The sequence below is a fragment of the Thunnus albacares genome, chromosome 21 (assembly GCF_914725855.1).
Source record: "Thunnus albacares chromosome 21, fThuAlb1.1, whole genome shotgun sequence".
NCBI lineage: Eukaryota > Metazoa > Chordata > Actinopteri > Scombriformes > Scombridae > Thunnus > Thunnus albacares.
This window is the reverse complement of record NC_058126.1, coordinates 7,486,467-7,553,316: the sequence shown is the minus strand read 5'-3', so window position 1 is coordinate 7,553,316 and position 66,850 is coordinate 7,486,467. Positions and strand designations below refer to the sequence as shown.

Here is a 66,850-nt window from a genome sequence, read left to right as displayed (position 1 = left end):
AGCATGTGACAAATTTAAGGTCACTTGCCTCGCCCTGTGTTCTTTCAGCGTGATAGATTGCACCCCAAATAGAGGGACTCTAAGGTGCTCAGCCGCAACATAGTGCAATGTATTTCACCATAACTACCTTCCTCATCCAGCCCTGTTTACTCTATAAAACCCATCATCTCAACTCAACACAACACTGCCAACAGAACTATGAAGGGGAGAAACATAAATAACTTGGTTCTAGTTCCCATGAACAGAAACTCATTTTCAACTGCAATGTCAATGACCTCATCAATGATCACAATCTGGACTGTCTTTTTCTTACTGAAACCTGGCTGGGAACAGATGTACCTGCCACACTGACTGAGGCCTGTCCACCCAGCTACACTTTTTCCTATTCATCCAGAGAGTGAAAGAGGGGTGGAGGGACAGCTGCAATCTACAGAGACACACTGCAGGGCAGGAATGTGGACCTGAGCATATTTCATACCTTTGAATATAATGCTAGTTTTTTAAATTCTCAGCCTCACGTCCTTGCAGTGACAGTATACAGATCTCCTAAATTTTCTGTCCCCTCTTTTTTTAAAAACAATTCTCAGACCTATCTCATTCACACAAGCTATGATACCTGCATTTAATTGGTGGTTTTAACATACATGTTGATAATCTGGCAGATATCAGAGCCAAAGAGTTTATAGAATGTCTTTTAAACAGCATGTTAACATACCAACTCACAAATATGGACACACCTTGGATATAATTATATCATATGGTCTAAAATCAATATATCCTCTGTCACTGATCTGACTGTCTGACCACCACTGTGTGTTTAACAGTTTTGATCAGTCTCTGCCAAGTACCACTGAATGTATTATCGGAAAAACACTGCATTACCCCTGACGCAGCCACAACTCTCACATCAAATATTGCAACCTACAAAAATAATATCTTACTGTCAGCCTGTGAGACTTAGTCAATGATTTTAACCATAAAATGAAACCTTGCTTGACGCAGTCGCTCCAATTGAAGCCAGGAAAATAATTACAAAGAAAAGATTGTCCCCATGGAAAAATTAGTCAAACCATGGAGCCAAAAAGAGACTGCAAAATTGCTGGGCACAGATGGCAAAAAACAAAACTGATACATCACAATATACTCACCAAAAAACTTCACAGCATGGATATTTCTCAAACTTGATAAACACCAACATTCACAATCCCAGACTGCTTTTTAGTGCAATAGATTCTCTGGTAAATCTCACAACTGTGAAGTTTGCTGGCTACTTCAGGGAGAAAATAATCAACATTAGATCTGATATCTGCCAGCAGAGCAACCACACTGTACTTTTACCTATATCCTCTGTACAGAGTGATTTAAAGTTGGAACGTTTTGACCTGGTTGAATAGTAGTAACAGAACTGAAGCCCTCCACGTGTTCCCTTGACCCAATTCCTACCTCCCTTATTAAAAACTATATTTAATTCTGTATCTGAAGACATCCTTGCCATAGTAAATCACTCCCTACAGCTTGGTGTCCCCCTCCCCACTGGTCTTAAAACTGCTTTAAGTAAAACCTCTTTTAAAGAAAGGGAACCTGGATATTTCAACACCCAGCAATTTTAGACCAATTTCATTTTTTTAAGCAAAATTTTAGAGAAACTAGTTTTTAAATCAGCTAAGTGCCTTTTTAACTCAAACATTAATTAGAAATAGAAGAAAAAAAAACAAAAAACTTCAGGGTACCGTACCCTGATGAAGACCTTTATGGTGGAAACCGGTCGGTTTTTTTAATTGTAAGTAGCCATGTTGAATAAAGGCTTTTTAACTTAATCCCAGAGTTTTTCCATTCCTGCTCCACACATGAGTGCCTGAAGTTTGTTTTTTCCTTCTATGTGATGACCCTTATCTTCAAGAGCACCTGCATTTTTCTTGAATTTTATATGATCAAGACAGTCCTTGAGCACACCACTACCTCTTTTTCACAAGTTTATTAATTAGAAATGTTTTCAAATCAGGTTTTAGGACACATCACAGCACAGAGACAGCCCTGCTAAAAGTAGTGAATAATATCAAAACAAATCTTGACAGCAACAATCCTTCAGTTTTGGTCTGCTTGACCTGGGTGCTGCCTTTGGTACTGTGGACCACCAGATACTTTTAGATTAAGCAAGCATGTTGGCCTGTCTGGAATCATTTTAAAAACTGTTTACCTATCTTTGCGGCATGCATTTTTTCATATCTATAGATGACTACTCTTCCAAACACTATGAGGTTAACTGTGGGGTATCACAAGGATCAATTTTAGGACCGTTAATTTGTACATGCTAACTCTGGGCAGTGTCATCAGGAGGCACGATATCTCTTTACGCAACTATGCTGATGACACTCAGCTCTATGTGTCTGTGTCTCCTGATTACATCAGGCCAACGACTAACTTTTTAAATTGTATTTTAGATATAAAAAGGCCTCAACAGCTCAATCAAGATAAAACAGAAGTAATGATCATTGGTTCAAAGGCTCAGAGATAAACTGGCCTCCAAACTAAACACACTAGGACTCCACCCGAACAAAGAAGCAAGAAATCTTTAGTGATTTTTGATTCCGATTTTAATTTCAAGGCTCATGTGCAGGTTGCCACAAAAACAGCGTTTTCTCATTTGAAGAACATCCCCAAAGTGAGGCCATTTCTCTCTCTGAGCAACGCTGAGAGACTGATGCATACTCATGGAGTGGTTGTGGCTCAGGAGGTAGAGCAGGTTGTCCACTAATCCCCAGCTCCTCCAGTCTGCATGTTGAAGTGTCCCTGGGCAAGATACTGAACCCGAAGGCTGTGCCATCGGTGTGTGAATGATTAGAAACTCCTCCTGATGAGCAGGTTGTCTCTGCCATCAGTGTATGAATGTGTGTGTGAATGGGTGAATGTTGACATGTAAAGTGCTTTGAGTGATCAGAAGGCTAGAAAGGTGATGTATAAATGCAGTCCATTTACTATAGTTAGCAGGCTAGACTATTGTAACGCTCTCCTTTATGGTCTAATGAAGAACACAATTAATCAGCTGCAATTAATTCAAAATTCTGCTGCATCAGTGCTGACTGCTGTAACAGCCTTCAGAGGCTGTGTGAGGAGCTGAAAATAAGTTTAGTTTAGCACCCAGACTGAAAGAGGAGGGCACCACAGATGATTTTCTTCTGGAGAGACTGGCACACCTGGGCCAAATGAGGGAGAAATTGGCTGAACAAGACAGTGCAGATGTTTGGTTTGCCGATGTCATCATAGACATGCTGGCAAACATCCACCCAGCAGGTAAGCGGGACGTGAAATTTAAAGTGTACCAGGTGCTATTTGAGGCAGAGCTGACTTCCTAAAAGATAAATCAGACTAATCTTTAATGGCCAAGAATGTTTACACATACAAAATATTAATGACCATTTGAATGTGGAATTATGCTAGTGAGTTGATATGTTTATGTTTCAGATGTTTATTGTGAAGCATCATTTTCAAAAGATAACAAGGTGTTGCCATGCTTCTTTTCCATATAAACAATTAAAATGTCAAAAAGACATAAGAAAACCACGATTTGATATATATAAACAGCACGGTATTTAAGTTACATTGTTAAGCTCCTGATCTAAGAATTGCACTCAGATGGGACCTTGAGAATCCCGAGTCCTGTGGTTCTGTACAACATGATCTCAAACAAAAAAAAAAACAAAAAAAAAAACACGTCACTAGTTCAAACAGCCTCTCCTAATGACTGTGTCTTGCCGGGGCACAAGACTCTATGATGTCTGGAAGTACAAATTCAGGTCGTTTCGTACTGTAGTTGCAGCCCACGATGTCCTTGCAGTTGTTGTCTCCGGTAAACAGCCTCCTCCATTTACCTGGCAGAAGCTCCCCTGATGCTGCTGTCCCGTCAACAAATTTAGGTGGGATGTATCTGGCTGTAGGAGAGACTGCAGCATCAGTGTTTTTGTCAACACACAAATAAACAAGCTGCTAAAAACATTGCAAAAGCCAAAAAACATTAATGGACTGACAACATCCAGGAGTTTTTCCCAGTATGTGGGACTGACTTTCTTCTTTGCATTGGTGAAACTAGATACGATCCAGGATTACTGGAAAAAAGAACACCATTTCCAGCCAATGTCATGCCATGGGACTGGTACCTGGTGATATCTTGGAACATCCACGAATGATCCTGAGAAAGACGTTGAGAACGACAGGTGAGGTCGCTGTCTACAATCCACAAGGCTGGAAGTACTGTGCAGAGGAGAATCAAAACTCAGACAATTCCATGCCCAAAACCTGTCATGGAATATAACAAGTACAATGGGAGGCATAGATTTGTCTGACCACCTGATCCAGTACTAATCTGTATACCACAAGAGCATGTGCTGGTGGCGGACATTGTTCTTCCACTTCCTGGACATTGCAGCCACAAACAGCCTCCCCCTTCACAAGGAGCTCTGCAGAGAGAAGCAGGAGGAACCCTGCAGGAGCTGATAGCCCAGTTGCAGCCCCTCCTGCCAAGGCACACAGGTGCCACTTATCCATGGCAATCTATGATCAATCTGATACAAGCGGGAGGTAAGTCGGTCTACCCCCTGGAAGTGTATGACACAAATGAGACTTCATTAAATATAAAAAAAACTTACTTAAACCAACTAAGTAATTTGCCTAATGTCTGTTTCTCTGTTCTTATCTTTGTCCTTTCTCGCTCTCTTAACTTCTCTCATTCATTCCTCCCCTCTCTCCCCATCACTCTCTCCAATATATGTATTAGTATCATTTTTTTTAAATATAAATTTGTTTACCATAAATAGCCCTATTTGTCATTTACTTTTGGCAGATTTTCAGCACCCATAATCCTACTTCCCTACCAACAGCTAATGCGCTCAGGGTGGAGAAATCAATTTTCCACCCTGCCAACATAAACCATAAATTTTCACTGCAGTTCTGTCTGACTGAACAGTGGCTTTGTGATGGATTCCCCATCAGCAGCTATTGGAAGTGTGTGTGATCAGTGTTCCCTCTGTGTTTTCGTTGTCTGTCTCAGGTGGCGTTCCACCAGAGCCTCTCCGTATCGACAAGGAGTGGATAGGAGTGCTGTGCTGTATGAGGGTCATTTGTTAGTAGGAGGTCTCTATCCTTGTGAGAGAGGTGATGCTGCACTAATGATTTAAGAAGTGAACCTTCGCTCAGCAACTTAAGGTAAAAACCCTCCGTGCGATTTGAAAGCATGGCTGGTGTTCTGACTCTCCCTGCCAACAAAACCTCTTCAAGGTGAATAAAGCATAGAGGGGATTAAATAAAGTGAAGCATAGATGGACTGAATAAAAGTACACGGTAGACACTCTAAAAGTTTCCATTTCTACAGCTGTATGTGCTATATTAACAGTACATGTCAAGGATTTTTTTAATGCTTTACAGAAGAACCACATGTATTGTAACCCTTCGATCATTTCGATCCTGCATTTTTCGAAACAATTCTTTTGATGGATGCAAACAAAATGCATGAGTGGTTCAGCAAACTAATGTAAAAAATTGATTTAAAAGATTGATTTTACAGTAAACACACCTACACAAACACTTTCAGGATTTCTCATTGGGAGGCTGACCTGCAAAGTGGAAACAAAAGGCCTATATATTTTCATTTCTTTCTTCATTTAAGAATAAAATTGATTTAAAACACTGTTAAGGATTGTATCTGAGGGCAGTCATTCATTAGTAAGTGAGGGTTGACAGAGTTATAGCTCATTTTAAGACTCACTTGACTAAGAAAAAGAAAAAAAGACAAATGTGAATATATATTCTGTGTTGCACTTTGAGACTGGAGATATACTTTATCGGTTATAATATATAATATACATAATATTTAATTTCTGGCAGGTTTTAGAGACTTACTTTAAGCATTAGACAGCACGGCCATGTTTTAATAACGCTCCTTGTGTGGTGGCAGTATTAGATGAAACAAGGTTTTATTCATTGGGATTTACTCAAGCCTTGTATGAACTTTGTTATGCAGCAAATTCGTGAAAAAAATATGTAAATATGTTTTCAATGTGAACTATGAAAGTCGAAACTTCAGCTTTCATCCGGGGGCCAAATATTTTTGCTGGAGGGCCACCATTTGCCTCCTACTGACATAAATACACAAAACCGCATATTATTAGAGAACTTAAAACCCCAACAGATTGTGACAATTGTGACTCTTTTAATCTTTTCAGAAACCAACATGGATGAGAGGTCCTTTAAGTGCTCAGAAAAAAAAAGAAGAAATGTGAACACTGCTATTCCTTTGCAACTGGGCAAATTCCATCTGCTGAGAAGTATTGTGTAATACGATTGAAAGCTCAAGAAAAGGTACTGAGTGGACCTTTGATAGACAAGAGACAGTTTCCAAGGTCAAGACTTAACTGTCAGTCTCAATTGTGAAGAGACTTCACAGTAATTCACTCACAAGCACACAAGGAGCCTTTTAACTCATTAGATGGTGGTTCATATTGGAAATAAGAATCTAGTCACTACAGAATAAAATGCTCCCACACTCCACGGTTGCCCTATTTTACACTATGACTATGCTGGATCTTTATGATCTTGAGCTCTCATTGCTGTATAATGAGGAATATGTGTTTTAATTCTTGTGATACATCTCTGGTTGTAATGTGATCCCAGTTCTCTTGATTCATATCCAAGAATGCACAGAGATAAACTAGGTTTTGAGATGTTATGTGAATGGAGGAACCTTTTTTAAGTCTTCAAAGTGCTTTTCTTTACTGAAACCATGTCAGTGCTAGCAATCTTAGCACAAACAATATCTCCAAATAAACGTGTTGAGTGTGTCTCTGCTCACAGTCAAAACTCTGCCACTGTCCAAACCCTGAGTTTAAATACTTTTGGAGTGTACCATTAACATCAGCAACGGGGATGATTCAGTTCACAGAAAAGCAAATGTAACTCTACTTGAGAAGCAGCTCAACCTCATTATGGATCACATTTTCACAAGATTTGAACATTTAATTTACTTACATCTCTGCTCATGACCGAAGGAAGAAAATAGAGCAAAAAACACCCATTATAATTCTCTTCCAATTCAATCCACTTGATAGAGTCCAACAAGCAGCAGCTGCTGCTCATTGAGCACCTGGTTGATTACATTGCAGCTCACCTGGCCTCAGTTAATTAGTGGAACCTAAGTTGGTTTGTTTTTTTTCTCAGCAAAAGCATACACAGAAGGATTCAGAAAGTCTCATTAAAATAAGATAAATGACTTCAGGCCCACTCACAGCAGCATTTAAATGGTGAAGTCAATTCATTTCAATGGCTTCAACTTAAATTCGACACATGAATGCGTGTCATTGACATGTACTGAACTGTTTCTAAAGTGCCGACCTTTGAGGGAACTGGAGAGCTCGATATTCCAAACAGGAGAAGCTACCGTAACTTATTAGCTGTTTTGCACCGTCCACTTTAATTTAACCTCCTCTCCACAACAGAAGCATGAATTGAAGACAGTCATGAGACAGGGGTCGGTAGTACAAAACACCTCTTCACTTAACTGTGTGAACTTTATTAACAGAACACTATGTACATACAAAGTGTATACAACTGACAAGTGCATAAAAAGCTACAGCAGTTCACCACTTAAGCAGTCACCACATCACCTAGCCTTCTAGTTTCACTTATTTCGCAAGAAAACTCAGATGAAGTTAACTTGGGTGTCTTCAGGTGTCATCGCAAAGGCAAAATAATGGCTACTAGACAGAGTTCCTGAATAGACTGATGGTATGTTGATATGTTTTTCATCTCTAACCTTTTAATCACTGCATTTTGAACTAGTGTCCTATATGTTGTCTCTTATGATGTGATGTTATGTGAGTATATGTTGCCTTTTATCTTAAAATACATCCTAAAAACCTTTTTGATTACTTGTTCTTGGGATTCATTTGTCTACATTTGGTGCTTGTGTTGTGATATTTCTTCATGTCAAACAATGAACTCCATCTTGTTGAATGGTTGATGGTCTGGAAATAATAAATCTAGGACTCTGATATTGCAAAATGTTGTAAAGAAACCTAAATCTAAACCTTAGATCAAAATGGGATAGGCAAATTTAACATAACTAACCCTATTACTGAAGAAAAGACATGTATATTAATGTAGAAGCGGTTCTTCACACCTGTAGATTAAACGTTCTCTAAATGAGTATTTTCTAATTTTCTAATCCCTCAGTTGAAGACAATAAAGAATTACAGTAGAAGATGTAAAAAGGAATTCACTTAAGTCTCTAACCACTGGGCTTTATTGGCATCTTCTTCCCTACAAACTGTTTGACTCACTTAAACTGACACGGACATTCATCCTGAAAATGTAGTGATTATAAAACCGATTTGAAACTCGCTCTCTTTATCAAGCCACTAATGAGGATGCATGTAGTGATTTAGCGGAGATACGTACTCGCTTTTTCCAATACGACTCCTGGTAGGGTTGGATTTGGTCCAGTACCAAATGAGATAGCGCTGTGATGTGAGGACATTTCTGCTCAATCCAATTACAAGTGAGTCAGTGGAGGGGACACGTTAAGGACACGTCAAATAATCAATTGTTAATAATGGAGGTGTTTTCCTATTGTTTCTGCTTTGCTAAGTGTTTTCTAGCAACAAAAGGACATTGGAAATGAGCTCATTTATCTTTTCTGATCCATCTTCAGTGTGTGTGTGTGTGTGTGTGTGTGTGTGTGCAGACCAGTGTTTATCTACATTTGTTTGTAATCGCTGTGGTAAAATTAATAGTCCTTGGAGGACTCCCAAGTAAAAGATCAGTTCATTTCATTTTCAAATCATTCACAGGGAACATCATATCTGTGCTTCTTCATAATTTTGACGTCTCAAGAGTACACTGGAGAGTAAACTGGTTATATTTACTGTATGTAGAAACTGATGAGCTTCAGTACTTAATTAACTTTTGTGGGGGTTTTTTCCCCTTTCTTGTGTAGATAACTGCACACTTGTACACAGCTGACTATACATTGCAGCTTCATTATTTCCCCACAAACCCTGAAACCAATGAACCAAGTACCTACCAGAATAATACTACCTGGCCCCAGGAGTCTGTGTGTCAATTACCGTGTGGTAATTTTACACACAACTTTATTGGGGACAATTGTCCATGTTAACACAACATAAAATACATCTTAAAATTCAGTTTTGACACACAGCCCCTCTATAAAACATGGTTAAAAGGTAATAATGCAGGACCTGCGTTAGTTTATGTTGTATTTGATTGGTTTTGTTGCCCACTTGGTAATCCAGCTTTGGTTTAAATATGTTTGTCAATTCCTCAAACTGTGTTCAGACCAACAATAGAGCTGCATTAAAAAAATGCTGCCACCTCATTCACTTCAATAACATCATTGCACAGGCATAACAGGTGCCAATGCTCAGGGCTCCAACAAAAACACAAACAAACAAATTAAAAAATACAATGTTGTCTGGCTAAAATGTTGAGCCTGGGGCCTGTTTCACAACATTTGCAACTTGATTCAGTCACATAAAACAGACAAAATATTTGTGGCACAAGCATGCAAGAGCCCTGAAAGACTCATAAATGTATCTGCAATTTGCAAGTTACCGCTATTTGTGTGCTGTAACACTGTAACATGAACGGAGTAATTCCACTATTTAGCTCATGATGACAGAGCGAGGTTGAAATGTTATCACCACTTTCCATAGTTGTAAAATCCTGTCTCATAGTATTATAAACAGCTGTGCAATGTTTTGACCATAGACTGTATATAAAGATGGATGAGGCGAGCTCTGATGTCACCTGCTGGTTTCATTGGAGCTGGTTTGAAAACCGGAGGTGCTGCTTATGGTCAACGCCATCTTTTCCGTTTGAAGCTAGGACCTTCCTAATAAGGGTCCGGGATGTTGCCACACTCTGGAAACACGCCCCGCTACCTCAGACCGAAGCGAACGCTAGCTTACTGAAAACACAGAGTGGTTCACACTTGGGCTAATGTTAGCTACTTTAGCTAAATTGTGCTAACAGGGCAGGTATCATAATCAAGTACCTCTAAAATTAAACTTACCAATATATTGCTTGACTGCATCCTTTTGAGGGTCTGTGCCGCTATCACAGAAAACTTTTGGCGTTGATAATGATCCTGCACCGAACCTATCAAACTTTGTGTTAGTTCATCAGCTGGATCTCTCAGGCGGAAAGGGGTCCAAGGATGGGTGACAAATCATTTCATGCTAAAATTATACTTGGCTGTTCACAATCAAGTAAGGACACATAATTTTGAATGTACCAAACCAAAAATATGGACACAGCCAGCAGTCTTTTGAGGATATGGGTGACACCAAGAAATGAGATTACACTAATTCATTCTGTGTGGTGTTGTGATCAAATTTGAACTGTTGGAACATGTAATGAAAGAGTCTCCTCTGTGCAAAGAAAAGCGCAATGCAAAAAGTGCATGTTTCAACTTAAGCATTAATCAGTCAAATGGATGATCAACACATAAAATATATTATACAACCAGTTGGATTTGACCAGTGTTATGCCTATACCACAATTTGTAACATTTACTGCCTGCAACTTCTCTGTATAATTTGATTCAAATGTGAGCACTGTGTCTTTTTTTGGGGGGTGGTGGGGGACATTTTATCGCTTCAGTTTTGCAACAGTGGAGCGAGTCGACAGGAAATGAGGGGGAGAGAGAGATGGTGACATGCAACAAAGGTCCGCTGGCAGAATCGAACCGCAGACGTTGAGGTTATGTGGCAAGCGTCTTAACCAGTAGGCGATCAGGGCGTGCCATGAGTACTGTGTCTTGACAATCCATCACAACAGAGCAACCATATACAATACAGTATTATATAAAGGGCACTGCAGCTAGCTTGAGATGTCTGGAAGTGATAATCAGTCTGTTTGATTATGTAATCTGTGTCTCTGCAAGTGATAAGGCCATGGTTGGTTCACTCCTTTAGTGTTTATAATTGCATCCTAGAAAGACAGACTCAAACACACATAGAAACACACACACACACACACAGAGGCCCACAGCAGGCCTGCTGTTTGGTATATTCATGCTGAAAGATGAGGGCCAATTTGTACAGTTCATCCAAATTACAAAGAAACAGAGTTTTATGTTGTCGCTCTTTTTAATAATTTAAATTTCCAGTGCTGCTTGGTCATTTGTGTCTTACATTGGAGTAGTTACCCACTTTCCTATTTCCTATCGTGTCAACATCCAAGTTGTAATTACGATTTATAATTCAAATTATTCTGGAAGTTCCTAAAAATCAAGAAAACGCCTCGCATTGGACAAAGTCTGTCATTCAAGGTAATTAAACTTCATGGATATAGTATTAAGTTGTCAATGCACAATATTTTAACCCCAAACAACCAACTCTGCAATCACACAACTGCCTGATAATGTGAATGCTCACAAGTCCAAAACATAGGAATCTGTCTTATCCACACCGTTCATCTCATTTGGTGAGAACACTGCATTAAGTCTACCCATAATGACTTTCCTTTAGCACTCAATCAGTCAGCTGTTGGCCTCCAAATTATGTTGAGATATATAACGCGGCAGATTATGCAGGTGCTGGTTTGAAGTTTTTGGTTTTTTTTCTGCTGTGGAAACATATTGAAATCCACTACTGTGAATCCAAGATGACCACATGACTTGTGGCCAGCTGTGGAAGAAGTATTCAGATCCTTTACCAACACAACCAACACAACAATGTAAAGTTCTGCATGAAAATCCTACTTAAGTAAAAGTACATAAGTATTAGCAGCAAAATGTAGTTAAAGTATTAAAATAAAAGTAATGGTTTGGTCCCTCTGATTGATATATTATTATATATGACTTAATAGTGAAGCATCAGTGTTAGAGCAGCATGTTACTGTTGTAGCTGCTGGAGGTGGAGCTAGTTTCAACTACTTTATATACAGTTAGCTAGTCCAGCGGTTCCCAACCTAGGGGTCGGGCCCCTCTAAAGGGTCACCAGATAAATCTGAGGGGTCGTGAGATGATTAATGGGAGAGGAAAGAAGAAGAAACAAAGTTCTGATACACAAATCTGTTTTCAGTTTTTGGACTTTTTCTCTAATCTTTGATTTTTTGGTGAAATATTGGATCATTTGAACATTTATTGAAATGAAACCATGTGAGAAGTTTAGAGGGAAAAATCACTATCTGGTGGAGCTTTTAACAACTCATAGACATCTGAAATGTGACACCGACTACACACTGCTTTTTGTAAGACGTCAAAAGCCGAAAAGGTTGAAAACCACTGGTTTCATCTTTCACCATGTATTGTATTTTAAAAGCTTGTTATATTATCCATTGTGTCAAATCTTCATCTGAGAAGTAACTAAAGCTGTCAAATAAATGTAGTGGAGTAGAAAGTACAATATTTCCCTCTGAAATGTAGTAGAGTGGAAGTATAAAGTAGCATCAAATGGAAATGCTCAACTAAAATACCTGAAAACTGTACTTGAGTAAAAGTACTTAGCTACTTTCCCCTACTGCTTGTAGCTAACGCTGCTCTTTCCACACTTTATGGTGTATTTGTTTTTAATAAATTACACAAGGTTTTGATTAAAACTCCTCTGTGGACACCCTCTTTGTCACAACACATGACAAAGCCAACTACAATTTTTCACAGGTATGTTTAATACCCTACAGGCCTTGAAAACCCAAAACACAACATTTGGGTGGAGTATTACTTTCAGATTAAAGGTTTACTCTGAGCAGCTGAGGTGTATTTGCAGCCCTCGGCTCATTATTCATTCATGGCCGTCAGTTAATATTCCAATCTTACTCTCCAGATGCTGCTTGTTTCTCACCGCGACGAAGGCTGTAATTTAGAACATTAATCTGCTTCCCTTCCGTAAATAATACCCACGTTAATAATTGATGGATTAATCAACACATCTGAGTATGACTAAGAGGAAAAAAAAAGAATGAGAGAAAGTGACAGTGCGCTCCAGTTTTCTGAAGGAAGACACACACTTTGGATGAAGTAAGCAGAAAAAAGATCGAGACGTCCAAATCTGTTTGTGACATGATTTCATTTATGTTACATAAGCAAAGAAAAATACATTAGGAGACACACAAACACAAAACCACATTTCCACTAAACAGCAGCTTCAGAAACATCTAGACAACTTAAAACAGTGAAATCTCTTTACATGTCCCTCATAACCTTGTGAAATGTCCCTTTTAATGGCTTTCATAACAATCCCCGCATCGATGACAGATGGCCTGTATGCCGCAAAGTGTAAATAAAGGCATAATTAAAAACCTTGACAGTTCTAAATTGCATAAATTGTTGCTTTACACTGCTAACAAACCTTTAATACTCTGTATCAAATCTTTAAATATCAGCCATGGAAACGGGGTCAGGAGAAAACGCTTTACCCCCTTCTTCAACCGAATTATCATCGGGAAAAAAAAGGGAGAATAATCCTGCTAACAGTAGCTACACACTTGAGCTGACAAAATATCTCATTGCTCCGTTTACAAAAAAACCCCACCACCAAACAGTTTATGAAATCTCCGCCAAAGAACGCTATGCTTCTCCAAAATGTTCCTGAATTATTTCTCAGATTAAGAGAGAACATTATTTAGTTACGTAACAAATATACTTCATCAATACAAGCAAAAGGCTTGACCTATTTACGTGGATATTTATTTTTTTTTTGTATGTGTGTGTGTATGTAATTGAATTAATGGGGTGCGGCAAATGCAATTTCACGTCTTCCTCTCCATCTGGTTCCTCTGAATCAGTAAAGTGCTATCGTGCTTAGTTCCATCGCTAACGTGCTAACGCCGGGCCTAATAAACGTGATGATTCTCGGCCCCGCGGTGAACACGCTCCCCTTAAGATGCTACACACTTCACATTCATTAACAAATCTTCCAAAAATATACACATCTGAATTCACAAATAAAGGGTTTTATTCCAAAAAACACTTAATTTCCAAAACCTTCGCTGCATCAAGTGTATCTTCCTGTCCTTATAAACATGTAGTTTTGTAAACGGACCTCTCCCGGCGTGAGAAATCACTTCAGTACTAACCCACAACGTCACTTTCTTTCAAGCATTTTGTAAAAGCAGGCATCATTTTTTCCCCCCCCCAAAAAACAGTGGACATGTCATTTTGTAATCAACCTCTTCATGTTGGCTCTGCGTAGGCTGCGTTCTGACACCTCGAGCCCCTGACCTTTTTTTCCCCCCACGCGTCAAACTAAAATTATTTGTCTTGATGTGCGGAAGCAAACGGCCACCCTTTCGTCGTCTTTTACACCAAGACAAAACTACACAAGTTTGTTAAATGTTCGTGATCCTGGATGCCTCCCTCTGGGCCCTTTTTGCTTAATTTTTCGGCAGAGGTAAGTGAGCTTCGACGCAACATTTGTGCTCTTGTGTGATGGATGTGATTACAGCAGATACATTCTAATGACAGAAGTCTGTAATCTTAACACGAAGCACTATGTTTAGCCCTAGTCTTCATTTCTACCTCCTGCTTTGTATACATACAGTGCCTCTGGTAAGCAGGGTGAGACTGGCGTTTTGCATGTGTCCCTGTTTGCCGATTTCACAGAACAATGATAATCTGTTAAGGGAATAAAATGTCCCAGTTTGTATTTAAGACTCCCACCGAGCTTGCTTTTTTTTCACTATTATGAGGATTTTTTTTTTTTCTTAATTGGAGACCTGTGCCCCCGCTCATTGTTCCTTTCTGCAAATGTTCGTCCCCTGTTGTTGTTGTTGTTGTTGTTTCCCAGCTCTTACTCCCTGTAGTGAGCCACCAGAATCAGTTTGGGTTTGGGGCTGTTAGCAGCAGCAGCAGCAGCAGCAGCACGGATGTGGGAAGCGACAGAGGCCGGATTCGATGGAGACAGAGTCACGTCGTTGGCTCCCTGCGAGGATCCGTGGATGGAGTTGGGAGTGGGCATGACTGAACAGGGGGCGGCAGCGGACACTTGGTGCTCCTTCTCCTGGCGGACGGTTCGGAGCGTCTTGGTCGCCCGCGAAAATGTCTTTAAGGAGGAGCCTCGCTCGGGGGTGGAGCAGCTGACCAACGCCCTGAAACACCTGTAGAACTACAAACACACACATATGCGGGATTAGTATCATTATTTTAAAAGGTTGTGAATAGTAGCGACTCGTAGTGGTGATTATATGGTTGTAAATGTAGTAAATGCTCAATCAGAAAAGACACAAGTGAACAAGACTGTAGATTATTTATTTAATTTTTCACATCATCAATTAACTAATTAAAAACAAAATTATCAGAAAAACGAGCACTTGAACAAACATCAGCATGATAAGAATGACCGAAAATGACAGAAACCATCTTTGGGAAAAATTTAGTTTGGCTCATGTCCCATCCGCTAACATGGAGGGGGGCGGGACTTATGACCTATACTGCAGCCAACCTTCATTTCTTGGGAGCTGTCATGACGTCCATATTTATATACAGTCAATGGATTTAACTGTTTATATACTGATTGTAAATAGGGGGACTTAAAGGCAGAATGATAAGGATTTTCTTAAAAAACAATGTATAGACTCTACAAAAAATAATCCTCTCAATCATCACTTATGACTCCCTAGACGTGTGTGGTGGTGTATTTATCTACAGAAACCCTCTACCTGTATTTTTTTTTATTTTGCTAAAGTAGTGTAGTAGTGGTGGGATAGTCATAGCAATAATGGCAATTATAGAAAAATAAAAAGAAGTAATGGTAGTAGTCAGATAATAGTCTATTACCTAATATCAAAATAAGCTATATTAGTAATATCAAGGTCATAGTATTAGTAGAAAAAGTAGTAGTGGGTGTGATAGAAAGTAGTAATAACAGCAGCAGTTGTAGTAGCAGAAGACAAAGTTATACTTAGTAGTTGCAGTCTTAAAGTATTAATTAGTGCAGTAGCAAGGTAAACTTCAATAGAAAGTAAAGTATATGGTAGCACTATAAGTACTTGTATTAGAAGTACCAGCTGTTGTTCAGTACTAGTATTAGTCGCAAGTATAAGTGTATTAATGGCAGTAGTAGAAAAAGTAGTGAACCTACACTAGTAGTGGATCTAGTAAGTGTTAGTAGGTGTAGAAATAGTAATTGTTGACCTAGTAGTATATCAAGTATGAAGTAGTATCAAAAGTAGCACACATAATGGTTGTAGTACCATGGGAATAGTAGTAAGGTAACAGCATTTAAAAGTTGGTTATTAGTAGTAGTAAGTAAGTGGAAGTAGTGGTAAAGTGCAAACAACACTGTATGAAATACAAATAGAAGTAGAAGCAGCAGTAGTGGGATAGTTAAGAGTTGTAGTTGTAGTTATAGTGGTAGAAATATTAACAATACACATAGCAGTAATAAAATACCGGCACATGAAATAGTATCACAACACCTAGTAGTTGTAGTATGATAATAGTGTGATAACATAGTAGCACTAGTGGTAACAGTGATAGAGGTAGGAGAACTAGTAGTAATTATAGTAATACTAATAGACATTGTAATAATAGTAGAAGTAGCAGCAGTAGTAATTGTAACACTAATTATGATATTATATTATGTAATAGTACAGTTCTGTTAGAAAATAAATGATCGACAGACAGATAAAGAAATAAATAAAGAGAAGATCATTTATCATTTAGATCCTTCTTCCCTCCGTGTTGGGAGTCCAGCAGGCTGCGTGCTCCCCTGGATAAACGTAGTGTACTTAGTATACTCTCCGGTTCCACACGTATACTTAAAGTCTACTACATTTCCCCAGGGCGCCGCAGATCAAACAGGCGTGCTTGCATGAAACATGACAACTCTCATATTACATCATCATAGTGAATAATTTCCTCCAGCATGATTCCACCCTTTGAAAGAAGTGACGTGCAGTGACTGATATGCAAAATGAGACCGACCAGTTTGTGGTGGGTTTTTTTTTTAACAGAGATACTTAAGCACTCGGCTGACAATTCATCATATATGAGCCAATTATTTTTTTGTTACCCCGAGGAACTTATGCGGCTTTCAAAATTAGCGCTCTGTTTTTTTTAAAAAATCTTCTAGTGTCTAACATCCCAGTGTATTAATCTACTGTACTTGTAAAGAAGAAGAAGAAGAAAAAAGCTGTTGGTTTAAAAGCAAAACCTTCAGGAAAGTGTGAAGTTGAAGTGTGAAGGAGAAAAGGATGTTTGAGGTGAAGGTAGGAAAAAAAAAAAAGAAGAAGAAGCAGGGAGACAAGCAGACGTCATCAGGGATTATAGCTGATATCAGGCACAGATTGGGATCTTAAGACTGAGGAGGGTCCAAATCCTCACCTGTCACTCTTAATCTTTGTGTCTTTAAAGCAAACACACACACATGACAGTACTGTGATGCATTTGTGTCATATGTATCTGCAGTAAAATCTCTTGAACGAATGAATGTTTCCATCCATCTATTCATGCACTTTTTTTAATCATTTGATTTATTTACAGGCTGATGAATCTGCTGATGTGTTTCCACACAAAGCCTTCCTGTCATCTGAGGATGAGTCCGGTCTGGTTACTTAAAGGTGCAGTGTGTAAGATTGAGTGGCATCTAGTGGAACAGACTTGGCAGAAATTTAATATTGTTATAATTAGTGTTTAATCCACATGAATATAAGAACCGTTGTGTTTTCATTAACCTAGAATGAGCCCTTTATGTCTACATAAGGAGCAGGTCCCCTTCTATGGAGGCCGCCATGTTGCAAAACCATGTTTCTACAGTAGCCCACAGCGGACAAACCAAACACTGGCTATAGGCAGAGTCCTGCACACGTCAAAAAAACTCCAGCCCGACAAAGTCTGCAATTTTTCAGCCTGAGCCCAACATGAGACCAACACCAATATCACTTTAAACTCTGTCTGATAAACGTGAGGATACTCTGTTGAGCCGCACATATATTAGTCAGCATTGTTTCAGAACGGGCCTTTAAATCTAAATTGAAGATAAATCTGTTTACCATGGCTGTTAATTGCATTTTAAAGCTGCGCTTTGTTATTTTTATCCTTTATGTTATCTTTTCAATACTTTACTTTTATCTATTTTTTTGTATTTTACTGTTTTATTAATTTTACTCGCCTCTTTTTAGTCTGTTTTTATTCCTTTTCTTATATTCTTTTGCATTTTGTAACAGGGATGCAAACAGGTAAGTTGTGAACATCATGTGGATATAGAAAACCTGCCACAACTACGGGGGTCCGGGGGTCTGGTCTCCCAGGGGGAAAATTTTGAAAGATATTCATTTGCTCATTTCATGCTCACATGCTCATTTCTAGTTACTTTTAAGTATATTTGCATCTGCCTGAAAACTAATTCCGACAGTCATTACGGGGTAAAACTACCCCACATAAAACACATAAAAGGAATCAATAATCAACACACTGATCTGCAGCTCAGTGCAGTGCACGCATTTCCAGCCCATAGCGTCAAACCACTTTGGTTCATCTGTAAAAAAAAAAGAGTTTCCTGCTCTACATCTGCATTTAAACTGTAAGAACTCAAAAAATGCAAATGTGTTTTGGCAGATGTAGATGGAAAATATCAGCTTCAAATGGTCACCAAACCACCCAGTAATCCATCCATCTGTCTCTCTAACAGACATGTAGGGCTGAAGAAGAATATTGGCAAAAAAAATTAGTGTTGATTATTACAATATACAATGCATCACATCTAAAAAGGTCATCACCGTTATTTCACCAGATACAGTTTATGCATCTGATAACTTCTACAGCTCCTAATGGAAAGCAGAAACATTAAGCAGATGTAGCTTTTTTTTTACTCCGGAAATTCTTCTTTTTGATGATTTCGGTCATCTTCCTCATTTTAAAGTAAGATTTTAAAATCCCACACAAAACACTTTATATTGTCATTAGAGCTGTAACTAGCGAGTGATCTGACAATTATTTTCATGATTAATTAATTAATAGTCTATAAAATGTCAGTAAATAGTAAAAAAAAATGCCTGTTTCTCACAAAGATGATGTCTTCAAATGTCCTTGTTTGTCTAACCAACAGTCCAAAAACCCCAAAATATTCAGTGTATGTCAAAGAAAATCATCAAAGTTTCACATTTTAGAAGCTGAAACCAGCACATTTCTGGCATTTTTGCTTAAAAAAAGTTTATTTGATTATTAAAAATAATTAATAATCAATATTAGTTAAAAAAAAACAAAAGGGCGGAGCTCAACTGTGAGGGCCGTGCCAGAGTTCATCTTCAAAACAGGCAGCGCCTGCAAGAGTTTTTCGATTTAACGACTAAATAATTACCTTTGCGAGATGAACGTGAAGTTTATTGTCACTCAGAGACTTTAACGTTAACAGAGCGGTTAGTCCGAAACGAGATTGGCTGACCAACATGCACACTGCATCATTAAACAACTTGAACCAACTCTGAGGTGAAGAAACTAACTGCATCTAACCTGATCAAACCCTGATACATGAATTTCATAGGTGACTTATTTTCATCTAATTTCATTTTCATTTCACTTTGAGCTAATGTCACCGAAAGGTGAAGAGTTTGCATCTTTAAAACACTTTGAATTTCCTTGTGTATTAAATGTGCCATATAAATAAACTGCCTGGTAAAACTAATTATGTAATCCACATAAATACGTTAACACAGTTGATGGAAACATTGCTTAAATCTCAGAAATTTCCTGCAACATTTATGGCAACATAACCAAAGATGAGGTGAAAATATTAAACATAACCAATTTGAAATATATAAATACTGGAAAACTACATTCACAGCATGACGTCCACATCGCCACCTTTTGCAGAAATATGCTAAGAACTGTAAAGGTGTAATTTATTCGGTGACAGCTCGGGTCCGGGGCGTGAATCTGCGCAGCGCTTGAAGTCTTCAACTCGCCTCAACACACTGCTGCCATAGTTATGGGCTGGGAGGAACTGAAGACTGAAAGCGCCACACAGCGCGGCCTCCAACGCGTTCCTCTGTGGCGCCGAAAGCTCAGTTAGTAGCTTAATCATCACACACGCACACACACCACACGCCGAAAAACTTCACTACAGCGCCGGCAGACAGAGCGCCGTCGTAACAAGTCAATCATCAAAGAAAGTTAAATGTCTTGCAAGCTCAAAAGTGACAGAGAAACAGGCAGACCAACAGGAAAAAAAAACAAACCCTGAGAGACAGACTGAGGTAGAAGCAGATAAAAAGAGACAGAGACAGATAAAAGAGTGTGTGTGAATGTGTGAGAGAAGAAGGAAAGGTCACCGCCTCCGTGTGTCCTTCCCTGATAGTATCATCACATGCTAATCAAAATCAAAGCTACGTTACCTTCTGGAGATTAAAAAGAACTTTTCTTTCTACTCTCCCCGCCCAACACCTTTCTCTCTCTTACCTGTCTTTCATCTTCATGTCCTTCCTTTAGTCCTTTCTTTCATCTATTCCCACTTTTACTACCTTTTCTTTTCTTTCCTTTCTTCTCTCCTGAAAGCCTATCCCTCTTCCCTCCCGTCTTCCTGCCACATTTTCATTAAAACTTTCTTAGAATTGTGTCTTTTTTTTCTTTACTTCTGTCTTTTTTTCTTCCATCGCTTGACTTTATTTTAATTATTTTTAGCCTTTTGCTATTTATCCTCCTTTCCTCTCCTCCTCCTACCATCCATTTCTCTCTGTCTTCCCCATTTCTATCCAATTTAATTCCTTTGAGCAGTCCTCCTATCTTCCTGTCTTTCCTTTCTTTTTCTGTTTGCTCTATCTCTCTCCTCTCCTGTTTCTGCCATCTTTTCACTACCTTTTATCTCTTTTCTTCTCTTTCATTATTGAGTCCCCCTTTGTCCTCAATAAATTCTGTTTTTCTATCCAAAATTTGTCCTTGCTTCTTCTCTTTTTCTTTCATTTTCTGATACTCTGTCATGAATTGTTCAATAGCACCGATGGTGCGCAGTACGCTCCGGCCGAGGTGCTTGTCGGATGATTGAGCAACGTCTAAAACCCCCCCAATTTCTTTAAAGCCCCCCTCCACTCATAATGTGTTTTGCTTTTTGATCCTTCGGTTGGGTGTTGGCGCTTCACTGTGCAGAATGATATATATGCAAAGTTTTGTTTTCACGTTCATCTGCTGAAGTTTCTCTGTGCTAACAAAAGTAGTTTTGAGCCAATCACGGGCCAGTATTCAACTTACGCAGATGTGATGTGAGGGAGGAGTACAGTATATATATGTCATTTTAGGGATTTTATCAAGATAATTGAGCATTTTTTTGTGTGTAAAAACCATATTCAAAGTGGAGTGTTTTATATACATCTTAAAACATGTCTGGAGGAGACAATACGACACTCAAGCCCTCTTCATGCAGGTTTGAACGTCTTCTTCATCTCTCAAGCTCTCTTTTTAATTGTCATTACAACTTCAGTACTTTGTCACGTCTCACGTGTACATCTGAGTGCAACACGATGTATGTTGTGTGACTCATCCCTGTATTTAAACCATTATTGCACGTCACCCCTCTCTATAACAGCGATATTTTTACCCCGCCGTTAAGTGCAGCTGGTCAGAAAAACCATGAACACTTTTACCCTGATGACACACCATACACAGTTATAATTGAGTATAATCCAGCCTATTACTTAAGGGTTTGTGTCTTTACTGAAGCTGTCACATTAATTGTAATAATCACATTATATTCAGAGATGATTAGATAAAGAAAATAATACTTCTGAGTCATTTTTTGAACTGGAAAAGCTTCAAGCAGAGTAAAATAACTCTCTGTGATGCTAATATTTGGTTACAGTTATTACACTAATCTACTAATGACTGTCAATGTCAATTCAGAAGGCCAGTGATGGCATTGACCAGATTACTTCCTCTTTCTTTGTCACTAGTGTTTTTGTTTTTTTTTTCCCCTGTGCAGCGTCCTTGAATGTCAGTGACGTGTGTCGCAACCTCACGTGGAGAGGCGAGGGTTGTGGTACGTTGACGCCGTTATGACTTTGACACCGTGATAATAATGTCGCACCTCAATCTCATTGTATTTTATCTCTGGCTTTGTAGTGGGATACGAGAGTGTGTTTTTTTTTCTATCTGAAGGCGTAAATGAGGAGCAAGCAGATGGAGAATGGAGGTCTGCTTGCACCTACATTAACCTCCCCTGGATGTGAATCTCATATGACTTCAATTACAAGGCAGAGCAGATAATTAGACCCGATCTCTTGTTAGACACACAAGTGTAGTTTAGTTTAGTTGGTGGTGATATTAAATGTTTTTCTTATTGTCAAAAAATCTAATGAAATGACCAAAAGCAACAGTTAAATGATCCCACTAACAAGTAATGTGTGTGTCGCAAAAGTTCGATATATCTTGATGATGATGAGTTCAGGTTCTGTAGTTTATCAAACGCTAACTAGTGCGCCAAATGTTAATTAATCTGTGGCTGAAAGTAGTCCCCTAAAAATATGACTTCTGTTCTAGTATCGGCTGTTCGAGCGCGGTGACAGTGAACACCTCACCTGTTTGTTCATGAAGATGTAGATAAAGGGGTTGATGACGGTGGAGAACTTGGCCAGCAGCGAGGGCGTGATGCTAGCCTCCGGGGTTAAAAGGTCACGGGGGCCAAAGGTGGAGAGCAGAGCCGCCACCCCGTAAGGCAGCCAACAGACCAGGTAGCAAACCACCATCGTGACGACCATCACCAGCACTCGCTGCTCTCTGCGGCGGGTCACCACCGAACTCACACTGCGGACCTGAGACAGCAAGAGGGAAAAAAACTATTGATGCATTGTCATGACTCACCATCATACTACCTCTTTTTGTTATTTAATTAGTATTATTATTATTTTCTTTTTAAAATTACTATCATTATTTTCAATATAAAATATATACATATTGTAATGTAATGTAATGCTATAAGTATTAATGTAATCCTATGTCTGCAACTGTAAATCTACATAAAATGCACTCCTGTAATAAAGTATTTTAAAAAAACTAACACAAATATGATCCCATCAGCCTGAAAATGCAACAGTTTAAGAGACAAATCTCTGTCATTGTGTACTCTACCGGGGGTCAGTTTATGGACAATACTCTCAACAACTTGTTTTCCTGCCTCAAAACACAGGCTTTATTGTCTCAACTTACCAGCAGAAACGACTGCCCACATCCCACAATTCATCATATGATGAAGTATTAGCAGATTATTTTGAGAATAATTCTGACCAATATGTACAAAAAAGGGTTTGTATATAAATTTAGCAGATTTTTAGCACAGATGTTTCGGCTATGACTTCTTCAACTTTTAACTTTTCACTAACAATGAGCGTCAAGTGACTTTCTCAGAGTTGCCTTACTGAAAATTTCCCAGGATCAGATATTAACATGGGAAACTCTCAACGCACAACTACAACCAGCAAGGGAAGGATCACGTGACGGACGGAGAAAGACGTGAGTAGGCTAGTTTTTGATAGCTTTCCTAGCTTAGTTGTTCTTTATTATAAGGGAAACAGTCAAGAGGAATAAAACACAGCTGTCACTGGAGGTAAAGTAAGTTTATTAATCAACCTGCTGTGTTTCTTCTGAAACTTCTGTTTAGTTTGGACACATTGTGATTGGAGAATTGGACATGATGTCTAATTTATCAGATTTTGAAAACCCTCGCGAGGCAGCTGGATTCACAAGATCACAGGAGAATCCACCTCGACAGGCTTCAAGTTACACGCTTGTGTCCGAACCACTGGTGGTTCAGAACAACAGCTGCCTTGCAAGGTAAGACAGTGATGGGCAGATGGTTCATTCAATCACCTGCCAAGTATTTTTTGAAAGTGCTAATTTCCAAGGACAACTTTTCAGATGTGTAACAAACCTTTACATTCAGGTCAGGTTATATTTAAGGATCTTTTGTTACTTTTCACAGTTCTATTAACAGTATTTTCCATCAAATTGTTTAATCTGTGGATCTGTCACTCAGTAAAGGACTTCTATCAACTCTGATCAGAGAAATATCAGATAATAACAAGGACACACCTCAATAACAATTAAGTAAAAACATAACAAATGTCATTTTTAACAATAAATTCCGACTAAAATGTGTTATTGTAATATTTTTTATTAAAAGTTACATATCAGCTTGAGTTTCCAGGCCGTAGTAAAACAAGCTAGCAGATTAACTTGCTAGCATAGGTGCTAGCTTGGCTACCCTGGTCTATATGTAATTCTCTCTTTGCAGGTCGTAGTTGTTAAAAACAACTATTTCTAAACAATATGGACAACAACCCAACATGATGAAAAGACACGTGATATACTGCAATGTAGGGCTGCAACTAACGATTACATTCATTATCAATTTACAGTATCGGTCTGTTTTTTTTTCTTAAAAATGACTCCAAAGAATTAATCGAATATTAATTGAATACTTGACAACTAATTGATTAATCAACAAATTGTTGCAGCTCTACTGCAATGATTATATGAGAGTAACTGTCATGTTATTGTAGCATAACATGACATAAATCAAAGGTAATGAAAGGTTGTTAAGGAATCGTTTCTTCTACCTTCAGATAGTAATTTTAACACCTAAACTGTAAATTTTTCTCGGAATATTACAACTTTTTCTTAAAATATTGTCACTTCAGACACAATAGCACACGTTTGTGGGGATGTTACACATTTACAAAGAAACAGCACATAATGTAACTCAACAACTGTGTGAGCAAAGCGTATCGGTATCTATGGTGACGGCTGCTTCCTGCTTATTGTGGTGCAAATGCTTTTCAAAGGTTTATGTTTATTTATACACTCACTCACTTAATACAGAGCCCCTCACAGCCGTGATTGTGTTTTTTGTGTTTTACTTTTTTTTCCACAATATGCTGAACCTTTGATATTAAATTCCTTCTGAAAAATGATCCATGCTGACTTTTAAAGTTATCGTTCCATTTATTAGTTATGAAACCAGTCAGTCAGTTAAATCAGTGACTGACAAAGCTCATGGCAAACTCCAACCTTCAAAACGTCACAGTAGAGACGTATTGATAGTGTCAGTGCCTGAAATCTGATGGCTGTTACTGACATCCTCCTTCTCCAGAGTTTCTCTAATTACACCAGCTCGAAGGGGGACATCCTTCAGGTTCTACTGCAGTGGACCTCCCACTGTCTCACAGAAGGAGCCTGCAAGCATGAACATGCCCCCTGCCTGAATCCCTGCTGTATTTCCTTGTTTGCTTGTTTTTTATTCTAACCATCCAGCCTCCAAAAACTGGATTTAAGAAACAGTTTGAGCCGTAGTTCTCATTCCCACTGAAGCAAAATCCTTTCCACAAAGATGGTCACAGCCTTGTAGAAAAGGGGTAAGTCGCCCATTTGTTGCTTCTTCTGGAAACAGCTGCCTGTCAATAGCGAGCACTGGAGTGTGAGCAAGAGAGACATAGGATCAATTGATCAATCAATAGATTGGCAGACAGATGCTTGGCAGTGGAAAAAGCTAACTACATCTATTGAAATGCAGGAGCTGCAAAGGCTTAACTGACATTTAAACCCAAACAATCAGATCCTGCCAACATAAATATTTCATTCAGGAATCCTAAATATTCATAAGTATGGCAATATCATTTTAAAGTCAAAAGTCAACAGACGAGAGACTGAAGGAGAAGATTCGGGCTGTGATTTTTGGGCTGTGCAGCTTCCTTTGGACTCACGCATCAGTAACCATTTCTAAGAGTTACAAGTAGAGACATACCCAGCGCTACTGAGGCCAACTCTCCTCTGAGGGAAGTAGCTATTGGTTGCACAAACAGTCAAAAAAATATCATGTGCAGCTTTGTTTATGCATGACTTCTCCATTTACACGCAGAGCTTAATATAAAGCTGTGTCTGCATGTGTTTTCCCAGTGGCCCCATAAATAAACTTGGCTCTTGTTGAGTTGAAGAACAAGATAAAAAAAAAAAAATTGCCATAAATGCCCAGGAATGCAAATTTCCACCTTTACATAACCCCACTGTATGTGGTTTCTGACTAAATTTGCAAATGTGTCTTTGCCTAACAGCTATTGTTGCTGACAATTTCTCGGCTGGGTTCATACTGATGTTTTAGCCCTCTAGTTACATATTTTATCTTTCTTTTCCAGGATTCTATGAAAAACAATTTCGAGTACAAAGACTGGAAATGTGGGATGGCTAATCAAGGGTAGACTTTGTTGTCTTTACCTTTTTTTTAGGCCAAATTTTGTTGGAGTACGATTGTTAAAGGAAACATATCATACACATTTTTTTAATTCTGGGGATCTTCTGGAATATCATTGCATGATTTACTCTTTATTTGTGTTATACTGGCCCTTTATGCAGCCCCTCAGTTCAGCCTCTGTCTGAAACAGGCCGTTTTAGCTCCTGTCTCGTTAAGGCCCCCCTCCTAATGAGCCCACTCTGTTCTGATTAGTTAACTCCAAGAAGCTGCCCCTCAAAAACATCCGTACATGTTTGATCCAAATCGAATTATGCAAGTGGACAAAATGAACAGCTGATTGAAAAACTCCCATATCAAGGAATCAACAAACTGTCAGAAAGTCTGAACAAACAAACAAACATCAGAGCTGAAAAATAATACAATTATAAATCTATCAAACAAGCAAACATTGTTAAAAGGATAAAATCAATGTGGTCATTTAAAAAGGTTGCGGTTTGGCATCCCACTTGACACTTGATGGAAATTAATTGATATATGATCAAAGATATGTCTGTACAGCAAAAAAAAAAATAGCTTGAATGTGCCGATTTTAAACATTCATCTTTGCCATAAGGTCTCAGTTGTTGAGCTGCCACCTATTGAACGATGATTTGCAGAATGAAATCACACAGCTGTCATCCGTCATATGTTACCCAACGTTACGCAAACTGCACTCTCTCCATCCTGGTGACAGGTGCTGTGTCAGCAAGATGTCAAGGATGTTTTAAGAATATTTCAGACCACCGCCTGGCAGAGTACAGAAGATGTAAAAAAAAAAATATATATATATAAATATATATATATATATAATATGGCATGTGTCAGGTCAAAAATGGTCCAGGCACTGTCACGTTATCAAGGACGTGTTCCATCATCTTGCTGGTCTGCCAAACATCAGTGATGCTGCACATGGGACTATCAGGGTACCAAGAGTCAATAAGAATGATAGGTAACAGAAAAAGCTACAATCCATGCAATTAGTAGCCTATCGATTGTCATGCAGACATGGCGCTGACAAGTGTGAAAAAAACTTTCCAAGTGAATTAGAGACAGGCGAGCCTGTAAAGGAGTAGTTTGATACTTTGTGAAATACGCTTATATGCTTTCTTGCAGAGAGTTAAATGAGAAGATCGAAACTCGAGCTTCTCTGCTATAGAGCTTCTCATCTATCTCCTGGCAAGAAAGCAAGTAAACATATTTCCCAAAATGTTTAACTATTCCTTTAAATATGAAGCTCCAAATGTATCTCCTAATTTAATATGAATGAATGCATTTTTATTTTCATGTCATACCATTAAAAATGATCCGTCTCACATGGGATTGCAATAATACAACATATAAATAACAACTTCTAGTACACATTATTTAATAATTTTTCAATTCCTTCTAAATGTAGTTTGATCAGTTCTTCAATGTAAAACCATGTGCAGTTCATCAATCATACTAAGGGAAAAATTTCAATTCAATCCTAGTAATAATAATACAAATTTAAAAAAAACAAGACTACGCATCAGCAGAAAACCTGAGTAGGTGGGAGGTCTACATCCTGATTGTCCATCATACTGAAGAAAAGGACTAAGGAGACAAAATTTGTACAATTCTGTGCAGAGGAGAAGCCTGAAAGTACACCATGAATCTTAAGTCTAGCCCTTAAATTGGCCAAGCATAGGCAGAACGTTGAGGGGCCCCGGGGGCTGCACAGGCGCCTTGAAACATGGCAGGGAGTATAGATATTTAATGTGTCAGAGCTGCTGTGTTTGAGCTGTTTTCAGGGAGCCCACGACTTCCTGCTGTGCATGAGTAGATCCAGCTCCATACAAACTGCAAGCGTTGGCAGTAAAAGTCCCACAAAGTCGTGATTTTCTTCCCTATTCTTTATTATGTGTGTCATTTATAATATATTTAATGTATAAGGACAGCCTGGAAAATGAAGCAGCTTCTTTCTCATTTTACAAAGACACATGTATGAGCCGACTCTGCCCGCCTGAGAGAGAATAAGATTGGAAAGAGCGATGGTTGTTGCTGGAATCAGCAATAACCAAGACTGGTGTAAATCACAGGGACAGACACAGATAGGAGTGAAGGGGGTCCCAGGATAGAAAGGTGTCAGTCGGTAACGTAGTGAGATTGTCAGAAAAGTAAAATTTCACAGTTATTAGTTGCATGTCAGACCGTCACGAGATGCCTGTTCGAAGGTTGGATCAATTTTGGATTATTCTCAAAATGTTCTGCTTCCAATCTGCAAAAGTATAAAAAGACTAGAAGATTGCACTCAGTAGGATACAGATCTCCTCCTGGTGTGTCTGTCATTTTCTTTAAGATGCATAGAATAGTGTAATGGTATTGTAACCGAGCGTCCTGGGTTCACATAATTGTATTAACTTATTAAGGTCACAATAAATGGGATGATAAGTCCAAACCTCTCAATTGAAACATTGTTATTTATTTAGAAAATTTTATTATTATGTAGAACATTTTATTGTAACACACCACACAAAATAAAACCCCTCCCAAACCAAGAAGAGTTGAATCTCACTCAAATGTCCCTCCAGACTCCCTTACAGTCAAGATGGCGGCGGAGCTAACAAAAACGTGGATTTATTCAGCTCGTATCGTGCCTAACTTTAGTGGATCATAATATATCCGGTATGGAATTAACCTGCAGATGCTCCAGTTCAAGATGAGACCAAACTTTTCTATGAATGTCAGTTTTTGAGCCACGACAAAGGTCAAAATGTGGCCTGCAACAGACTTGTTTTTAGCCTAGCCGATCACCAGAAATGCCTTTTGCTGCAGTTGTTGATCACTGGCCAGTAAAGAGGAGTGAGGAGTCAAACACATTATAAAATAGATTCTTCAACAATTGTGAATCACCACAACCACGAGAGGTACTTGAGCATACAGCTATAAATGTGCACAAAAAATATTAGACTGATGGGTCCAGTAGTATGCAAGATTAGTTGCAGACAGATATACACACACACAGATGGACACATGCACACACCAAATGCATGCACGAGAGAAATGAAAGAGATTCTGCAGGTGAGTTTTTCTGTGTATGGAGATGTGAGTGTGTGCCCTGCAAGTGAGAAAAATGCATGCTGTGTAAGCTGAGGATTATCTTTCCCTCAGGTCACCTTACACCTTGGCTGCCAAAAGACAATAATACACACACATGCAAACGGAAACACACACAAATCCATGAATATACTGTATATACAGTGTGCAGACCACCTGATGCCAATCTGGATCACCTTGAGCATTTTCTCTTGTCTTCCTCCACATAAAGTCAGATTTTTATGGTGGTTACTCCACAATTTTGCCAAATATCCTCACACAACATTAGATAATAAAACCATCATATCATAACAAAGCTGTGAGAGTGATTAGGATGATTGCCAGTTCATTGCCTGAAGCAGTTATCTGAACAATTCTTGTTTTCAGATTCTGGCAACGTGTTTGTTTTAATGAGTCGAATCACTTGTTAATTTTTGGATGATAGCTTAATAACCTGGAGTGGATTGCCACTTGAACTGAGGATTAAAATCAATTGTTAAACTGTGCAGGATACAACTCCAATCAACCTGAAGCACCTGAGGCACTCGCAAACACAAAACAAATACATGAGACAAAGACGATTATCTGACAACTCTGCAAAAACTGGGTTTTATCAAACAACAAAATCACAAACAGCCGTCTCAACCTTCCCCATCAATGTCATTAGTATGTGAAACTAAAACTGCACACTGCTTTCAGTTATTTATTTTACTCAGCAGTTAATTTGGTGAAGCAAAAATGCGACTGAACTGGTTTTACTTAGAAGTCAGCTCAAAGAAATCACACCAGTATAGTGTTGCATTATGCAGTGATATGACAACACACCATATGGTTTCTTTAAATCTGCATAAATTACCACAATAAGTGGTAAATACAACACTGACATATTATTACCTTATAAAGGTGATAATGTGTTAGCAAACAGTTGCCTATTTACATATCCAGCAGACATGGTGCAACAAATTCATTGATTTGGAGTCGTGATGAATGTGAGTCCAATATTTACTCTCTTTTTAGCTCTGGTTTGGTCCCCACCAACTCTTGAGATAAATATCTGACTTTTTAGCTGCTATATGCTCTATAATGGTCACCAGCTAGTCTCTATCTTTATGTGTCTGCCGTTGATGCTGGAACGGTAGCATACAGAGGGTTTATCAAAATTTTTCCCACTAAAAACAGCTTCCTGCTGAGCCTGGAAATTGCACTAATGAGAGCAGTGAGAGTTAACCAGAACAGTGAAGTTACGGGCTGTGAAACCAAAACAACGAGCTGAAAGATGCTAAAACGCTAAATAGCGCTGAGAGGAACTGCAGAGTTGACTATGGGTTTGACAGTTCTGAGCAACACTTGTTGCACATAGTCATTTGATCTATTGTTACTATAGAAATATTTATCACAGCGGCTTTAAAAAGATGGGGTGGTTGGCAAATAAGTTAAAAATATAGAATAATCCCCCAAAAAGCAAAAACAAGCAACTTCCCACTCTCTTCTCTTCCCAACACTCCTTGTAAAGAAATAACTTTCAAAATTAAGTTACTCTGTGCTTTACAAAAAACAGAGAACTGAGAAATGCATAGATCCAAGTTAAATTAAATATAAACAAATATGATTAAATAAAATAAAACTGAACAAATAAAATTAAAAGATGAAATAGAGTAATTTGGGAGTCGTCAGGATAGAAATGGAAAATGATTTGGTGCTTTTTTTTTTACCTAAAAGTAAACATGTACACAGAGATTAGTAAAGGGCCAAGGATTGATTCCTGAGGTACTCCGAGAGTAAAATGAGCTGTGGAAGATTTACAGTCACCTACAGCCACACCAAAGGTCCTGAGAATATAACCAAATACCAGAAAAATATCTTTAGGTCAGTTTGGTAGAGTATTTCTAGCAGAAAGTCTATTGTCTTCTCTATCAAATACAGAAATACACATCCACACCTAAAGTGAACCTAAACCTCAGAATATTTGTGTATTGTCTACAATTCTCACCTGTATCGTTAAAAACATAATGATAAAAGGATGTGGCTGCCAACCTGATAAACTAGAAAATCACAGCCATAACTCTTCAATTTAACCATCCCATCTCACTTTTCTGTGTTTATTTCTCCTCTTCTATACACCTATGAGTGTCCATCAACATACTTGCCATCTGCTCCTAAACTAACTGACAGGAAGCAAGAAGACATAGAGAATTCTCACTACATCTGGCTCCGTTTTCCTCGGTTTCTCCGTTTAATTAATTGAAAAGGCATCGTCGGCTAAACGAGCAAGTTTGAAGCATCACTTTCTCTGTCTCAACTCCCTCTCTAATCCTCCATCTATCTTAAAGCATTTAATGACTTCCAGCAGATGTGAAATCATCTGCCGCACTGAAAACTACACCAAATGAGGAAATGCAGCCATCCTACCAGTCTAAAGGTCAAATCCAGGCTGCGAAGAGCAGGCCGTCTCCTCTGAGTGAAAATTGCCCAAATTAATTTCAGGTGCCTGGTATGCTGTCTGATATGAAATCATCTTGTGCATAAAGAGATTTAAACTAAAACTCAAGTGCAAAACTTATATCTGATTAAACATAATTCATCACCGCTGGCTGAACCGTTGTGCTTTTTTTCTTCCATAATCATCCTTGAGTCACATGAATATTTTCATGTTAGCCTGAGGTGATTTAAACATATTTCTTATTTTGGATTCTGACTGTCACTTAAATCTCAAATGAACTTGAAAATAGTACAAGAAAAAAAAAAAAAAGTGAACTCCCACGAGTAACATAATAAACCATCCACTTGAAAACTGGAATGAGTTTGTAGAGAAATGATTAGTTTTCTTAGTAGTAATATACGTTTTTGCACAGCTGATGTGGATTCATGCTTTCCTCCGAGGAATACAAGAATAGTTGCAATATTGAGGAAATTTTAACTTTTTTTTTTTTATAAAACTATAAATTATACTTTTGTGGAGACCCTGCTCGACAAAACAAAGACACAAAGAAAACTTCAACGTGATTGCAGGCATGACAGAAACCCACAGAGGCATAGCACAGGAACCAGCAAATGGTGTGGTAAATTAAATTCTTGTGCAAACAGCGTCAACACATCAACACCCAGAGCTCGCAGAAATGAACAGAGTGCAGTTTATGGCCTGTGAACAAACACATTTAACCATCCCACACAAAGTTAGGAGAAGATGTGTGACGCACAGGCAAACAGTGAGCTCTGTATGCATGTAGCTGCCAAACATATTAACATATGAGACATGAGAAATAATGCTTATAGTGTAATCACACTGAGGGCAAAAACAGTTACACAGGATTTAAGATTACTGAAGTCAAATATGTTTTTTTGTCAATATTATCTCCTAAAATGATGGTCAACCTGTTTAAAAACTTCCACACATGATCATTTTTTCTTTAAAAGTTAAAGACATTGAGTATAAAAACTATTACAATGAACTTTCAAAACCAACCACGTATAATTTGTAGGATGTAAACTCCTCCACAGGTCATTAAAACCTCTGCATCCCCAGAAACAATATGAAGACACGCCCTTGGTGTCATCAGTGGCAGCTACTGTACAGCCCTGGTCTGCACACACACACATACACACACACACACACACACACACACGCATATAGTTCACAGACAAACACAGTTAAATGAAATGATGAGTTTTTGTCTTCTGTGATTAGTCGTCTGTAATCCTGTCATTAACACCAGCCTGCAGACAGAAACTCTGCGCTGCTCTCTACTTCCACCCCTAATCACTACTTTCAGCTTTCTTACTCGAGTCTTTGAAATTCTCTCAGCTGCTCTCAGCTTTCTTCTGACCTTCTCTTACCTGTTTTTTTCCCCAACTCATCTCATCTCGTAATTTCAGACTGAGCCTGCAAAATCTGACTACTTGTAATTTTAGCAGCATGTCGCCGACAAAAGCAACATTTCAATCGAAGGCACTTACACCAGGCAAGCGGCCATTTATAGCAAATGTTTATGTTTATATTTGGGGGACTCTGCAATTTAAGGGAGCTTTTAAAGAATCTGGGCGGCGACGAGCATCTACTGAGAGAACTTATCCCCCCTAACAAACACATACATAAACTTGAAATCTTTGTAAAGTCAACAAAACTTTAAAGGAGATGTATTATGCATATTTCCAGGTCTATATTTTTATTCTGGGGCTCTACTGGAATATCTTTGCATGATTTACAGTTAAAAAAAACTCCTTATTTATCTTATACTGGCTCTTTATGCAGCTCCTCAGTTCAGCCTCTGTCTGAAACAGGCTGTTTTAGCTCCTGTCTCTATAAGGTCCCCCTCCTGCTTCCTGTTCCAGAGGTAAACAAACTAGCAGGATTTCACTTCCTTTTCTCGTTCTTTACTCAAAATATAAACTTTTCAAAGACATCTATACATGTTCAAGCCCGAATCCAATTTGAAACGTGTGAGGACAACATGAACAACCTGTGGAACAAACTTAGCAAAAAAGTCTACCAACGGACGGCCATTTGTGGGCATACACGAACAATCTGATGTCATCACGAAGAGGAAGTAGAGGTAACTTTTCATACTAAGTGTTCAGAGCAGACTGAAGCCCTGACTTTTGACTATCAGGGAGCAGTTTTATATGTTTCACCTCAAGATTTGGAACCTTGACTATGTTTAACAGTATAAAAATGACAGAAAATCACAAAATGTTAGGAGGTCAGTTATACTTCCCCCTTCCCTTTGTTTTCCCATGGTTTTCCCTTCCTAGTGTTTCATGTTTGTCCCCAGTCTGTCTCTCTCTGTGTTTGTGTGTAGGGGAAGGGGGGGAGCGTATGCTGGGCTTGGCCTGCTGGTTTCCCTCTCCCACTCAACCTGAGCACCTGCAACTGATCTACTAATCAACTCCACAAGCTACAGCAGTATAAAGCCCCGGTTCATCTCTCCAGACTTTGCCAGATCACCCAGTCACCAATGTGGTTCTTGTAAGCTACTTGTTTGTTTCTCTGATCTCCTGCTAACCTGCTAACTCTGTTTTCTGCTTGTGCCTCAGGTTCACCACTCCAGCTCCCAGTACACCTACCACGTCAACCTCATCTTCACCTGCTGTTTGCTAGTTTGGATTGTGGATCCCCCGTTTGCTCTGCCCTGCATTGAGCCCCTCTGCCTGCTCCGCTCTGCCATTCCCAGCCCCTTTGCCACATCCAAAACCAAAAAACACTCAGCTAAGCCATCAGAACCATCCTCAACTCAAGCTACGATAAACTGTCCTTAACTATTCCTGTGTCTCCTGGTCTGTGTGTGCATTTGGGTCCTACAAAAAGCATTATATGTCCCCTTTTTGATATATAAGAAGGTTAGGGTGGGGGAGGTAGCGTACCAGCATAATAATAGTGAGAAGTAACATGTTATAAAGGCTGCCTTTTACACCTGTATGGCTATGATTGGATGTTACCTGTCAGCTAACAGCCAAACAGGAGCCACTGAGTCAACTGATGCAAATCATCTATATGCAAGTCCGACTTCAGAGCTCTGTCTGAACTAACACAATACACCATAACATTAGTCTGGTCACGTCTGTGTTATGGAAAGAATATATGAGCAAACTCCTTCTGCTGACGACAACCAGGAGATTTGGTTGAAAGTTCTGGCAAAAGCTAATGTGGACCACAGATCAGATTTTCTCCCCTAATACCGATTCAGATATCCATCAAATCTCTTAAATAAATTTAATTCCACTCACCAATCATTTTAAACACAACACAGTTCATCCACAGTGTTGTATAACATCTCATTGGGATCATTCTTATGCAACTTATCATGAGACTGTGAGTGTAAAACATAAGTGCTTAAGTGTAAGTGGAGATGTAGATGCAGGCGTGTGCATATTTTAATTACACTGACCTAGATGAGGGTGCGTCGTTATAATCCCTAATCCTCAGTTAAATGTATACCTGACCTGAGGACAGATCACTTGTCTAATACATGTAACACACACAAGTTGTGCTTTAGGATAACTGGTGTTGTGAACAGATATCGACTTTTAAAAACCACGAGGTGATAAATCACCAGTTGAAGCTTTGTTGTTCAGTGTACTTTTAGAAAAAGATATATTGAGCTGATGTTTGGTAATGTTAGCTAACCACAAATGGCCCTGTCACCATTTGTGGTTTCACAGTAAATGCTTACCACACTGCCTTCACACTACAATGCACTTATTGTTAAGCAGGAAGTGATGAGTAATAGCAGCAGCTTAATGCAACCAAATTACCTCGCAGCAGCAAATGAGCAGAGCAGAATAGGAAAATAATAAAGTATTTAAATGTGGATCTGTCGGGGTTGGCCGATACCCAATCTGCTTAATGAGGTCTATATTGGAGCAGATAGAACAGTGAATCTCTAACTATTTCCAAGGTCAAGAATTAACTTTCACATATATGAGCCAAAGGTGCATTTTCAAATTAGGCTGCCATCTATCCTAATATACGATAACTCTGTAGCCGTGTTTTTGCAAATATTACTTTGTGGTTGGTAGTTTCAGTTTCTGTTTAGTTTCCCTCTGCTGTACTTTTCTTTCAATCAAAATCCCTGGTTTCAAGTACAAAGCAATACTTTATTCATGAGTCAAGTGAGGGGAGAAATAGAAAGTTCACACCCGAAATGAAAATATACATTATTTCTAAGCAAGCATGTGTGCTCAGAAATAAACTGCATCTTGTAATGACATACTTTATGTGCCCACTCCCAAACGCTCACCCTTTCTCCTTTGTGTTTGTATCATGCAAGTCCTGACATTAAAATTTCAAAAGAGCCACTAATTGTAGCTTAAAGGTCCAATGTGTAGAATTTAGTGACATCTAGTGGAAGAAACTTTGCAGAAATGGAATATAATATAATAGTGTATAATCACCTCAAAATAAGAATTGTTGCGTTTTCTTTACCTTAGAATGAGCCCTTTATATCTATATAGGGAGCGGGCCCTCTTCCATAGAGACCGCACTGTTGCACTGTTGCACTGTTGCACTGCCATGTTTCTACAGTAGCCCAGAATAGACAAACCAAGCACAGGCTCTAGAGAGGGCCTTTTGTGTTTTTCACGAGTTTCATGGTCACTGTAGGTTCTCCTGCATGCTTGGAATGGGAGGGAGAAGGATATCCAGTTTGTTGCAACCTCACCACTAGATATCACACAGTGCACCTTTAAGTTTAAACTTCAGTAAACACAGAGCTAATGCTAAAGTTAGGCTGCTGGTGATGTCATACTGAGCAGAAATCCCTTTTGGGGAAAACGTAGGAGGAGAAGAAAAACCTTGTCAAACAGCAATTTCTGGGTAGTTTGTGTATGACTGTTATGCACAAACTGGATCATGTCTTAACTACGTCCATCTATCAGTGTGTCAACTATTCTTGCGAATAGGATGTGGCTTCATTACTTTGCGAGGTGGCTGGATTCTCGAGATCACACGAGAATCCATCTGGTCAGGATTCAAGTGCTTGTAGCCGAACCACTGGTGTTCAGACCAATCAGCATCCTATGAGGAAATACTGGCAGCTACAGGTGGGGTTTAGGTGTGATGAGAGCAGGAAGTGACTGGTCATTCGAAAACAACAATGGCGGCTCCTGAAGAGGTTAGCATAAATGCTGCTATAGCATCAGTTATATCAGAACTGGAGAGTAGTTATATAACTACATAGCTAGCTACACTGACCTGCTTGCTAGCTTTCAATGTTCCTCAGACTGCGGCTTGTTGTTGTTTCCTCTTCGGCGCTCTCTTACGACATCATACAGTTCATTGATTTGATTGGTTGAAGTTAGCCGTGATAAACAGATGGTTTATCCAATCACATGCCAAGTATTTTTTTTAAAAGTGCCTCCTGCCCTTTTCCAAACTGTTTCCAAGGACAACTTCTCAGATGGTTCTGTGTAAAAAAAAAAAAAAAAAAAAAAAAAAAAAAAAACATCTGGCGCGTCAGGTTAATGGCTTCAGGAACTTCAGAGAAATCTCACAGTGGCCCCGGTAGTCAGAAATAGTGCAGAGGACAAGAGAAGAAATTGGTGCCGGCAGCTCTAATAGATCACCGTGTTGAGATGTCAAAGCCCATTGGGACTGCTGAGATCAGATGATGGTCAGCTGATGTGTGGCTTCTTTTTTTTTCTCAGGTTTCAAATGTATCAACGAATATTCTCTCCTTTTCTTGTCAACTTTGCAGCCCCAGATTCAAAGCATTTTTGGCTGGCTGAAGGCTTTACAGATACAGTTAAGGTCACAGATAACAGTGACAGTGATAGATAAGAGTGCACTACTGGTGTGCATTCAAAGCACTTATGATAACACTTTCTCTCTGGTGTTTTTCTGTATCTCAAATCTGCCTTGAAGTGCTTTTACTGGCACAAATCCAGACAGCTGGAATTTGTTTTAATAAAAAACAAAACTGCTCAGGGATTTATAACTCATAACAGAGTCAGCATTATGTTTTTCCCAAAGGCTAATTCTCTCACTTTGGAACAAACTCCTTCATGTAAAATTTACATTTACAGAATCGCACCTGTCTGATGGCGTGCAGCAGCTTGCCGTACGAGTAGAGGATGACACTGAACGGCAGAACCAGGCAGAAGGTGAACAGGCAAACGATGTAGGAGATATTGTTTGGTGTCTGGGTCTTCCAGTCGACCGAGCAGGTGGTGCCGGGACCCTCGGGCCCGTATTTGCTCCAGCCCAGCAGCGGAGGGACAGTCCAGGCCACGGAGTAGAGCCAGGAGAAGCAGATCCCTCCCAGCGCTGGGCGGAAGTCTCTGCCGTCGGCTATAGTGGTTGCCATCATGGTGCAGTAACGCTCGTAGGACAGAACGGCCAGGGAAATCAGGGAAACAATGCCTGGGGAGGGTAAATACAGAGAAATAATTAACACATCCAAGGTTAAATCATGGCATGATATTTCACATGATAAAAAGGAGCTGAACCGCAATAACAACTCAATCCTACTAGTATTGGGGCTTTAAGGAGCACCATTCAGCAGCTTTTTTCAAAATTGGAGCCCGGCGAGTCAGTTTGGAGACACTTTCCCATTCACTTAAATGGGAAAGTGTCTCCAAACTTTTGACTGGTGCTGTATATGAAAGGAAACTGTAATCTTTGGGTTTGGGGCTGTTGGTTGATTTAAAATGAGCAATTTGAATACATTACCTTTGGCTGTTTTCTTTTTTTTTGACATTTTTAAGACAAAACAATTCATCCATTGATAATTAAGATAAATTGTTTGTTGCAGCCCAAAACTTCAGTTACTTGTATTTCTCTCCAGACTCTGCAAGACTATGAAAAGCAGCAAATTCTCACTTTTTTTGGCACTTTTGCTTGAAAAATGACACAATTAATCAATTCTAAAAATAATAGTAGCTCATTGTATGAAAATATGTAAGTTTATTTTCAATGAAACATTATTAAATTTCAGTTAAACTTTATTAAAAGTAAATGGATCAAACTGTGAGCCCTGTAGCGTGATTTGACTCGAATTGTGAGCTTAATGGATTGTTAAATCATCAGCGGCCATGTTACCTGTTGAAGAATGAACAATGAACAATGAAACAAAAATGCACCGAAACACTGATTTGCATTGGAGCGGAGGCAGACAGCAGCGCGGCCGTGTGCAATCTTTTTCTACATATTAATTGCTAATTGTTGAATGCGTTCGATTGGAGTGAATTGTTGCTGAGGTGACTAAGTCTTAAATCAAGGCTAATCAGCATATACCGGCTAAAGTGGTGGTTCAGGGGCACTTTACCTCTGTCACACCGAGTCTACCGGGAACAGAGACTTTGATTACACACAATCACCGCTGATGCGTAACAGAGGTCCCTAATTGGCTGACACCGTAGCGTGTTTGGTTTGGACAGTAGGCCGGGGTCGTGGGCGCGAAATGTGTTGAACATTTTGAATAGCAAATAGTAAGTAATAAGTAAGTGTGTGCATGTTGAATATCAGTGTAAAAGCTTTGTGAATATGTGTGTGAGTGTGTTTGCAGGTGGATGAGGAGGGAATAAGAGCTCTCTCTATTCATTACTGATGCACTCTAGTTAGATAAAGCCTGCAAACTCTACAGGTCTACCCTTATGGGTCAAACAGATTCTTAATTAACATACCGTGTTAAAGGATGGGTTCATATTGTTTTTAACTCTGTCTGAAAACGATATTCATATATTCATATATAGATATTCGTCCTTCATTTGTGCAAAAGATGTATCTAAAGGTTTATCTGAAGTTTATGAAGCTTCAGCTGTCTGTGTTAGTCAAATCAAGTGGATGTCTTCCAAAGTTCAAGTCTTTTTTAGTACAAAAGTCCCTCTTTGTGTCCCCTGTTGAGGAAAGATGATAACAAAAAAAGAGGGAAATATGTACAAAACTGGCGAAACTCAAAGTGCTGCAGTATTAATAATATAGTACACGCAACATAAAGAAAATAGTAATGAGAGTTAAGATGAAAAAGAGATTTTTTTTTTTAGGCCTTTTTTTAAAAGAGACTGTAGGGTCTTTGCTGCGCTCAGATGGTTAGGAAGGCTGTTCCACAAGCGTGATGCAGCAAGAGCATAAGGCTCGATCCCCCATGGCGAGGAGCTTAGTACTGGGGGCCCTGGAGGAGCAAGCTGCTGCCAGATCTGAGGGTGCGGGTGGAGGTTTGTGGTTCAGTTCCTGTAGGTATGGAGGCATATGTCTGTTGATGGATTTGTATGCAAGCAGTGTGAGAGAGATTTAAATAGTGGTTATCATTTGATGTATTTCTTGTATATATTATGTATATATTTTATAAAGGTTGTTCCTCAAACTAAGTGGTCAGTTTGTTATTCAGCACCTGTTCTACACACTGTGTCTATTTTAAACTCAGCTCCTTGCTGTGTAAAGTGAGATAGCTGACCATATGTAAGTTATTTAGCCTCTGTTTAACAGATAGTTTATGTTGTTGTACTTCTGTCTGAGCCAGTGGTAAGATGTAGATTTCTATGTCTCTTTAATGTGTTGATCTGACAAGCTTTTAGAGGACATTGCTGTTTGTTCTTTAAGTCAATGTGATAGTGTCACTTTGTCATCAGATGCAGCTTCGGTCCACACCTGTGTGCTGTCATTCTGGCACACATGGTTGAGAAGAAATCTTACTCCTTGACTAGCTGAACTCTTGACCTTTGTTTCTATCCGAGGGTCGTTCACTAACCTTCAGGGTTAACTATGGGTATGTTTGATCCTATACAGGGGTACTGAAGAACTTATATGAGTGCCGAATCACCAGAGAGAGAGAAAAGGTAAATCTAAGTGGTATCTCCTCTCTCTCAGAAATATGATGCATTGTTCTTCTGATTGTATTGTTTGATTCTATTGTTTCAAAACCTGACAATGCTCCCTTTGTGTGTGTTTGGGTGATCAAGCAATTTTCCACTACAGCAGCAGGGCTTTGTAGTCAATCCTGAAGGAGACAGAGAGCCGGTGTAATGAAAACAGAATTGGTGTTATTTGTTCGTGTTTTCGCACTCTCATCAGGATCTTGGCAGCGCTGTTCTGAATGTACTGGAGCTTCTGGATGCTCCTGCCAGGGATCCTTGTGAGGAACGCATTGCAGTAGCCCAGTCTTGGGGAGATAAAGGCATGAAGTTTCTCTGCATCTGACTGGGTTAGAGAGGAGCGACAGATGTTTTTGAGATGGTAGAAATAGGTTTTGGATAGATGTCTTATATGGTCATCATAAATCAACTGGGGGTCAAACCCCAGATTAGTGACTGAGGAGGATCTCCTGGCCCTCAAAGGTGAGATGAGGTACAGGGGATGACTGAATCTGCTGTGGAGTGTCTGTGGAGCAGAGTTTCAGTTTTGCTGCTGTTTAACTGGAGGAAATTTGTGCTCATCCAGGCCTTTATCTCCCAAAGACAGGACCATCCACTTCATTTGACTAATTTGGACGACAGAGGCCTCATATTAGATTCAGATAAGCTTCTGAATATCTTTTTACATAAAATGAGGACTGTGGATTTTTTCCCTCATCACTTACTTTGAAAGCACATTAAAAATGGATCTTTTAATGGCCTTTAAGAACAGTGAGAATGATTACAGCGAGAAAAAAACCTTTGTTAATGTTCATTTCAGTGTTTGATACTTCCATTAATAGTCGGCAAAGTCAGGAATTTTTTAAACCCTACACATACTGTAGGAGCTCGAAAAGCACTGAAGTAAAACAGGAATTCAAAACAAGTCAAGTCAATTTTTGTTTGTATTTGTTTTGTGATATTGTCGCCCAGTATCACAAATCACAAACTTGCCTCAGGGGGCTTTACAGTCTGTACAGCAATACAACATCCTCTATCTTTAGACCCTTGATTCAAATAAAGAAAAACACCTTTAATGGGGAAAAAGTGGATGAAACTTCAGGAAGAGCAACAGAAGGGGGATCCCTCTTCCAGGATGGACAGACATCACAAAACAAAATTATTAAGGTATAGAAGTAGCAACATTAGTGTGAGTAAAACACCACCTGTATGGCATAAATCAGAAGAGTTGCTAGATAATGAATAAGTTTGGAAATAAGAAAAAGCTCATTTATAGTATGTGTTTATAGCATGTATCAAATGGTATTGTTTTTTCTTTTTAATCAACTATAAGTATGCATTTTCTTGTAATACACCTACACAGGCTACACATCTGAGAAGGGAGCATCACTCTTGTTGAGACATCATGCAACCTGTGACGAGATCTTCATAACCGAGCAAGAGGAGACTGCTTGGCTACGAAGGGTCATGAGCCGAAAAGGTTTTGTGAACCAACTGTAACAAACTGCTTAAGAAAAGACAAAACGCTGCAATGTACTTATTTTAAAGCTTCATTCAATCATTAATTGGCCACTTGGAGACATTGGAACAAACTGAAACAATATTTGACATATTATAACCCTTAAAAAATGCCAAACATGTTAACAGACAATAGGCTAACTCTGTTTTGGTCGCCTCCAACTCCTGAGAAAAATATCTGGCTCTTTAGCTGCTAAATTCTCCATTATGTTCACTAGCTAGTTGCTAACTTTGTCTGTTTGCAGTTTGATGCTCAGCAGGTAGCACACAGTAGGATATTAGAGATGTTTTGCTGAAAACGTAAGGTAACGCTCTGTTGAGAGCAGAGTTTGTGCACCTGAAAACCAAAACAATGAGCTAAAAGAGGCTAAAATGCTGTGTAGAGCTGAGAGACACTGCAGCGGTTGAGTGATACACTACAACCGTCCCCTCTCACATTACATATATATGTCTGATCCATTATAAACATAAAAATATTGATCAGTGCAGCTTTAATGTTTTGTTTGCTTGCCCTATAATTGATTTAATGATCTTGTGATCTTCACATAATTGTGTTATTATCTGCAATCAGCAAACAGAGATTGATTTATGTCTACTCTAAAGTAATCTTGGGTAAACAAAGCTTAAAGCTAATGACACCCAAGGCCTTTCCGGCTTTCTGAAGTGGATTTTTTTTTTTTTAATATGAATGGTCTGCTACCTCAGCAACAGGCCAACTTCTCTTAACAGCAACCGTTTTTCTATTCATTTTCTGTAATGATTGCACAGTCTCTACTCTCAGCCTGGTGGGGATTCGGGAGCATATCTGCCCCCAATGTTGGCTTTGATTCAAACATGGCCCACTTTGATTCTCCACCATGCATTTTAATGGGTTTTTCACCTGAGGCTTGATTCTTCTTCACCCAACTCCAGGGTGGCGCAGAATAGATTTATGGTAAAACAAATGACCCAATGTCCCAGACCTGAGTCAGCACAGGAGGTAATCATCCTTCATTGTCTCTTGCTTTTTGCTCTCTCTCTCTCTCTCCCTCTCCTTTCTTGTCTTTTCTATAGTCTCTCTCTCTCTCTGTCTTTCTCTATTACCCTCATGTTCTTTCTCCCTGCGTCCCTCTTTACTTTCTACTTTACCTCTGCCTCCCTCCTTGTTTCCGTCTCTTTTTCTCTCATTTGTTTCACATCCATTTCTTTGATTAATTTCTTAGAGTATTACCCAGTTGTCCACTCAGCTGGACCTCCGGGACAATAGAGTGTGTCGACTTGCACTTACTGCAGGTAACCAGGTTACTATCAGTTTTCTGCAGTAATTTGATGTATTCAACATCATGTAAATGAGAAACCTGGTTTCCATAATCAGGGAAGAGGGTTAGAGAGACCCAGCGGTGGAAAGTAACTACGTACATTTACTCCAGTACTGGATTTAAGTACAAATTTGAGGTACTTTACTTGAGTATTTACATTTTATACTTTGTACTTCAACTTCACTACCTTTTTTATTTTTTATTTATTATTTGTCACTTATAGTTACTAATTACTTTTCAGATTAAGAATTTACATAAAATACTTTCTGTACATAATACTCAATATTCTGTTTTAAAATTGTCTGCTCTTTTCTTTTCCTTTTTTAAAATATTTGTTATTTACTTTGAGCTGCACTAGTGTGTGAGAGGTGCTATATAAATAAAGTGGATTATCATTATTATTATTATTATTGTCATTATAAAAACATGATACATTTATATAATATGATGCAGTACTATTACTATCAATCTACCAAAAGTTTCTAAAAATGTTCTTTTGTGTATTTGTTAGTGATAAGGTAACGAAAACACATCAATTCTTATTTTCAGGTGATTTTACACTAAATAAAACATACTTATGAACATTATATTCTATTTCTGCCAAGTCCGTTCCACTAGATGCCACTAAATTCTACATACTGGTCCTTTAAGTACATTTTGCTGATAATACTTCTGTACTTTTACTTCAGTAACATTTTGAATTCAGGACTTTTACTTGTAATGGAGTATTTTTAGAATGCTGAATTTTTATAGGATATGTTAAAGGATCAAAATACTTCTTCAACCACTGGAAAGACCTGATATCCCAGTTAGATTTCTTCCAGAGAAAGCTGATATCCATGAGAGCGTACACATGTAACCAGGTTTCTTTTTTTTTTTTTTTTACATGGGTGCATGTGCAAGACAAAAAAACCTCAGAGAGGGAAAGTACTGCTGTGACAGCAACATAAATGTAGCCATGTAGCCTCAAATAATTGTATTTAAAGTCCAACTAACACTTAAAATGATACTAACTAGCCACATCTACCGCTGAAAAGTTGACTTTTTCTAAAATTCAGACACATTTGTGCTTCTTACTGCACTGTGAGTCCAAATGGTCTGACAACAACATCAAAAAATACTTATAAAGGACTGTTTTTTATGACTAATACATTTAAAATAAGGGTAGAAATCTTGTAACTGACCTCCTGCTTTTACTGTATATAAGGATTTTACAGTAACCAGGTACAGTGTATGTTAACATGTTGTCCAATCTCCTGTATAACATGATCTCTTCTAGTCACCTGGGTTCATGTGTGCATGTAAACATACTCTATGTGTTCCTCTTTATGCTCACCGTTTCCCCTGAAGTCAGTTTAAAAAGTGCTCTTTTATCCTGCACCTGTTACCCCCCATCATAGCATTATGATGGTGGACTGCTTGAGGGAGAGGATAACAGTGTAGGAGGGAGGGGGTAAAAAAAAAACAAAAAAAAAACGTCCTCAATGACTCATGAAGATCTAATTCCAGTGAGAGTGACCCGAGGCTTGATTACCAGCTTCCCAACAGTGCCTGACTGCACGGTACAATAGCTCCGATGTTGTCTGGGTAATTGCAGTGGGGCGGACAATGTCTCATTAGTAAATTAACAAACGGACTGGATTATATCTTTTCTCTCATGGGCAGAAGGTGAAATGAGAGGTCTCGGTGCTGTTTGCACTTTATTCCTGCCAAACTGAGTACATATGTTACTTTTTTCGTTGACCTGGCGGTGATACAGTATTAGTCTCATTAGACTGACTGCTGGTAAGATATTGATAAGTGTTGGAAGTAGCTGATTACATTTATCTCAGTTGCTTCTGTTCTCATTTTTGTTTTGTTTTTTTGTTTAATTCTGTAGTTTTTATACTGAAATCTTGCACTTCAGCACAGTTGGAATCACTTCTAATCGGATGTTATAAATGTCTTTGGTTATCCATAAACATCCTAATTGCTTTACCCACCTAGCTGCATTATCTAATGTTTCTACTTCTACATCAACAAATAAATACTGGGAAGTCACTTGAATGCAAAAAACTGCTCAATTATTGCAAAAATTAAATGCACTTTAAGACCAATAGACACACAGGATAGCATTCTAAGGAGGCTATGCAATTTAAGCTAAATCTCCTCCTCAGGTGGCTTTTTTTTTTTCCAGTTAAAACACAATCTAGTGTGAACTCTGCAGAGTTCAAACTCACTCTTACCTCTACTTAAAGGGGACCTAACATGCTCTTTGTGATTTTCTGTCATTTTTATACTGTTTTGATGTTGGATGTCTATGTTAAACATGGTCAAAAGCACCAGAAACTTGAGGTAAAATTCTCCCTGAAAGTCAAAAGTCAGGGTATCAGCATGCTCTGAGCGCTCCGTTAGCAAAGTTAGCTTTACTTCCCCAACTTGCCCACAATCCGCCGTCTGTTCCGTAACCTTGGTTTCTAAGGTTGTTTGAGTTGTCGTTGTCGCATATTTGGGATCGGATTTGGGCTCAAACATGTACGGATGTATTCGAGAAGTTGGAACATTTTGAGTAAAGTGCGAGAAAAAGAAGTGAAATCCGACTACCACTGTTTGTTTACGTAGACTCCGGAGCCGGCCAATCAGAACAGAGCATGCTCAAATAGGGATGCCTTAAAGAGACAGGAGCTAAAACAGCCTGTTTCAGCCTGCATAAGAGCCATTATAAGATAAATAAGGAGTTTTTTGAACTATAAATCATGCAAAGATATCCCAGCAGAGCCCCTCAACAAAAATATAGACCTGGAAATGTGTATAATATATCCCCTTTAAATACCAAACATTATTATTCTTTCCATTGGACAGAAAAGGATGTAACCTGACTTGGCAGGAAAAGTTATTATTTTCCTTGCTTTTCCACTATCTCATCACTTCTGCCCAAATATTGACAATCAGTCACCAAGTCCTCACATCAATCATTGATGCCAGGGTGCCCATCTGTCCACTCCAATAGTCTTAGAGAGCTAATAACCAGACCAGACCAGAATTCAATCTCTAAAACATCTAATTCAGGTCTTTTGAGCCTTTTGATCCTCTCACATACAGTTTTAATGCTATTGCTTGTTTATTCTTTGGCTGTCCACCTGAACATGCTCCACAGTGAAACACTGCAAAATTAATAGCAAAAGTTCTTCAGGTCATGGATAAACTGCAGATTAGATATAAATTGTACATGTCTTATTACAGTGTGAATGCCAGCGTGTTGCACGTAGCATCTAGGATTGTATTGGACAGCTGTGTAACCCCGTCAGTAGCTGTATAGTGGACTTATGGAGGAATTTACTCAGAATTCTTACGTTTTGATGGGAAAAGATGGGAAAACAAGTTGAAAAGAGCAGAGCAGACACCTTGCTGCAGGTCCATCATACTCCACAGAGAAAACAACTGATTTAAGAGCAACGACGTGAACTCCAGAGAGCAGTAAAAGTGACAGAGATAGATGATGACAAGGTGAGTCAAGACGAGGACAGGTCTGCACCGAGAGTCTATTAACAGATTGATTACTCGCGTTCCTTTCCGCTCAATCACGGAGTTCTTTAACCGCAGAAGTGAAAATGTCTAAATTCAGTAAGAGCATGAAAACACTAACTAGCACAACCCCCCAATAATCATCTCCAATGACTCAGAAATTAGGATCCTAGTTTCTGAGCAGAGGGGGTGACAGTAATCAATCCTTAGCAGTAATCACAGTGATTGTCCTCAAAGTAAAGAGGTCAAAGATTTCCCAGCACTGGCAAAGAGCTCTGTCAACAGTCCTGCGTGTCCAAATTTGAACAAGACACAGAACCTCTGAGGATCTAGATAAGAGCCTAACAAGAGCAGATTTATTATGTAATATGATCAGAAATGCTTTTTCCATGTTTTATGATTTTTTTAGTGTTCATTTCCTCTGCATCTATCTTCCTCCTCAAAGTGTATTGTTACCTCTGGGACATAATGCAGTTTATATTATTCCTGTTTTAAAAAAAAAAACAAAAAAAAAACCTCAGTTTGCAAGCTGAGCATATAATCAGCAGTGAGCAACACATTACACCTTCGCAACGCAATAGGATGTTAATTGAAATTAACTGGAGAATGAAATGAGTTAACGGGATTTTAATCATGTTATGTTTTGAGTGAGTTTTATGTTGCTGCAGGCGATAGATGCATATTTTCTTCATGACATTCTGTATGTATATGTATGCAGTAACAGGGCAAATCAATCATATTGTAAGGGAACATGCTGCTACACTTGAAAACCTTGAATTCCTGTCAATTTTAATGTTTAAATGTATCTAAAGATGACATGTTGAGACTCTTGATGCTCTTGAAATCACATCTTTTAGGATAAATGTGCCTGATGTGTAGAAATTAAAAGTAAGGAGTTCGTAACGTTTTTAAGATACAAGATCTTTACAATTTTTCTTACATATGTTGATAAAAGAAAGCGTAACGGGATAACATCCTAAATTACGCAAAGCCACTATGACTGGCGCTGGAATTAAGAGGCAGAATCAATATTTAATCTCTTTTTCGCTTGTTAGAGGTGAGAAGAAAAGAAACAATAAGACAGAGAAAGAAAGATAAGATTTAATTTAGATTAAATGAGCGGAAAGGTGTTACTTTGGGTCATTAAATCTCCATTGACACATGCCAGAGAGAGAGAAAAAAAGAATGAAAACCGGCTTACCCAAACATGCGTTAACGAACCCGTACCAGACGCACCCAGCGCGTCCGATCAGCCACCGCCCCTGGGTGCTGGCCGCGAAGCTGAACGGGGTGCCCAGGATGCTGACCAGCAGGTCGCTCGCCGAGATGCTCACCAGCAGGAGGTTCATGGGCGTGCGCAGAGCCCGGTACCGGCAGAACAGCGTGAGTACCAGGAAGTTACTGAGGAACCCGAAGGTGCCGATGAAGCCGAGGCACACCGCCACCACCAGGTGCCCTGTCGGGCTCAGGGACGGAGGAGGCAGAGAACCGGATACCTCCTCGTACGCATCCGTCGCCGTCGCCGCCGTGCCGCCGGCTCCTCCCCCGGGACAGTGCGCACAGCTCAGGCTCACGTTGGAAACGATCATACCGGGCTGAGCCGCGAAGTTTGGACCAGCCCGAAGTTTGCACCGCGGGGCGGAACCATCCGGTCTCGGTGCTTCTCACTCAGTCAACCCATCTGGAGAAGCGAAGGCGCACGGGGGAGTCCTCTGCTGCACCATGCGCACATGTATCAGCTTTTAATGAAAAGAGGATTAATTTCTAAAACGCCGGGATCCCCTGTCTAAGAGAGCTACTTGGCGAATGAGTGAGGTTTCAGAGAGCAGATGTCAGTGTCATGATAGATCCGCCCCTCCGCCGTGCGCTCCGGGTCCGGCGAGGTGCGCTTCTTTTCATGCGCGGCCAGCGGTTCAGCTCCAAGTGTGCCTGAGCTTTTATCACCCACAGCGCCTTTTAACGCGCTGGGGGACAGAAACCCTCAACACAAGGCGGTGGAGATATGTGTGTGTTTGTGTATGTATGTGTGTGTGTGTATCTGTGAGCATGCATATGATACTCTCAATCAACCAGAACTGCACCATCAATGAAAACATTGCACAGCGATGTTTTATTTGGATGGAGCCCACAGCAAATTAAGGGAAAACATGATTCAACAGCTGTGCTGCAGGTCTACAAGCCCAGACTCTGTTTCTCTTACATTAGCCTGTGAACGTCTGCGTGATCGATCTAAACACTTGTGTAGCTACATACATTTAATTAAGAGAAATCACCGATTTGTCATGTCTGGGAGGGAATCCATACACTGCCTGACAAGAGATCAGTATGTTATATCCTGAGGGACATGGACTGGTTTATTCCGTTGCTTATATGAAATACTCTTATCTAGGCTAATCATTATTTCAAGATAGATTTTTATCAAGATAGATAGATAGGTTTATTGGCTGTTTGGGTCACAGCTTGATGTCAAGGGGTCAGGAAGTCTAATTAACCGACAAAAGCATGGGAATCAATGGTATCGCCCGGCTCTTAAAAACCTGTCTTTCTCTCCGTGTAAGTAGCCATGTTTGTCTCACTGCTCTTTCTTATTCTTACTTGACGTCCTTGTCTTATCCTCTCTCTCTCTCTGTGTGTGTGTGTGTGTTTGACAGGAGCGCACAGACACACAGTGAACCATTTCAAAGGGAGTTCTTGGTTGTTATTCAGGTTTAAACCGGAGGGTTTTATACAAACTGAATGTTTTTTCTGCTCTGCCACCTCTATGGTTAAAGGTTCAATTAAGTTTAACCTTTATAGGACCACAAATAGCCTAACCCACCTGCAAAACTGTTCAACTGAAATCAAAGAGTAGATGCATTAAAACTACCTGCAGCTAAACAATAATAAAAAAAAAAACAGAGCTACTATTAATTGGTCCACACTGTAGCAGCAGCTGCTGAGCTCTTTGGCTCCCACATTCTGCTAGATATGTAGGTGTTATATTAATCTCACCTTTTGAGGAGCAGGTCAAGAAAGTTGTCCAATTAAGAACCATCTCAAAAATGAAATCTTCTCTGTCCTTCAGTGATTTGGAGAAGGTTGTACACGCTTTTATCTTTTTCCAGACTCCACTATGTTGCAGCTCTTTGCACTCCTGCCTTAATCAGAAGTAAATGTCACAACTACAACTGGTTCACTATTCAGCTGCCAGGCTTTTAATGGATATTAAGAAAAGGAGCCACGTTACACCTGTTTTAGCATCATTGCATTGGCTCCCTTCACATTTTAGAGATGATATTAAATATGTATGACTTACCTTTAAAGCCCAACTTGGACTGACCCCAGAATATATAATAGACCTCTTCTGTGAGCCTGAACATGATCATCTAATCAGTAACTCCTCATTGTTTCCAGGTTCAGTGTTGTGACCAGAGAGGATCCGGTTTTCTGCAACGCACTTCCTATAAACATCAGACTGTTAACATCTGTGTCAACATTTCAAAAACAGTTAAAAACCTACTTTTTTTAGGATGTACTAATGTCATGTCTGTGTGTGCTCGTGTGTGTGTTTCTGTGTAGATATGTATTCATGTGTGCACGTATTTGTTTCTATCTGTTTATTATATTGTTTTCATGTGATTTTATCACCTTGTTTCATCTCTGTAATATTCTATTATTTTATTTATTCTTGATCTTCCTTAGTGCTGTTCTGTCTGTTTTTATTGCCTTGTGAAGCATTTTGTAACATTTGTTTTGAAAAGGGCTACATAAATAAAGATATTATTATTATTATTATTAAGTCTAGAGACTAATTATTTGATTAAGATTAAAAACATGGTACCAACCAAAATTAAAAATTAATACAACTCTTCTCCAGGACACGATGAATATTCACTGAACACTTTCTGCTGAAGCATGAAACAAAATATGACCTCTGCTCCCTGGTGTCCATTGACCACCTCTATCTAAATTTTACTGGGGTCATAGCACAACTTTCTGCTTTGAAACACAATGTTGCTGTGAATTTAGCTTCGGAGTGTCATGTCTCCTTGTCTGCCCATAAATTTATTCCCATTTGTATGTCTGACCAACTTTGTACGTTTATGAAGCCAATAATGTAAATGAAAACAAAAAGCTATAAGATAGAAACACATCTGAGCGTCTCAAAGTGTTGGTTGTCGACACTTAATGCTTGAAAATGTGATTTCACCTCTATGTGACCTGACACAAAGAGGCTCAATCTTTGTCCTGATTCTGAAATGATTTAATTTTCAGAGCTAAAGACTCAAAAGCTCAGAGAGAGAAGCTCCCGATGAGGAAACAAGCATCTATGAGCATTTACTTTCAATATCTGCTTTTCAGGTTTTTTATTGATTTTTTTTTTTTTCTGTTGAAAATAAAACACCTAGTTAAGGTTATAGGGAACATTTGTGGTCATGGGTCAAAGAAATCAATATTATCATTATTGGCTGTTGGTGGGAAGACATTATTCAAGACAAGAACAGCAATTTTAGGTGATTCTGCCAAACCCTGAGTTACGTTCCAACACATTTATTTTTATTTTTACATCCAGTCTTTACTCTTTTAAAATGATTTCTTGCTACAATATCTGCACATGGCAACTACGGTACGGTTAAGGTTTGGGAAAGATTGTATTTATGTTTAATAAAAAAGAAAAACTACTCATTGGCACTGATTGTGGGCACGTTTATTATTTTTTTTATTATTATTATTTTAAAACAAATATGATTTAATTGCACAGAAGGACATTTACATATTATAAAAGCACACGTTTACCTACATATACTCAGCGAGGAGAGGCAGGAAGCTAAAAGCTTATGCAAAGACCTCTCATAACATACAACATGAGGTGCGGCATTGTTGGATATGAACATGATTCCTGTAGGAACACTGGGCTGCATTATTTGCACAAACACGAGGTCACTTGTCTTCTAAGCATTTGAACAAAGGGCCAACTATGATATAATTTTCTCGTGAGCACAGCGAGATAAAACGATAGGCCGTGCATATTTATTATGCAGGTAATGCACTGAAACACACACACACACACACACACACACATACACACATACATAGACACACGTGTTGCTCCAGCGATCCCTCATGTCTGGGTTTCTTTTACTCTTCCTTTGATTTCAAATGTAATCTTACCAAAAGATGCCCTCTTGCACCTCCGCTGAGAAATGAATTATTAATTAAACAAAAATGAGCGAATTTAATGAAATTTGCTTCATAAAAAATGTAGCAGTGTTCATAAAAACTTAAGTATAGGACTCACTCCCGGCCCTTTTGTCTCACAAGGGATTGATGTCCCTGACATTAAAAGGAATATGTACTTTTCTTTATTGTTATTACACATTTAGCTACACAATCAGATTCATGCAACGAGATCAGCTTTGATTGTGTCTTTACAACTTAATACTTTGTTTCCCTTCTTTTTGCCATCATGTGGATTTGTGAGAGTTACAAATAAACAAACAAATAAATAGAAAGTTTTGGTGTGAAACTGATATTTCACACTTTTTTAAAGTGAAGGACATTATAACATCAAAGACACTCTGACATGATGTCCTAAATAACTCTGACAATCAGGCTGGTTGTCTTTTATTTTCACGGATAAAGCCAGAAAATCTTAACTTCTATGATGTTTTGTTTCCGCTGATACGGTCACAAAATCAGCCCCAGGAATACGTGTTATAAATAAATAGCTGTCTTTATTAGAATTATCAAATGATTACTGATAGACTGTTAAGTTTTTATTCCCTCCATTGACCAAAGAGGAAATGAACACAGTTAATTACTTAAAGCATCACAGCAATAAAAATCAATTCAGAAAGTTTGGAACATTTAAGAATTTCTTGAAGGGAAACAGAAATGAAAAGCATTTAGTTTATTTGTAAAAGGTTTGTATGTGTTCATGTGTGTGTGTGTGTGTGTGTGTGTGTGTGTGTGAGTGAGAGATATGAGGAAATCTGTCAGCATGAGGTTTGTTGACATTCAAAGAAAATCATCAAAGCTCAAACTTGCAAGTCAGAATCAAAGGAATCACAGTGTGACAACCAACCTCGTTTCACCTTCCAACCTGACTCCTCAGCTCCTTCCACAAAGGTAAACCCCGGCAATTCAGGAGTAAATTGAATCTCACTCTCTCCTCCTTTTATTTTTTTTAACTGAACTGTGGATTTATGCACACACACACACACACACACACACACACACACACACACACTGTGCAGACTTTAGGAAAAAAAACATTATGAAGTGAAACAAGCCAATATTTTATGATAAGCTGCAAACAGCTCAGTGCTAAATCGAAGCTATACGGTGTCTGGCTCGGTGATGCTACGCTTTAACGGCTGAGCTAAAATCATCCCCATGCAGTCAGTCACCACCACCACCACCACCACCACCATCACCATCACCGCCTCCGGCCTAATCTGACTGGAGCCTGCAGGGATGATGCACCTTGTTACCGGTCAGCTAAAAGGGAACCTGGATCAATAACTCAGGAAGATATGATGAGTGTTGCGTGTGTGAAATTTTATGGTTGATGGTCAAGAGGTGAGGTGGAAGGAGGAAAAATGGCTGCAGGCTCGGTCGTATTAAGTAATGATGAAAACATAATCAATGTCAGGCTTGATTACGTTGAAACATGTCTGCCATTGATAAATGTATTGATTATTTGGCTGACTGACTGACTGACTGGCTACATAGTTCATTAACTGACTCAATATCTCATCTGAAAATACTGATTATTGGAACATATATAATATATTTTTTTTTAACTTTTACATGTCGTTGGCTGCTTTCCATGATTTAAAAGATTTTTATCTCATTAAATGTCCTCTCATTAAATTTCTAGCTTTACCTGAAGCTCTGCCAGTGAGCCTGAACAATTCATTGCTAGTATTTGATTAAAACCAGAACTGGACCTTTTTTTTTTTTTTTTTTTTTTTTAGATTTCTGCTATAGTCATAACTCACAATCGTGGTCACAATTGAGCCACAAAGTGCATAAAAATGAATACAGGCAATTTAAAACAGATGGAGACGGAGGATAAAAACGTGACTGCAGCCACAGCAGGCACAATCCCTGTCATTTCTAGGTCAAGTGGTGCCATGAAGTGGTATGAATTAATTAAATCTGATCTTCTGAATCACTTATCAAACATTACCTCAGCATGTGTAACACATCAAAGTGGTTTTGATAGCTGAAGGTTATGAGATGGATTCGAAAAAAGCCTGCAACCTTCTGATAAATGTGCTGTTTTTATGTTTACTGATTGTCGTTCCAATTACGGTCGTTTAAATGGATGTATAGCATGTGTAAAGGAGGTATTGTATTTATTTGACACATGTGGAAATGAAATGGGCACAATGCGATGCGGAGTGAGGGCGATGTTTTTATTTAGCTATTTAGTGAGATATTTTTTCATCCGGTCAGTTAATTAATCAGATTATCTCCAGCGGCTTTCGGGCATTTCGCCAATACTGTTCATTAACAGTTAAGAGCCGTGCCATTAAAGTGTATTGACTCAAGCTGAGGAGGACAGAGAGACAGACAGACAGACAGGGAAACAGGCAAGAGGGCAACAAGTACGAGAACAGAGAAAGAAAAGATTGCAGGACTGCAGGTGGAGATTGAATCGAGGTGAACACGGCAACAAGAGGCCGGCCTTGACACTATTCATCCAGTCACCTCAGTATTAATGAGTGTCTATTATAAAAGCCTGTATTCTGAGCTTTCCCATTTGTTTTTTTTTTTTATAAATTTTGCACATGTGCACATGCCTATTGAGCTGAAAAGTGAAGATGCTCATGTGCTGTAATGAGAGGGGTGTCGTGGCCGTTTGACACTGTTAGCGGCTTTGTCATTTCTACAGCTACCCAGAAGATATGCGCTTTGAAAGAGGCGTGCCGCATAGGTGGACAGCCAACAGAAAAGGGCACAGGAGGTGAGAAGCTGTTGTTTCCGTACTGAAAAGACTGAGAGGAATGTAGGGCCCCCCCCCCCCCGGCATAAGTTCAGGTACAATATGAAAGAGCTGCTTTACTGCACAGAGGTGGAAATATGTTCTGGATGTGTGGAGGAGACGCGCAGAGGCAATGTGAGAAAACAAAGCCTTACGTGGATTAATTATAGAATGACTTATTTTTAAATCAAAGCCACAATATGCAACTTTTCCACATTAATAATATATAAGAAGGATTTATTATAAGACTGTAGATGCATGTGGATAAATTAATCCAGATTTCTTTGATGTTCCCTGTGTTAAGAGATGTGTGCGATGTGTATGTACATTGAAGACTGTGTCGGGTTACTGGGAGCTAACTAATGGCAGACAGCAGGAAGAACCAAAAAAAAAAAAAAAAAATCTAAATATACAGCAAACAAGTCCCAGTTAATTCAGGATTGAACGTTGTACTGCAGATGTTTTTTGCTTTTCACCATCTGCTCCTCCTGCCGCTTTCGCTGGCGTGTCTTCATGGACGCTGATCATCTCAGCCTCAGGGCGAGATGTCATGTTCAGAGCATCGAGATGAGTGACAAGTGTTGGGGCAGGGAGGCGGGATTAACAGGACTTCCTGTCTTCAGTGTGAAAAAGTTGCTTTGATCAATTACAGAGGACAAGAATGGAAAACATGATTGTTTAGCTTTACATACAATAAAACCCAAGAAGACAGTGATGTAAAATGACCACAATTAAATTAATAATAGAACTGAATAATAGAAAAATAGGAAAAAAGGTCATACAAGAGATAAGAAGATCCAAAAACAAACAGGTGGAACTTTACGGAAAACACAAAGACCCCTCAGTGGCCCCAAACTCCCGAACATCAGTGCTTAAGAGGTGATTCACATAAAAACCTGTCTATTGAAGTGTGTTTTTTTTTAGAAGGGATTTAAAAGATGAAACTGGTTAGGCTAGGCTAACTTCATCAGGAAAGTCTAGATGCCTTAATAGAGTCACATATAGTCTTGATGCTGGACTGTGGAGCAGCTGAAAGGGCCTCACCTGAGGATCGTAGGCTACGTTCTGGCTCATAAAGGGCTAACAGGTCAGCAGTAGCGACCAGACCTTGCCTTGCTTTAAAAGTTATAAATAAAATCTTAACATCGATTCTAAATCTAACTGGTAACCAGTGCAGATGTGCTGAGACTGGGGTAATATGGTCTCTACATTCCCAGCTGTGGTATTATGAACAAGAAGGAGACATGAGAGTGATTTCAGACTGAAGCACGCATAAAAAGAGTTGCAATAGTCTAGGTGAGATGAAATAAAAACATGAATTACCTTCTCTAAATCAGTGTGAGATAAAAAAATGACTTTTAATATATTCTTCAGTTGAAGGAAGCAAACATGCACGACTCTCTTTTCCTGCTCCTCAAAAGTCAGATCGCTGTCAAAAATCACTCCTAAGTTTCTGACCACAGACTTTATATTAGATGATAAGTCACAGAAGTCACATATAAATCACATAAGTTATGTCTTACAACAAACAACAAAAAATAGCAACTTATTTCCTTATTTATTTAAGTTTTACCTTCAGACTTTTTAAAAGAATTGGCAGTTCATTAAGCCTCTTAGTGCTGCTTCATTCACCTGCAGCATGTATGTAGTTTACGGTGATAATGGGGAAAGATTTACTACTCAAATATTTGCAGTCAGTTTTGAAACAATGGGTCTGAAATGTTAACTGTCACTAGTACGTTTTATCAATTAGCTAGCTAGTTGGCTAAGCTAACCGTAGCTCCATGAGTTGGTTGAAAACATAATCTCCAGACTTTTAAACATTGCAAACTGACATGTTTTAAAAAGGGAATCCTGGTCTTAGAATAAAACTTCATGGCTACATATGCGATATTGTGCTAAAAGACTGAGGCTAAGGCTGCATGTCCCGGACAAAAAGTCACTATTAGACCCGCTGATGATCCATGTAGAAGACAAGAAACATTATTGTTCTTGTATTACGGTGAGCTAGTTAATCCTAGTATGGAAAAACAGGGTGAAAAAAGTGGAATCAGACTTGTATTTTATTCTAACATAACACTGTTTGACTGCTTATTAGCTTATACATAACTAGAGAAGCAAGACAGATTAGATGTATTCTTATTGTATGTTTTCAAACAGCATGTTTCATTTTTAACATGACAATGAAAATGGATTTAAGGACGAAGACTAATGTGTTTGGCGAACATAACGCCATCTCTGGAGTTACTCTGGAGTGTAATCTAATAAAGAGCGAGACACAACCGCTAACGTTATGTAGCATCCAGGGCCAGGTTTCATACAGTGAGATAATACTACACAGTGTATTGTGAACTGAGCTTTCAAACAACCTGTAACCCCACAAATGAAACGCAATACGCTTCTGGTCTTGTATTTATAGGTTTGGAAAAGCTGAAAAAAAAAAAGTTTTACCAGTGCAATATAATGTATATATAAATATATATTTTTTTATTCCATCTCTCTCTTCTCTCTCCTTTTTTAAATAATTGTAAATATTATATTATTTAATAGGAACAAATTTCACTGCTTTCAATGCTGTTGACTTCTGTGTTGCTGTGCATGTGAAAATAAAAGCTCTTGAATCTTTTCCACTCTTTAACAGGATATATATATATATGTGTGTATATGTGGTTCGACACTTATATAGAAGTTTGGGTAGGTGGGCGGGAGTGAAGGGATTGAGGACATGTAGCAGAAAAGCAGGGATTATGAGGGAAGTATATTTTGTTAGGGACCATATTTGAAAAAAATATGTTAAGAAATATGAAAAAAAAACATTTATTGCCTCTTCAATGTGTATCATACTTTTTGTAAATGGCATCAATGTCAGAAAGAAAAAAAAATCTTTTCTAAAACTAGTTCTTTAAATCTTATTCTTTTGAAAAAAAAAGGACAGACAGTGAATCATTTCTGAGTGATTTAGATGTTTATATCCATATAAAAAAATAATATAACATTGAGCTCACTGATGCAAAAGTCAATATGCAAGTCACTTCCTTAGGGTATGGATCCTATCGTCTCACACACCACTTTATCAAAACAGCCCGGCATCAAACTGAGATTGACCAAAGACATCTTTCATCAAAGAGATCAAAAAGAAATGTGTTTGGTGTTCCATTTGGATGAGTTTCTTGCTGTCAGGCCGATAAATTGATGATTGAACAGGGGAGCAAAGGAAGGCTAGCGAGGGAAAAAGAACAACAGGAGACGAGGGTGAACTAAAAATCCTTCAATCAAAGGTTTTTTTGATCAACTCTCATTGAGGGAGACGAGTGAAATTGACAGAGTGAGATGAAAGGGAGTTGGTTTGTGTTTATTTCTGCTCTCTTTCTTTCTGTATGTCCTTCTCGGGTTCTTTCTTTCGCCCTGCCAGGGGACTTGTTTCGCCATGAGTGAGTGGCTGAGTCGGGAAAAGCATCAGTATCCATTTATCCACACCATTACCCACATCTACCACCGCCACAGACACACACACACACACTCACGCACACACACTTTGGTCTCCAATCTCCAGTGCACAAGATGACACCTTGACCTCTGGCGAGTGCTGGCATGTGATTACAGAAGAGCAGCGGAGGAGATAGACAGACTCACAGTCTGGTGTTGTTGGGTGAAATGTGCTGTAACTGACAGAAGCAGCAAATGGATGTTTCAGCTTATCATTGAAAGACTTTAATAAATGTAAAAGTTGTTGAATTTTCTTTATTATTGTGCAGAAAATCTATCAGAACTTGTTAATAAAATCACCAAAATTATGTTCATGAGGTTTTTATCATTTCATATATATACTAATAAAGTAAATAATTCAATTTTTTTAATTAAAATTAAGTTTCTGGTATAACTGAAAGCATTTATGGCTTCACAGCGTAATCCAATAAATAACTAAGGCAGAACTGACAACGCAGAGCAACAAACCTGCACTCAAAGTAATACTGCAACTTACTTGCTATTATTTTTATTGTCAATTAAACTGCTGAACCTGCTCATCACATATCTGTAATGCCAAATGTGTGGTAGCTTAAAATTATTTGTTTTGTCTGACCAACAGTCCAAAATAAAATATATGCAAGTTACATTTATATAAAACACCGAATAGAAGAACAGGAACCAGAGAATGTTTAGTACTTTTGTAAGAAAAACTGTTATATTTAATAGTTGCAGATTAAAGCTACAACTTAAAGTATTCTCAACATTCACAGGCATCTTTTATCTGCTCTCCAAATGCAATCACAGGAGCATTATCTGAAGGTAAGTTTTTTATTATAGCTGTTTTGTGATATTTGATCTGTTATTCAGTATAATTTTGTTTTTCTGCAATCAGTTTACTGCAAACCAGTGTTGGTCAAGTTATCAATTACTGATTAAACATTACTCATTGCAAAAGTAATGTGTTACTTTACTTTATTTACTCAGGCATCAGCTCTGTCAAAGTTGCCTTTCAATAATTCATAACCCTCCACACCCGCACGCTGCATCTTTTGTATTTAACACATGTAGAAATAGAAAATGAGACATTTGTGGTTTGACAAGCAGGCAGGATACAGTTTGGAGGGATTTACTGACCATCCAACAGCTAGAGTGACTGCAAGCAGTACTCCAGAAGTCCCAACCTCAGCTGAATGATTCACACAACCTCCACTTCTGGACTAAACTAGCGTCAGGTGACTGCTGAATGTAGGTGTACCCTTAGCTAACGTTAGCTACGGGTAGCTATGGGCAAAGCAGTTCTTTTCAGTGTACTGAATAGGGGTGTGCCCGAATACAAATACATTGTTCGTCAAAGCACAAATAGTAGGTTTTTTACAAATATTTGTGTCATACAAATATTTTTTTGTATGTAGTGACGTTAAATGTTACTATGTTAATAATAGTTATTAATAGTTTATTTTTTGTGTTTACATCCATATTGGGTGAACAGTGAGGCAACTGTTGTCCCCTTTTTTCGGTAGTCAGCCAAGTGTAGGAAAATGCAGGAGGAGGATGATCCTAAATATACAGCAAATGCAGCCGGGGAGTTTTTTATGACCCAGCAGTGGGATGTTCTCCACTGGCAGTGTCATTCACCTGACCTCAGTCCAGCTGAGCAGGTGAAAATCAGACCAAAGGCAAAAGTCCAGTTTATAGTTCAGGTCTGACATAGAATCACCAGGAGAGATATAAGTGTCCTCTAGGATCACAGACTTCAGACAGTCAATGATGTTAGATATCATGATAAAGGTTGTTTTAATTGGCCAAATGATCTTTGGTCTGCTAGAATTAGAGGACTTTAGTTATAAGTAAAAACTAAAGCAACAATTCCTACACTGTTCATCTGTGGATGTAAACACCATCAAGGTAAAGAGGAAAGATTAACCTCTTAGTCATGGTTTCATTTCAAAGCCAATGTGCTGAAGTACAGATAAATTACAACACAACTAACAAATATGTGTAATGGTGAAAATAGTCTTTCTTGAACAGTTTTAGCAGTCGTATTACAGTTCCCTTATTAAACATTTGCTGGTGCACAACTTAACATTACATATGTGGCTCTACTGGAGTAGACAGACAACATGTTGGGACTTTTTCAGGAAATTTTGCCTCAATGTTTTTCAGGTCGACTCACTCGCACCACCACACTGACTTCCTTTACTTTGTTCAGCTGTCACAGGCTGGCAAGACGTACCAGCACTCAGGGGCATGAAGGGATGTGTAGTAAAAGTTTAAGTTGACAGATTCACACTAAATTTACTTAATTTATTTAAGACATCTGTTTTTCTTTTATTACAGAGTTTCCAGAGCTTGTGAGACACCAGGGAAGACATCTGTTGATGGAGTGTCACTCACCTCGAATGCTTTTACTGTGGTTTCATGTCTGCCGTCTGAGTCTCACACTGTGCTTACCAAGACTGGCTTTCACAGCCAAACACAGTTTGCTTTTCAGTGCAAAGGACTAAGACACACATGGTGCTGCAGTTATTGGAAATTTAAAAATAAATGAATGTATATTAATTAGTGATTACACACACAGTCTGGCCTAATTCATCTGTTTGAAAGAATACAGCGATCAACAGAGGCACCACACGGTTAAATACCAGATGTCTTATCAAAGCATGACGAGATATGTGATATCAGTACAAACAATTGTTAACAATAAGTAAAAAATCCAACACACTTTGAGCCCTGAGTGTATTAAATTATTTTTTTCCTGTGGATGATTAGAAGAGATGGTTAATCTTTGTACAGTGAACACATGAAACATGTACAGTAGCTCATACTGGTCCCATAAAGTGAATTCTTCATCATAAATCATTGTGGTATTGTTTTGTTGGATTTTTATTCATCAGTGATGTGAATAATAACAACATGATCAAATCCTGTCAGTAAAAAAATGCAACAATTCATGAAGTAAAGTTAATTTTACTTGTGTATTGAGCCCCTTTCTGCCATTCTCCCGTCTATATATTCCCATCTATATTACAGGGTGACTCTGTAACATCTGTCCAGGGACTACAGATGAAAAATAGCCTCTTGGCTAACTCTGGCACATTTACAGCAATGTTTATTAATGTGCACTGTCCCTGTTAAATAAACAAACAAATAAACAAATTGTTATAAGTCTGTTAAAATGCTGAATGTCTGAGAGTTATAAATACCTGCTAACTTAAAGAAATAATGTGTTAAATGATATTTTTCCTCCTTAAAATCAAATAAAGGATGTATTGTTATGAATCATGGGTGGTAATTAAATGCAACACATTTGCAGTAAGTACGCAAATTATTCATTGTAATTTGTAATTTTCACTAAATTAGCTCGGTATCACATTACTGCGTTTTGAAACTCTTAAGGGACTTTAGGTTATCAATGTGCATACTAATGTTTCAGTTTGAGGCGACGCTCACAATATGAAACCATATCTAGGTCTTCAGTTTACAGTACAGTCACAGCAGCATTCCTTGTATCACATGTCATCACATTGTTTAGATTTTATCAAATTGGTTGTATATAAAAACAACTCAATGAACATGACCAGATGTAAGATTTAAAGTATTTTAAACGTATTACAATAAGTGATGAATTTGAACAATGTGTTAGTTACGGAGCCAGTCCAGTGTGACCCAGAGAGTCTGGTATGTCGAGTAAAGAGAGAGAGACGGTTACTCTGATCTCATTTCACTGTGAAGATGCAACCAGCTGAGTGTCTCAGTGCAGGTCAGTGAGGTTGGGACTGACAGGGACATTTAACCTTGTTTCAACGTAAGGGAAAAAAAACATCCAAATTATATGATAGTATCACTTACTGTATGTATGATGTACACATATATATTGAATTGTTTCAACACTTCACTGAGTTTTAATGGCATAAAAATCCAACATGTTATACAGTAGAATGTTTCACTGGGAACTGTGACCTTCCACTATTGTGAATTTAAACAACAGAGTCTGTTAAAAAAAAAAGATGATTATGAATTAATGATTAATTGATTTATATGACAAACTGGTTTAAAGTTCTATGTGGTGAACATTAGGCCAGTTGTATTATACTAGCCCCTTCTTGTTGATCCTCTCCAGTGGAGATGAGAAAGAATTCATTAGAAAATGAAGGATGTTTGCAACACTTGAGGCCTGCTGTATGATCCATGATACATTTAATAATGTGTGATCTGCCTGTTAAATTTGTTTCCAAACATGCTACTCATACTCCATTAGGAAGGCTTTGAAATTGCAATAATTCTCTTGACAGTATATATGGGTCTGGTGAAGCCCAGATAGGGTTAAACAAGTCTGAACTCTCTTTTACCACATTTCACTTCCAGTAAGTTAAATTCTGCCAAACTTGGCCTTCTACCAGAACAACTTAATGTTATGAATCTTGAAGAATCGGGGTGAGACTGCCAGTATTATTAGATCACTTCATAAAAAACCTGACATTATCAATAAACACATCATTCACCTGAAGGACTAATCCTTAGTGACTCAGTGACGTTGCTGTTTTGGAAACATTTAGTCTTACATCCAAACAAAGGTTGCAAATTATAGTTTAAAGTTCCTAAAGTTCCTAAATTCAATTAAGTTCATTTTCAGTTTTTGTTGACATTGTCAGAAAGGTGATAATTCTGCTTATTTACATGAGGTTGTAGTGGGTGGTGGTGGTGTGCTGGAGTGTATTATTTTGAAAAGAGTTCCTAATATTTTGTCTACTGCCTCAAGGTGGACAGAATATGTACAGACTTTGTAGAAGGATTATGGCAGAGCTGTTGTATAGGATTGCATTAGATTGCACAGGTGTTCCTAATAAAGTGCTCGGTGAGTGTATGTTTGGCTGTGAAAGCCAGTCTTTAAGGTACAGTTAGAGACTCAGACAGCAGACATGAAACCACAGTAAAAGCATTCAAGGTGAGCGACACTCCATCAACAGACGTCTTCCCTGGTGTCTCACAAGCTCTCTGCTCTGGTCCTCTGGGAACTCTGTAATAAAAGAAAATGTTTTAAGTTTAAAACAAATGTCTTAAATAAATTAAGTAAATTCAGTGTGAATCTGAGTGCTGGTACGTCTTGCCAGCCTGTGACAGCTGAACAAAGTAAAGGAAGTCAGTGTGGTGGTGCGAGTGAGTCGACCTGAAAAACATTGAGGCAAAAAATTTCCTGAAAAAGTCCCAACATGTTGTCTGTCTACTCTAGTAGAGCCACATATGTAAAGCTAAGTTGTGCAGCAGCAAATGTTTAATAAGGGAACTGTAATACGACTGCTAAAACTGTTCAAGAAAGACCATTTTCACCATTACACATATTTGTTAGTTGTGTTGTAATTTCATTGATTTCATTTTGCCAATTAAAACAAACTTTATCATGATGTCTAACATCATTGACTGTCTAGATCCTAGATCCTAGAGGACACTCCCCCCCCCCCTATCTCCCCTGGTGATTCTATGTTGGACCTGAACTATAAACTGGACTTTTGCCTTTGGTCTGATTTTCGGCGAGTGACACACCTGCTCAGCTGGACTGAGGTCAGGTGAATGACACTGCCAGTGGAGAACATCCCACTGCTGGGTCATAAAAAAACTCCCCGGCTGCATTTGCTGTATATTCAAGATCATCCTCCTCCTGCATTGTCCTACAGTTGGCTGACTACCTAAAAAAGTGGACTACAGTTGCTTCATTGTTCACCCAATATGGATGTAAACACAAAAAATTAAATACTTAAAACCAAGTCAGCACTTTTATTCAAAACAATTTAAATGTCTCATTGTCTGAATGATGGCTGCTCTCTACTCACCAGCTGCTCGTTTCCTCTGGCTGTTTCCAGGTTATCCTCACTGGATGAGTTTATGCATCAGCATACCAATGGAGGTCCAACACCTGTCAAATAGGACACATGACATTTATTATATTATTTATATGTCTCTACTTTGTAGTCTGCATGCACAAACACATTGCTGGTAACATTTGTGAGCTTAATAATGCATGTTAAAACACCCCTGATCCCTACATATAGGACTGAAGAGGGTCCAGTTAATTCACTTCTCCCATATATGTCGACATTTCACACAGCAAATAATCCAAATGATGTGCAAAAGCCAGGGGTGGAGCAGCAACTATGTTTTTTTTTAAACATATTTTTATCTCCAAAGTGTGTTAAAGAAGTTATGAATTATGTTCATTATTTAGGCTATTTCTTTATTTATTTAGTTCAGCTCTCCTTAAATTAATCTGCGGCCAACACGCTTCAAAACGTCTCTGTTTCCAGCTCTCGACTGTTTCAGTTTTCTTTGTACAAGCTGGGTAATGGAACAAGCGGACGCTTAAGCGCGCTGAATTGAATTGTACTTCTTTAAGACAATGAAATCTGAAAAATACCCCGAAAAATGGGGTTTTTCATTATACAACGTGAGCAGCTGCAAATGAATTCCACTTCATGCGCGGACCGTTGTTTCCAAAAGCATCATAACCAATTAAGCAACAATTTACAATAGCAAAGAGCTCTTCTACAGCCTTTTCCCCCCACTTCAAAAGTCTATGACGCAACCAAAATGCACACATTTGCTTCGATTGCCATGGCAACAATTAAGGAGAGGTTACAACCGAGCTGGATTATTCATTCAGCGTCTAAGGAATAAGACTACCGACATGCTCAATTACAAGCAGGATATCGTTTCCACATAAACCTCACTCGAACGGTTGCGGAGACACTAGCATCCCTCTGGGACTATTTGATTTCCTTGTTTCTATATGTGACAGGTAAGAGGCTTTCAGAGAGGCGGCAAGAAATTGCTCTCTCTCCACGTTTACAGGGTTTGAGTGTTTTCCTGAGCAGCACACCAGGTGCGGTTGTGTAATTGTAAGTGTGGAGGATGAAAAACTTCAAACCACTTCAACTTCTCCTTGCAGAATCTGCAGGTTCTTCATCTCACAGCCAATTAAATGTTAGTAGGGGTTAACATCAGGGTTAGAAATTAATAAGGGCTTGGGGCACTTCTTGCCCCAGGCCCTGAAATTAATAATAAGCTGGGGAAATACTCTTTTTTTTTTTCTATTTCACCCTTTTCAGATTTCTTTTGTGGAGCTGTCATATATTCATGCATGAATGTGATTTCTTTTCCCCTGTGGGCCATCAATGGTGATTCATGAAGTGGGCAATTCTTTCCTTATTCATTCCGGGTGAGAGAAATGGAACAATTTTTGATCCGAAAATAACTGAGAGAATAGGTTGAAGCAATAAAGAGCACCCGGCACCACACAATAACATAAAATAACGTTTTTCGGCAGTGTTGGCAAAGCTGTGCGTGTGAATCATTGTCCGGGTCCTTTTGTGCAGGGGGTTGTGCAGGTTTTTCTAGTTCCCGGCCCAAAGACATGCAAATCAGGTGAAGTGAAAAACTGAGAGATTGTCTAGTATTATAATGTTTCTCTTCCTTTTACTTAGTGCGTGCTGAGAGAAGCTCTGTTCACCTGCGACCTTGTGGAATTATCAGGAACCGAAGACGGATTCAAGGTTATTCTGAGTTCAGATGATTAACATGTTAATACTGAGAAATGTCAACAGTTGAAAGGTGCACTCTTAGCTGACGTTCATTGTTCATTGGTACAATATGGTACAACACACAATATGTACTGTATATGCATATTGCATGCTTGGTATTATGCATGAAGGTACATTTTATCTAATGGATGCATGGGTACAAATCTTTAGACTTCAGTTACTAGTCATATCCAGGATGGTCATATGATGAATCCCAGTCCTGGATGGGTATCACAGGAAACCTGAACATCTCAGTCACTCTGTCATTGCTATTGTTTGTTACAGGAAGGATGTTGAATCTACCAACCCACAATTTCTCTTGAAAGGTCACTCTACTAAGAAACTTAAAAAGAAAAACTATCTACGCTCCTACGTCAGTGCTCGATGCGATGCCTCTGAGCAGCACTTTATGGAGTTTGTCTCAGGAAAAAAAGGAATAAAAAAGTAAGGTGCATGACATAGAAATTCACAATTCCTGCTGTTTCAAGTTCTTCTTTCAGCAGAAACTTAATAACAAGTTGTTGTGGCTACTCAGCTCAGTCAGGGAGAAGCAACAGTGTTGGCTAGCAGCTGTGTTTCTTTATTGAGGTGACTATAAATAGTACCTTTGTTTCTTCATAATAATACTGCTTCCTCACCACATTCATTACATTTGCCTTCGTTCACTCTAAATGTTTTTTTTTTTTCATATTAACTTGTGTGATGCTCTATCAGATGCTGTTGCAGCATTATTGTCCAGCTTGTTTTCTATCAGTTACAGTAGGTGCACACCTTTACTTTAATGTTGGACAGAGATACCTTGATATACTTTGGGTTGTGCCTGTTAAAATGATCTTTGACATCCCTCAACTGTGTGTTAAGATGTTAAATGTTTTATGCTCTTTTAATTCATACATATAAATGATTGATTTGAGAGCGTAAAATACTAATTTGTGTACAAATATTCAATTTTCTTCAAATTCC

General features: G+C 38.7%; 1 protein-coding gene and 2 long non-coding RNA genes across 3 annotated transcripts in view; 1 reads left to right on the top strand and 2 right to left on the bottom strand.

Annotated features, from left to right (window-relative positions):
- The window catches only part of LOC122972670, a 3,888-nt gene extending 2,772 nt beyond the window's left edge, over window positions 1-1,116 (bottom strand). The window contains exon 1 of the long non-coding RNA XR_006399811.1: window positions 1-1,116. This exon is cut by the window's left edge and continues 1,308 nt beyond it. This is a non-coding gene — a long non-coding RNA (uncharacterized LOC122972670).
- Window positions 1,117-14,139: 13,023 nt separating this feature from the next.
- tmtopsb (teleost multiple tissue opsin b) lies at window positions 14,140-48,952 on the bottom strand. Its single transcript, XM_044340272.1, has 4 exons — window positions 48,078-48,952; window positions 37,799-38,127; window positions 22,513-22,746; window positions 14,140-15,113 (listed from the first exon to the last, which is right to left on the bottom strand). The coding sequence occupies exons 1-4, from the start codon at window positions 48,463-48,465 to the stop codon at window positions 14,799-14,801; spliced, it is 1,266 nt and encodes a 421-aa protein (XP_044196207.1). The 5' UTR covers window positions 48,466-48,952; the 3' UTR covers window positions 14,140-14,798.
- Window positions 22,740-34,816, top strand: LOC122972879. The gene is made up of 3 exons (XR_006399866.1): window positions 22,740-23,443; window positions 23,592-23,764; window positions 34,305-34,816. It is a non-coding gene; the product is annotated as an uncharacterized LOC122972879 (long non-coding RNA).
- Window positions 48,953-66,850: the final 17,898 nt, after the last annotated feature.

Coding starts and splice junctions, on each gene's coding strand:
- tmtopsb (XM_044340272.1), bottom strand. CDS start 48,465: ATGATCGTTTCCAACGTGAGCCTGAGCTGTGCGCACTGTCCCGGGGGA. Junction 38,128..48,077: donor GTTCGTTAACGCATGTTTGG/GTAAGCCGGTTT, acceptor TACCCTCCCCAG/GCATTGTTTCCCTGATTTCC. Junction 15,114..22,512: donor ACATCTTCATGAACAAACAG/GTGAGGTGTTCA, acceptor GTGTGTTTGTAG/TTCTACAGGTGTTTCAGGGC.